At 42.0% G+C, this 72,089-nt stretch overlaps 3 protein-coding genes across 3 annotated transcripts; 2 read left to right on the plus strand and 1 right to left on the minus strand.

Annotated features, from left to right (window-relative positions):
* The first annotated feature begins 2,858 nt into the window (after positions 1-2,858).
* LOC120065582 (adenosine receptor A1-like) lies at positions 2,859-7,317 on the plus strand. Its single transcript, XM_039016645.1, has 2 exons — positions 2,859-3,214; positions 6,669-7,317. Exons 1-2 carry the CDS (start codon positions 2,859-2,861, stop codon positions 7,315-7,317), a joined length of 1,005 nt encoding a protein of 334 aa, XP_038872573.1.
* Positions 7,318-17,571: 10,254 nt separating this feature from the next.
* LOC120065025 (60S acidic ribosomal protein P2-like) lies at positions 17,572-31,679 on the plus strand. The gene is made up of 5 exons (XM_039015675.1): positions 17,572-17,703; positions 24,659-24,782; positions 24,920-24,968; positions 31,232-31,318; positions 31,546-31,679. The coding sequence occupies exons 2-5, from the start codon at positions 24,660-24,662 to the stop codon at positions 31,623-31,625; spliced, it is 339 nt and encodes a 112-aa protein (XP_038871603.1). The 5' UTR covers positions 17,572-17,703; position 24,659; the 3' UTR covers positions 31,626-31,679.
* Positions 31,680-36,489: 4,810 nt separating this feature from the next.
* LOC120065583 lies at positions 36,490-40,553 on the minus strand. The gene is made up of 6 exons (XM_039016646.1): positions 40,464-40,553; positions 39,348-39,999; positions 38,770-38,874; positions 37,184-37,245; positions 36,591-36,884; positions 36,490-36,534 (listed from the first exon to the last, which is right to left on the minus strand). The coding sequence occupies exons 2-6, from the start codon at positions 39,988-39,990 to the stop codon at positions 36,490-36,492; spliced, it is 1,149 nt and encodes a 382-aa protein (XP_038872574.1). The 5' UTR covers positions 39,991-39,999; positions 40,464-40,553.
* Positions 40,554-72,089: the final 31,536 nt, after the last annotated feature.

Here is a 72,089-nt window from a genome sequence, read left to right on the forward strand (position 1 = left end):
TTAATATGAACATAACAAGATTCAACAACTGCAACATAAACTGACCAAGTTCCACAGACATGTGACTAACAGAAATTGAACAATGTGTCCCTGAACAAAGCGGTGGGGTCAAAATCAAAAGTAACAGTCAGTATCTGGTGTGGCCACCAACTGCATTAAGTACTGCAGTGCATCTCCTCCTCATGGACTGCACCAGATTTGTCAGTTCTTGCTGTGAGATGTTACCCCACTCTTCCACCAAGGCACCTGCAAGTTCCCGGACATTTCTGGGGGGAATGGCCCTAGCCCTCACCCTCCGATCCAACAGGTCCCAGACGTGCTCAATGGGATTGTGATCCGGGCTCTTCGCTAGCCATGGCAGAACACTGACATTCCTGTCTTGCAGGAAATCACGCACAGAACGAGCAGTATGGCTGGTGGCATTGTCATGCTGGAGGGTCATGTTAGGATGAGCCTGCAGGAAGGGTACCACATGAGGGAGGAGGATGTCTTCCCTGTAACGCACAGTGTTGAGATTGCCTGCAATGACAACAAGCTCAGTCCGATGATGCTGTGACACACCGCCCCAGACGATGACGGACCCTCCACCTCCAAATCGATCCTGCTCCAGAGTACAGGCCTTGGTGTATCGCTCATTCCTTCGACGATAAACACGAATCCGACCATCACCCCTGGTGAGACAAAACCGCGACTCGTCAGAGGGGAGCACTTTTTGCCAGTCCTGTCTGGTCCAGTGACGGTGGGTTTGTGCCCATAGGCGACGTTGTTGCCAGTAATCTCTGGTGAGGACCTGCCTTACAACAGCCCTACAAGCCCTCAGTCCAGCCTCTCTCAGCCTAGTGCGGACAGTCTGAGCACTGATGGAGGGATTGTTCGTTCCTGCTGTAACTCGGCAGTTGTTGTTGCCATCCTGTACTTGTCCCGCAGATGTGATGTTCGGATATACAGATCCTGTGCAGGTGTTGTTACACGTGGTCTGCCACTGCGAGGACGATCAGCTGTCCTTCCTGTCTCCCTGTAGCGTTGTCTTAGGCGTCTCACAGTACGAACATTGCAATTTATTGCCCTGGCCACATCTGCCTCCTTGCAGCATGCCTAAGGCACGTTCACTCAGATGAGCAGGGACCCTGGGCATCTTTCTTTTGGTGTTTTTCAGAGTCAGTAGGAAGGCCTGTTCAGTGTCCTAAATTTTCATAACTGTGACCTTAATTGCCTACCGTCTGTAAGCTGTTAGTGTCTTAACGACCGTTCCACAGGTGCATGTTCATTAATTGTTTATGGTTCATTGAACAAGCACGGGGAAACAGTGTTTAAACCCTTTACAATGAAGAAGATTATTAGAATTTTTATGAATTATCTTTGAAACACAGGGTCCTGAAAAAGGGATGTTTCTTTTTTTTGCTGAGTTTATATTTCTCACAGTGAATTAGCTGGGGTATGAAATTAAACCATGGATTGCACCTGAATAACCACAAATCATAACTTGCACATGACATAATTCTAAATTCTCCCATGTAGCTTGTATACTGATGCTTTCTGATTAAGGAGAAATCGATATCAGCATTGTAGGTTCGCCTTAAGACTGGGAAGCACTCCAGCCACACTGAAGATGATTTATTTATTTATTAATTCACCTTTAAGGCTAAAGGCAAAGAGGCAGGGTATAACATTACTCTATAGGGGATTTAAGGTTATATTTCTATCTCTACAGATTCTCTTTGTGGATATTCAGGAAGTAAAAACGTCACATCACTTACAGAACATCTGGACACAGTGTAAGGTCCATTCATTTATGCAAAGCTATTTGAGAGGACGACAGCGGTCTTGGTTAGCACAAATGCGTGGGGGGAAGATTGTTAGTTTGGTTCTTCACAAATCTTCTTGGGTAAGTGGGCTCCGAGTGGCGCAGCAGTCTAAGGCACTGCATCTCAGTGATAGAGGTGTCTCTACAGACACGTGTTTGATTCCAGGCTGTATCACAACCGGCTGTGATTGGGAGTCCCATAGGGCGGCGCACAATTGGCCCAGAGTTATACGGGTTTGGCAGGGGTAGGCCGTCATTGTAAATAAGAATTTGTTCTTAACTGACTTTAAATAAATAAATAAAACATTAAATAAAGTGTCACAGTCATATTTGTAGTGCATCTCAGGTGACAGAGTACTAAAAACTTAAGATGGCACCTTGGCACTCCAACTTTATTTGATACCCTATTAGCTTGAGTGGCCCTGCCGAAAAGCATGCAATCTCCCAAATGCTTGTTTTATAAGACCCACCTGCCAGACCATAGTCACAGCTCCCCTCTATAACACACACACACACACACACACACACACACACACACACACACACACACACACACACACACACACACACACACACACACACACACACACACACACACACACACACACACACACACACACTTCTGACGGCATGTGGGGAGCTCGCTACTGTTCCAGAGGAGTGATGGGAGGTGGTGGTGCTGCAGACTGCTGCAAAGAGAACGAGGCCCCTCCCTTGTTTCAGAGAGAGCCTCTCTCCAAGAGTGAGAGCAAGTGAGGAGAAGGAGGAGAGGAGGACAGAAGCAGGGGATCAGCCTGTCAGCCAGTCAGTGTGGAGCTAGAAGAGGATGCTGGACATTCATCTCCCCAGATCCCCTCATTGACATAGGGCCCACTCAATCAATGCCAGATCAGCGACAACCCACGCTTCTCTCAACAGCAGCAACTCAGAGGGAACACGTAGAATGGAGGAGGACACAATGAAATTAGTTGAATCCATAGGACCAATTGAAGAAAAACCTCTTAAACCATTTCCATTCTGAGGCAAGGCAAGGGGAGATCTGAGGACTTTTAAAATGTTTTCCTCTCCCGGTATCCAGCCACGGGAGCATGTGGACATGATTTACATCTCCATGGAGACAGCCATCGCCCTGGCCTCTGTGCTGGGAAACGTGCTGGTGGTGCTGGTGGTTTGTGTAAACCGCGCCCTGAGGGACACCACGTTCTGTTTCATCGTGTCTCTAGCGGTGGCCGACATCGCTGTGGGAGCCCTGGTCATTCCCCTGGCTATAGTGATTAGTCTGGGGCTGAAGACTCAATTCTACACCTGCCTCTTCCTCACCTGTCTGCTCCTCATCATCACCCAGGGTTCCATCCTGTCTCTAATGGCCATCGCTATTGACCGCTACCTCCGGGTCAAGATTCCCATCAAGTGAGTCCACGGTATAGCCACCGGTTGCATGCTATTTATTGAAAAACAACTGCCAAATTCATGACAAAAAAACATACTGTAACTGCATCACATGAAATACATTTATCTGGTCTGCAGCACCACCTGTAATGAAATTACAGTATATTCGTGGTTTTAAACTTTTAATAGAGGATTGTCCATAATGAGATGGATTTTGCTTGAGGGCAACAAATTAATAATTTTACTGTATTCCTAGTGAGGACCATTTTCTGTTCATTCTAATTATAGAGTGCCTTCAGAAAGTATTCACACCCCTTGACTTCTTTTTCCACATTTTTAATTAAAATTGATAACATTTAAATTTTGTTTCACTGGCCTACACACAATACCCCATAATGTCAAAGTGGAATTATGTTTTTGTACATTTTTACAAATTAATTAAAAATGAAAAGCTGAAATGTCTTGGGTCAATAAGTATTCAACGCCTTTGTTATGGCACACGCCTAAATAAGTTCAGGAGTAAAAATGTGCTTAACAAGTCACATAATATGTTTGTGTGCAATAATAGTGTCCACTATGTGTGCAATAATAGTGTTTACATCATTTTCTATGACTACCTCATCTCTGTACCCCACACATACAATTATCTGTAAGGTCCCTCAGTCAAGCAGGGAATTTCAAACACAGATTAAACTACAAAGACCAGGGAGGTTTTCCAATGCCTCACAAAGAAGGGCACCAATTGGTCGATGGTTAAAAATAGAAGAAAAAAAAATGTAATATCACATTGAGCAAGTTATTAATAACACATTGGATGGTGTATCAATACGCCCAGTGACTACAAAGATACAGGCGTCTTTCCTAACTCAGTTGCTCAAGGGTTTCACCATGAGGCCAATTGGGACTTTAAAACAGCTACAGAGTTTAATGGCTGCGATAGGAGAAAACTGAGGATGGATCAACAACATTGTAGTTACCACACAATACTAATCTAAATGACAGAATGAAATGAAGGAAGCCTGTACAGATGACGGAAGCTTATACAGAATAAAACAAACACAAAACATGCATCCTGCTTGCAATAAGGCAGTAAAGTAAAACTGCAAAAAATGTGGCCAATTTTTTTTACTTTATGTCCTGAATACAAAGCATTATATTTGGGGCAAATCCAACACAACATCACTGAGTACCACTCTTCATATTTTCAAGCATGGTGGTGGCTGCATCATGTTATGGGTATGCTTGTCATCAACAAGGACTAGAAAGTTTTTGGGGGGATAAAAATAAACGGAACAGAGCTAAGCATAGGCAAAATCCTAGAGGAAAACCTGGTTCAGTGTGCTTTCCAACAGATGCTCGGAGACAAATTCACCTTTCAGCAGGACAATAACCTAAAACACAAGGCCAAATATACACTGGAGTTGCTTACCAAGATGACATTTAATGTTATTGAGTGGCCTTGCTACAGATTTGACTTAAATCGGCTTGAAAATCTATGGGAAGTTTTGAAAATGTGTGTCTAGCAATGATCAACAACCAACTTGACAGAGCTTGAAGAATTTGTTATAGAATAATGTGCAAATATTGTATAATCCAGGAGTGCAAAGCTCTTAGAGACTTAACCAGAAAGACTCACAGCTGTAATCACTGCCAAAGGGGATTCTGACATGTATTGATTCAGGGGTGTGATTACTTTTTGAGGGCGCTGTATAAGTGGACTTTTTCAAAGGCCTCTTTATATTGATGTGCGAGGGATACCAAGGGAGTATGCAGTAGCAATGTACACTATATATACAAAAGTTTGTGGACATCCCTTCAAATGAGTAGATTTGGCTATTTCAGCCACACACGTTGCTGACTTGTGTATACAATCAAGCACACAGCCATGCAATCTCCATAGACAAACATTGGCAGTAGAATGCCTTACTGAAGAGCTCACTGACTTTCAACGTGGCACCGTCATGGGATATCAACATTTCAACAAGTCAGTTCGTAAAATTTCTGCCCTGCTAGAGCTGTCCCGGTCAACTGTAGGTGCTGTTATTGTGAATCTGGGTTTGGCGGATGCTAGGAGAATGCTACCTGCACCAATGCATAGTGCCAATTGTTTCATTGTTCGGGCTAGGCCCCTTAGTTCCAGTGAAGGGAAATCTTAACTCTACAGCATATGATGACATTCTAGACGATTTTGTGCTTCAGTTTGGGGAAAGCCCTTTCCGGTTTCAGCATGACAATGCCCCGTGTACAAAGCAAGGTCCATACAGAAATGGTTTGTCGAGATCGGTGTGGAAGAACTTGACTGGCCTGCACAGAGCCCTGACCTCAAACCCATCGAACACCTTTGGGTTGAATTTGAACGCAGACTGCGAGCCAGGCTGCGTTCAAGTCCCCGCAGCAATGTTCCAACATCTAATGGAAAGCCTTCCCAGAAGAGTGGAGGCTATTATAGCAGCAAAGGGGGGGCCGACTCCATATTAATGCCCATGATTCTTGGAATGAGATGTTGGACGAGCAGGTATCCACATACTTTTGGTAATGTAGTGTATCTGAGGAGAATTTCTCTCAGACTGCTGGAAAGCCATATATCTACGCTTAGTTGAATAGAAATCAATGGGCCAGACATTGAAAGCTTTTAAGTATATTAAAATGTTCTTGTCCGTCCCAAGGAGTGATTTTTAAGGCTGGTTCGCATTTTTGGCAAAGTTCCTGGTGCGTCTTATTTATTTGTAATGTCATGTGGACAGGGGACCAATCCCACTGGGTACACACTAGTTGAATCAACGTTGTTTCCATGTCATTACAATGAAATGACATTGAACCAATGTGAAATAGATGTTGATTTGGCGTTTGTGGCCAGTGGGAACTTACTATTAAAGGGAACGGTTCCTTAATTTGGCTGTTTAATATTAAATTATCATACATTTGGTTTAAATTGTATTGGTTTCATAGTGCCACCTTTTATTTTCTCACATTAAAAAAATCGGGAAAGAAATGTTGATGTTTACATTTGCTTAGCTTTCAGTATTTTACATTCTAAAATCCATATCTTTGTCCTCAGGAAATTTGGTGACACTTTATAAATCACCTCCAATTCATATATGAATGCATTGTGCTTCTGTCACAGAATACGTTTGACACCCTGTTAGCTTGAGTGGCACTGAAGCAAATGGGTATAACAGCATGGCAGTCCATACATTAATTTAATTCATAATGCAATAAACCAAGATTGTGCATCATTGTTATTCATAAGAGCTCATGCTTTGCTACTTATAACAACATGTACTTTAAAAATGCATGCCTAATGCATCTATCAAGCATTTCACACAGATGGCTTATGAAAAGATATTTCTAGATATATTTGACTGGAGATTATCTGAAGTCTAAGCTAAACTTTATCTCCAACTGTTTTGCATGTTCAATGTTTGACTGTGTAGTTTTTCAAACCGACTTTGATCATTCCTCTGGTCCTCTTCAGGTACAGCACCATCGTGACCCAGAACAGGGCATGGGTGGCAGTGTTCCTGTGCTGGCTCCTCTCTGCCCTGACCGGGCTGGTGCCAATGTTGGGCTGGCACAACGAGCACACACACAGTAACCTCAGCACCCCCAGCGATGACATAATAGTTTGCACGTTTACCACGGTCATGCGCATGGACTACATGGTCTACTTCAACTTCTTTGGCTGGGTGGTGGTTCCTCTGACTATCATGATCGCACTGTACGCTGAGATCTTCAGGGTGATCCGGAAGCAGCTCAACATGCGTGCAGAGGCCACCTGCGACACCAGCAAGTACTTGCACAAGGAGCTAAAATTAGCCAAGTCCCTGGCGCTCGTCGTCTTGTTATTCGCTCTATGCTGGTTGCCCCTGCATGTCATGAACTGCATCCTCTTCTTCTGCCCGGAGTGTGGGATGCCCAAGAGTGCCATGTACGTGGGCATCTTTATGTCCCATGTCAACTCTGCCCTCAATCCGCTGGTCTATGCCTTCCGGATACAGCGGTTCCGCGCCACGCTAGTCCAGATCGCCCGCCGCTGCATGCTGTGTAAACACAAGGAGACCAGCCCCTGCCCCAACCAGCCTAGCCCGCCACCCCTGTCTAAGAAAGCTCCAGTCCACCCTTAGCCAGGACCTGCATTGTTTCTATGCTTTTCCTGCGGAATAGTTGTGTCAAAGAATTAGCCATAGTGCAATGATGAGGAAACTTGTGTTATGCAACCGTGTGAGAGACATCTGGGATGAAGGAAACAGTACGTGGACTGCAGCCTAATTTGTAATGGCCCCCAATTAGTGGAATGAACTCCAACAAAGAGCACTTCACTGAATTATGGAAACGAAATGAATTTACAATTGAAATAGACCCCACCTGGGAAAGACAATCCTGGAAAAGGGAAGACTTTAAATAAGAATTAGCCCAGCCCATATCTGTAATTTCACTCACTGATGCCAGCTGCAATGCATATTGAGTAATTTGCTGTATAACGAGATCCTTGTCAAATTGGCCTGTAACACACTCATCCTCTTTCAGCTTTAGTGCCAAGCTAGTGGCATGTATATGGGTGGGGTGCTGTTACCTTGCCAACTGTTTTGGTGAATGGCGTTGTAACAAAAATAACGATTTACAAGAGTTGGTTCAGTACCACTGTAAAATCCCATGCTTTCCCGGGAAGATCACTCAATATGCTTATATCCGTTTTACAGTCAAGCTATTGTCCATCAAGATCCACAAAGGAAATGTAAATCAAGACAATTCTCTGTAAACCAAGCTCCACAGATTATTCTAAAGAAGAACGCTGTTTTCAAGTGAACAGGTTCAACGATGCTTTGTTTGAGAAGAATGATCCGTAGTATTTTCTCCTGAGATTGGTTGTGCCATAATTTTCATAACACTGACAGGGGGTTTGAAAAGGCTCCAGGCATCTGAGTGAGCCCGATTTAAATCCAGAGTGAATTAATTACATGCAGTACATTATGGCTGTGTGATTTATACAACCCTGGAAAACCTTTATGCAAGCCTTTGTCAGTTCTGCTTCCTCATCAACTTGACCCTCACAAGGCACTTCTGTATAACTGATACACATGGGGGTAGGTGGTTGGAAAGAGAGTCTGGGGATATTGCATTTGCATTCAAAGTTAATAAATAATCATATCCTACTAATTACACACTAGCTAAATTGCTTGACAATCTGCATCATCAGCATTGTTTTATATGGCTATCAGAGTATGGGATTTTTTGAGATTCTGATATTACCTCCAAATGTTTCCTAAAAGTAGAGATACTGAAAGCATGCACTGTCCTTGTTTATGATGTACTTCAACATAATCTTTATTACAAAGTACAAATACATCTGTGACTGAGGAGCACGCCAAATGTGGGCAACCCACCACTTGGCAAAGCACGCCACAGAAACCAATCAATCCTGAGCCCAAATGGGGTTAACACCTGATACAGAGAGCGAAGTGGTGGACTCAAATAAAGAGATGGCTCAGATCCTGCATGGATCTGTTAGAAATAGCTGTTTGGAATGGACAGTCTACACAGACGAAATACTTCAGGCCGGGACATGGGAGAGGTGACACTGATGCAAGGGCTTGTGCAATTTGCTCCTGTCACTCATGTTGTCTGTGAAAGAGCAGACTGACCTGGTTGACAAAAGCCAATTTTCCATGTTAGTTCTCTCTCTCTACCTTTACCCATCTGTTACCTTGGGTCACAAGCACTCCCCCGAACAAAATACAAGTATTCAGAAGGGACACTCTAGTAGTATTGGTGCTGTAAAACTATAATCACCAGACACTTTGCATTTCTCTCTCATTATTCTTTAGTTTTATGAACGTTGAAATCTTGAAATCTTGAGAGGATTTAGGTTGATGTGATTCATAGAATCACCCAATGGAGGACGTCTTAAAGAAATGTCGCAGGAAGACCAACCAGGAGAAGAGTACCTACTACACGAACCACTGCTTTCTTGTCTTTGTCATCTTCTTCCTCTTTGTGCTGTTTGGGGAGGTTATCTACAAAACGTGGTGGGTGTCAAATGAGCATAAGCTTAAGGCGTTTTTGATCGACTTTGCCACATACCTGGTCGCCCAGGATGAAGGGGAGGAAATGATTGAACTGTATGCCTATTGGACAGTATAACATCCTCATGATTACCTGAGGATCACCACACCAGACATTGTGATTTGTCAGTAGGCCACTTTGCTTTGACAGAAATATTTGTTGTCTGTTTGGAAATCCTGTTTTTGTTTGTAACTGAACGTGTGCATGGAAATCCACTAGATGTACTCTGAATAATCATCTAAACTCCAAGATTGTCAATTACTCAATAAACTAAACTGTGTAATTAAAGTGTGCTTGCTGAAAGCCAAGCACAACTTTAGAAATAGTTCATAATTTTACTTCCTCTGCCACCTCTAGCGGCAAAACCATAAAAGCTACAAACACAACTGTAAAGGTTATTGCCACTTAGAACCAACTTCTCTGGTTTTAAACAGCTTATGTCGCATAGATATGAGTCAGACACATTAATTGTAGTGTCAAAATCGACTACCAAGTGTAAATTGGATAATTTTGGTCATAAAGTTAGGCTCGTCCAAAACATAGTTTTGTAAGTGAGTTCGTCACAATTTACTGGAGGGTTGTGTATGGATTACTTATGTGCTCTTTTGCCAATGATGCCCAATTGCCCAGAAACAACACGTTGTGGTCCGCCATATGGACATTTGTTGTCTGCATGTGGATGTAATTTCCCTCTATGATACTAGGTTATTATAATGTGATACAACAAGCTAAATACATAGCCTCTCCCTGGCATATAATGTGAGAGGAAGGTTTGATAGCTAACATTGCACATGAAGACAGATTTGATCCCTGCTAGCTAACGTTAACTTGTTGCCAGCTTGCTTTCAATAGTGTTTCAACTCAAACTGGCTAGCTACTGACAACAATACTTTTTTCACCTTTTCCACACTGACTTTACGGAATTCAAAAGTACAATTCTTGTCTTTCATAATTTGGTCCAATATACTTGGATGTGTAGTGTCAGCGTTTGTTGCTGGCATGTCATCCCTAAGTTTGCTTATCATGAAAATGAAAAAGTCATTAAAGTAGTTGGCAATATCAGTGGGCTTTGTGATGAATGAGCCATTTGATTCAATGAATGAAGGAGCCGAGTTGGCTTTTTTCCCCAAAATGTAATTTAAGGTATCCCAAAGCTTTTTACTATCATTCTTTATGTAATTTATCTTCGTTTCATAGTATCGTTTCTTTTTATTTAGTTTAGTCACATGATTTCTTAATTTGCAGTATGTTTGCCAATCAGTTGGTCTGCCAGACTTATTTGCCATACCTTTTGCCTCATCCCTCTCAACCATAACATTTTTCAATTCCTACCATCAAACCAAGGGGATTTAACCGTTTTTACAGTCAATTTCTTAATGGCTGCATGCTTATTAGTAACTGGAATAAGCAATTTCATAAAAGTGTCAAGTGCAACGTCTGGTTGCTCCTCATTACACACCACAGACCAGCGAATATTCTTTACATCATCAACATAGGAATCACTATAAAACTTCTCGTATGACCTCTCATACACCATATTAGGCCCAGCCTTTGGAACTTTGGTTTTCCTAGATATGGCTATTATTTTGTGATCACTACATCCTATGGATTTTGATACTGCTTTAAAGCACATTTCTGCAGCGTTAGTAAAGATGTGATCAATACATGTTGATGATTTAATTCCTGTGCAGTTTGAAACTACCCTGGTAGGTTGCAGGCACTGGTTACCGTTTGAAGTTTTTTCTTGAGTGGGCAGCTTGATGAGAGCCAGTCAATATTTAAATCACCCAGAAAATATACTTCTCTGTTGATATCACATACATTATCAAGCATTTCACACTTATTATCCAGATACTTACTGTTAGCACTTGGTGGTCTATAGCAGCTTCCCACAAGAATATGCTTTAGGTGAGGCAGATGAATCTGTAGCCATATTACTTAAACAGTATTTAACGTTAGATCGTCTCTAAGCTTTACAGGAATCTGGTTTTGAATATAGACCACAATACCGCCCCCGTTGGCATTTCTGTCTGTTCAGGAGATGTTATAACCATGTATTGCTACCACTGTATCATCAAAGGTATTATCTAAGTGAGTTTCAGAGATAGGCAGAATATTCATGTCATCTGTTACAAGCAACTTACTGAATTAATGGACCTTGTTTCTCCGGCTGCATATGTTAATGTGACCTATTTTTAGCAATTTTCTGGGTTGCTTGATTGATTTTAATGCTTTACTGGGAAGCTTATCAGAAGTAGACTTGCTCATGCTATTTATATTGGAGCTGATAGTGCAGGGTGAGCTACACAAAATGATCTTCCTACTAGAGCACATCGCCTCAGTGCAAACAGTGTAACTCTGGTTCATAGGCTCATGGTTACTGCATACAATAGCTGTAGGATAAACAGAGGTATTCGGTGCAATTAGGGGCACATAAATTAAGTTACTTATATTGTGTTTGCCAATCAAATCAAATCAAATTGTATTAGTCACATGCGCCGAATACAACAGGTGTAGGTAGACCTTACAGTGAAATGATTACTTACAAGCCCATAACCAACAATGCAGTTTAAAAAGTAAGAATAAAAAATATAAGGAACAAGTAATTATAGAGCAGCAGTAAAATAACAATAGCAAGACTATATACAGGGGTACCGGTACAGAGTCAATGTGCGGGGGCACCGGTTAGTCGAGGTAATTGAGGTAATATGTACATGTAGGTACATTTTTTAAAGTGACTATGCATAGATAATAACAGAGAGTAGCAGCAGCGTAAAAGAGGGGGTGGGGGTGAGTAATGCAAATAGTCTGGGTAGCCATTTGATTAGATGTTCAGGAGTCTTATGTCTTGGGGGTAGAAGCTGTTTAGAAGCCTCTTGGACCTAGACTGGGCTTGCCGTGCGGTAGCAGAGAGAACAGTCTATGACTAGGGTGGCTGGAGTCTTTGACAATTCTTTGGGCCTTCCTCTGACACCGCCTGGTATAGAGGTCCTGAATGGCAGGAAGCTTGGCCCCAGTGATGTACTGGGCCGTAAGCACTACTCTCTGTAGAGTCTTGCGGTCGGAGGCCGAGCAGTTGCCATACCAGGCAGTGTAGCAACCAGTCAGGATGCTCTCCATGGTGCAGCTGTAGAACCTTTTTGAGGACCCATGCCAAATCTTTTCAGTCTCCTGTAGGGAATAGGTTTTGTCGTGCCCTCTTCACGACTGTCTTGGTGTGCTTGGACCATGTTAGTTTGTTGGTGATGTGGACACCAAGGAACTTGAAGCTCTCAACCTGCTCCACTACAGCCCCGTCGATGAGAATGGGAGCATGCTCAGTCCTCCTTTTCCTGTAGCCCACAATCATCTTCTTTGTCTTGATCAAGTTGAGGGAGAGGTTGTTGTCCTGGCACCACACGGCCAGGTCTCTGACCTCCTCCCCATAGGCTGTCTCGTCGTGGTCGGTGATCAGGCCTACCACTTTTGTGTCATCTGCAAACTTAATGATGGTGTTGGAGTCGTGCCTGGCCATGCAGTCATGATTGAACAGGGAGTACAGGAGGGGACTGAGCACGCACCCATGAGGGGCCCCTGTGCTGAGGATCAGTGTGGCAGATGTGTTGTTACCTACCCTTTCCACCTGGGGGCAGCCCGTCAGGAAGTCCAGGATCCAGTTGCAGAGGGAGGTGTTTAGTCCCAGGGTCCTTAGCTTAGTGATGAGCTTTGAAGGCACTATGGTGTTGAACGCTGAGCTGTAGTCAATGAATAGCATTTTCACGTAGGTTTTCCTTTTGTCTAGGTGGGAAAGGGCCGTGTGGAGTGCAATAGAGATTGCATCATCTGTGGATCTGTTAGGGTGGTATGCAAATTGGAGTGGGTCTAGGGTTTCAGGGATAATGGTGTTGATGTGAGCCATGACCAGCCTTTCAAAGCATTTCTTGGCTACAAACGTGAGTACTACGGGTAGGTAAGTCATTTAGGCAGGTTACCTTACTGTTATTGGGCACAGGGACTATAGTGGTCTGCTTAAAACATGTTGGTATTACAGACTCGGACAGGGAGAGGTTGAAAATGTCAGTAAAGACACTTGCCAGTTGGTCAGCGCATGCTCGCAGTACACGTCCTGTTAATCTGTCTGGCCCTGTGGCCTTATGACTGCTGACCTGTTTAAAGGTCTTACTCACATTGGCTGCAGAGAGCGTGATCACACAGTCGCCTGGAACAGCTGGTGCTCTCATGCATGTTTCAGTGACATGTTTCAATGCCCCTAGGATCATGTACATTTGATACAGCATTATGACGACTCATTGTCAAAGATCGTACTTTTTTGGAGAAATGTTCTCTGGTCTGATGAAACAAAAATAGATCTGTTTGGCAATAATGACCTTCGTTATGTTTGGAGGATAAAGGGGGAAGCTTGTAAGCCAAAGAACACCATCCCAACCGTGAAGCACGGGGGTGGCAGCATCATGTTCTGGGGGTGCTTTGCTGCAGGAGGGACTGGTGCACTTCACATATAGATGGCATCATGAGGAGGAAAAGGATGTGGATATATTGAAGCAACTTCTCAAGACATCAGTCAGGAAGTTAAAGCTTTGTTGCAAATAGGTCTTCCAAATGGACAATGACCCCAAGCATACTTCCAAGTTGTGGCAAAATGGCTTAAGGACAACAAAGTCAAGGTATTGGAGTGGCCATCACAAAGCCCTGACCTCAATCCTATAGAAAATCTGTGGGCAGAACTGAAGGTGTGTGCGAGCAAGGAGGCCTACAAACCTGATTCAGTTACACCAGTTCTGTCAGGAGGAATGGGCCAAAATTCACCCAACTTATTGTGGGAAGCTTGTGGAAGGATACCTGAAACATTTGACCCAAATTAAACAATTTAAAGGCAATGCTACCAAATACTAATTGAGTGTATGTAAACTTCTGACCCACTGGGAATGTGATGAAAGAAATAAAAGCTGAAAGAAATAATTCTCTCTACTATAATTATGACATTTAACATTCTTAAAATAAAATTGGTGATCCTAACTGACCTAAGACAGGGAATTGTTACTTGGATTAAATGTCAGGATTTGTGAAAAATTTAGTTTAAATGTATTTGGCTAATTTGTATGTAAAATTCCAACTTCAACTGTATGTATATATGACTAGTGTGTAAAAGGTGTTTTTTGGTGTCTTTCCAATATACACTGAGTATACCAAACATTAAGAACACCTTCCTAATATTGAGTTGCACCCCCCTCAATTAGTTGGGGCATGGACTCTACAAGGTGTCGATGGCATTTCACAGGGATGCAGGCCCATGTTGACTCTAATGCTTCCCACAGTTGTGTCAATTTGGCTAGATGTCATTTGGGTGGTGGATCATTCCTGATACACACAGGAAACTGTTGAGCGTGAAAAACCCAGCAGCATTGCAGTTCTTGATGCAAACTCAGGTGCCTGGCACCTACTACCATACTCTGTTCGAAGGCACTTAAATATTTTGTCTTGCCTCTGAATGGCACACATACATACACAATCCATGTCTCAATTGTCTCAAGGCTTAAAAATACTTATTTAACCTGTTTCCTCCCCTTCATCTATACTGATTGAAGTGGATTTAACAGGTGACATCAATAAGGGTTCGTAGCTTTCACCGGGATTCACCTGGTCAGTCTATGTCATGGAAAGAGCTGGTGTTCTCAAAGTTTTGTATACTCAATGTATAACTCTTTTTTGAATTTAATGTAATATCTCATTTTGTTCTTGTCTATAACTGTTCTGTTCTTTGTCATGTATTTCTAAGTTTTATGTGGACCCCAGGAAGAGTAGCTGCTACATGTGCAGTAGTTAATGCGGATCATAATAAACTAAACTAAACTGGTTTAGGATCAGAAGAGGCTAGGGCCGGTCCTGGCCATTCTGCCACCCTAGGTGAGACAAAAATATTGCCGCTGCCCCCCACCCCACCGCATAACTAAAATATTCACAAGTAAGCAAAATTACGTTGAAAAGACGTCTAAAATACGTATTTTCCAGACATTGAAGTTCGGTTTAATTTAGGTTCTGAATGAAAGGTGGAAATATGTATTTTCCTGGATGTTGAAAATACATATTTTCCAGATGTAGCAATCAGGTTAATTTTTGTAATTTATAGACGTCTATGTTTGGACCAAAATAAGGCTGGTCCAGACCGGACCAAATCTGAATCAAACATAGAGACTTGGTACAGACCAAAGATCTTTGTCTGCAGACATTGAAATCAAGGCCTATGTTTGGGTCAAATCAAGACTGGTCCAGACCGGACAAAAAGCCAACGTCTGTGGACATGGAAATCAAGGCTGGTTTGGACTGCACCAATAAAAAGACGGCTGGTCTGGACAGGACCAAAAAAAGACATCCAAAAGATGTCGGCGTCGGTCCGTGCTTACTGGGGTGTAACCTACCATGCCGGCCTTGTAATGAAATTTTATGAATGCCCATCCATGTGGTAGGCCCACCGTTTGTAAAACAGGCTGTTGCATTGGCTTTATTAGTCCTGATTCCTGTGACTAATCAATTTGGTTATTTAAGCTCTGAATATCAGCTACCCAATTTCAGCTACCCATCATGAAAAATGTATGGATACAAACTTGAAATCACTGATCAAGACAATGTAGCACACGGGGTGAAACTCCTGTACAGCAGTTGTGAGTAGCCTGATTATCAATTCCATATTGTCCATTTTACTTCAACCTGTCCTGTTTTAAGGATATGTTGTTTGTTAATATGTCAGCAAATGTTTTATTTGATTGGGCACCATTTAGGTTAAGCTATTTGATCTGAGAAACCTGCATGATGTAAAAAGTGTTAGTCTCATTGTCATATATTTCATCTCCAGCCTGTAGGCTACAGAAAAGGCAACATACTCTTTCTACCATATACTATATCTGCTGCTACATGATTTATGTTAGTTGGATGGAACATTGGTGGAGCGTGGCAGCGATTTGTCTCTCCAATAGCACCCTGTAGAGACGTGCTGGCAATGGACATACAAAATATTTTGCACCCCTGCCTTTGACAAAGTGGGCACTGCTTATCTTATTTGACACATCCGGCTGTGTTTGGGAGTCCCATAGGGCGGCATACAATTGGCCCAGCGTCGTCCGGGTTTGGCCGGGGTAGGCTGTCATTGTAAATAAGAATTTGTTCTTAACTGACTTGCCTAGTTAAATTAAAAAATATTTTAAAAAATTATCACAAGGCGACATCAGCGCTCACCTAAAAAGCCCATATGCCACTGGTTGAGAGAAATTGTCATTGTTTTTGGGCAGAATTATATGAGGTTTTATGTGTTGTTGGAGCTGCGTCTTGGTCAGTTTAGCTCAGAAAATGCTGCACTCTTTAATCTGCCGCTATAGGCGGTTGCTTAATCCTGCCTAATGAGAGGGCCAGCCTTGGATAGGGCCAAAGTAGTGGAATAGTGGTGAGGTTTTACCTCCAACGTATGTTTGTGGACCGCCATAATACCATAGAAGAAGACCCTCACTCCTTGTTTATTCTCAAAACCCATTGGATAGAAAGCCAGAGGTCCCGCCCCTCTGACCTTCTCCTCCAATGGGTTTTGAGAATAAGGCAGGAGAGATGACGCGAGGGCTCTGATTCATGTGCAGTTTTGATGAGTCTCCAGATCCTTTAGCTCACGTAGCAGACAAGACCTGCTTTATGAGATGCTACAAACCCATGGGAGGATTAGACAGACGGGTATACAGATAAGATTTACTTGGGTCCCAGCCCATGTGGCGGTGGAGGGGAACGAGGCAGTTTATGTACTGGCTAAACAAGCACTTAGTAGTGGGGATGTTGATGTTGTAGTTTCAATGAGCAAGGCAGAGGCAAAAATCCTGATATATACAGTGATGATGAAGAGATGGCAGGCGCAGTGGAATAGAGATACTAAGGGCAGTCATTTATTTCAAGTACAGAGGAAAGTCGGGGAGGGGCGGCAGGAAGGGACAGAAGAGAAGAGGATATTTTTATACGATTAAATGTGAGACACAGCCGGTTGAACAAGACCTTAAATGTGATAGGAAAGCATCCAACAGGAAAGTGTGATTATTGACAGGAAACCGAGACCGTGGAGCATGTATTGCTACAGTGTGGGCAGTATCAGAGGGAAAGAGACGCTGAGATCTAGTATGAGGGAGAAGGGGATACAGGAAATTAGTTTAGAGTATATTGAGTTGAACGTCATTCGATATAGTCTCAAATATTTTGTTATCTTTTTTAAGAGCGACAGGGCTGGCAGGTAGGATTGAGTTTTTCACCTGTCTCTAACCCACACTCCAGTAAAGTAGGTGGCGGTAATGCACCATAACGTTGGATGCCAACTGCCGATAAATCCCACCGAAGAAGAAGAAGACGACGCGAGACTCTTCCCCTCTCTCCCTTCCAGAAAATTCAGCGTGACTGACGTTTCGTGTCTCTATAGACTTAAAGTAAGTTCATCTTTATAATACGTTTTAGACCATAAACAGTTGATTTAGTGTTTGCAGTATTATAGTTAAGTTGTACTAATGTTCAACCATATTGTCAGAAGTCATTCTGTACAACAAGAATGTACTACTTTAGCAAATAAAGAGCACGTGCTAGTGTTCAAAGCTAAGGCCGAGAGGCTAACGTAAGCGAGCTACACTAGCTGCTAACATGACACCATTGCATGAAATATCATTAGCACCACGAACACATGTTACAGTCTATCTGTGTGTGAAATCTTACTCCTTTCATAACATTTTTACAATTACCCTTTTGTTGCATCATTGACCTGAGTTTTCACGTGTCATGAGTCTAGTGAAATGCTAACTTAATAGCTAGTTAGTTATTAGCCGCGCATGCTCCGATACTATCCCTCTCTGGTGCTTGCACGGCATGCTAGCTATGCATTTATGACAGTAACCTGGTATTTATTAGTTACCACGGTCATAATTATGGCAAAACCCCAGCTATTTAAAACAATGTACCCTTAGCGTAACCCTAACTTTAACCACACTGCTAACCTTATGCCTAAATTTTAAATTAAGACTAAAAAACTATTGTTTAATAATATCGAGCCATTTGTGACTTTGTAGCTGTGGTAACTAGTGACAACCTTAGTTTGGTAAACGCTGAACTAGCCAACTAAGTTCCAAGGAGTGCACATTTATTTTGTTGCCCAAGCACTAGACAGCTGATTGAAATATTCAAAGCTTGGATGTTGATTATTTCTTTATATATATTTTTTATTAAAAAATAATAATAATCAACTGTTGTGCAATTGCAAAACCAAAATGTGCACCCCATGGGGTCCCCATGACTGAGTTTTGGAAACCCTGGGCTAGGTAACAGACATTCAAGAAATGACCAGTATTTTATTAATTAACTGATGCAAGCATGTAGATTATAGTCAGTGTTTTCCTCTAGTGCTGCTATACAGCTGATTATGGACACATTTTCAGCTGAGTACTTTTTCCACTTTGCTAGTCAGAAAAAAGTCTGCTGGGAACTCTCCTGCTAGAATGCACAAAATGCATCTTCTAGCAATCTGTTTATAGGACAGGTGCCTGTCAGTCACAAAGTGAGCGCTGACAGGGAAACGGCTGGTTTGACAATCTGTGTCCTGCCTCTCGGTACCTGGGTAAGTGTTGTGTGGGCTGTTGTTGCAGTCAAATTTCTTTACATAGGAGGAGAGAGCACACTAATGCCAACTGACACATTGGCCGTGAGACGCATCTGACCCTCTTCACACGCTCACATGGCGCTCCTTATTTCTCACGAGTTGAGGGATTTACTGCTTTTATTTTCTAATTAATCTGCTATATGCGGTGCATAAACTTCTCAATTGTGCCTCAATCATTTTTGAATTCGTAACATATGATATGCGCCTGCAATTCCACATAAGCATTGTAACTGCAGCAGCTTCACCAGGGAGAGCCATAATTTTCTTGCCACCGCACTAAACTGCGGCAGATTGAAGCTTGGTTTAGTGAGGGTTCTGGACCAAAGCAATTGGATGCACGTTGGTGAGGAAATTCCCCAAATTATTTGAGTGTAGCCACGGCAGACTGGACAGGAGCGTTTGTTCGCTGATCAAATTTTATGGCCTGAATGCATAGTGCCAACTGTAAAGTTTGGTGGAAGAGGAATGGTCTGGGGCTGTTTTTCCATGGTTCGGGCTTGGCCCCTTAGTTCCAGTGAAAGGAAATCTTAACGCTACAGCATACAATGACATTCTAGATGATTGTGTTTCCAACTTTGTGGCAACAATTTGGGGAAGGCCCTTTACTGTTTCAGCATGACAATGCCCCTGTGCACAAAGTGACGTCCGTACAGAAATGGTTTGTCGAGATTGATGTGGAAGAACTTGACTGGCCTGCACAGATCCCTTTTCAACCTCTCCCTGACTGAGTCTAATACCTATATGTTTCAAGCTGACCACTATAGTCCCCGTGCCCAAGAAAGTGAAAGTCATTTAGGCAGGTTACCATCGCCCCTTGGCACTCATGTCGGTAGCTGTTAAGTGCTTTGAAAGGCTGGTCACGGCTCACATCAATACCATCATCCTGGAAACCCTAGACCCACTCCAATTCGCATACCGCCCCAACAGATTCACAGATGACGCAATCGCACTCCACATTGCCCTTTCCCACCTGGACAAAAGGAACACCTATGTGAGAATGCTGTTCATTGACTACAGCTCAGCGTTCAACACCATAGTGCCCACATAGCTCATCAATAAGCTAAGGTCCCTGGGACTGAACACCTCCCTCTGCAACTGGATCCTGGACTTCCTGAATGGCCGCTCCCAGGTGGTAAGGGTAGGCAACAACACATCTGCTACGCTGATCCTCAGCACAGGTGCCCCTCGGGTGTGCATTCTTAGTCCCCTCCTGTACTCCGTTCACCCACTACTCCTTGGCCAAGCACGACTCAACACATTAACCTCTCTTGGGTACGTGAGGCGTTAGCGTCCCACCTCTTAAACAGCCAATGAAACTGCTGGGCGCCAAATTCAAAAAAAGAAATATTCATTATAAAAATTCAGAAAACAAAACATATTTTATATAGGTTTAAAGATGAACTTCTTGTGAATCCAACCACGGTGTCAGATTTAAAAAATGCTTTACGGCGAAAGCATACCAAACGATTATTTGAGAACATTGCCCACTAGACAAATCATTACAAACAGTAACCAGCCAAGTAGAAGAGTTACACAAGTCAGAAAGAGATAAAATTAATCCCTTACCTTTGATGATCTTCATATGGTTGCACTCAGCAGACATTCATTTACTCAATAAATGTTCCTTTTGTTCGATAAAGTCTCTTTATATCCAAAAACCTCCGTTTTGTCCACGCGTTTTCTTCAGTAATCCACAGGCTCAAACGCAGTCAAAACAGGCAGACCAAAAAATCCAAATTGTATCCGTAAAGTTCATAGAAACATGTCAAACGATGTTTATATTCAATCCTCAGGTTGTTTTTAGCCAAAATAATCGATAATATTTCAACCGGACAATAATGTCGTCAATTTAAAAGGTAAACAAGAAATGCTATCTCTCGGACGCGCGCATGAAAAAGCTCTGACACTTTAGGGTCCACTCATTGACTGCTCTTACTTCCTCATTTTTCAGAATACAAGCCTGAAGCCTGACTGACATCTAGTGGAAGGCATAGGAACTGCAATTTGAGTCCTAAGTCAATGGATACTGTAATGGCATTGAATAGAAAACTACAAAACCACAAAAAAAACTACTTCCCGAATGGATTTTTCTCAGGTTTTCGCCTGCCAAATCAGTTCTGTAATACTCACAGACACTATTTTAACAGTTTTGGAAACTTTAGAGTGTTTTCTATCAGTTATATACCAGTTATATGCACATCAGATCTTCTGGGCCTGAGAAGCGGGCAGTTTAATTTGGGCATGCTTTTCATCCAAAATTCTGAGTGCTGCCGCCTACCCTAGAGAGGTTAAGTTTGATGACGACACAACAGTGGTAGGCCCGATCACCGACAACGATGAGACAGCCTATAGGGAGGAGGTCAGAGACTGCCAGGACAACAACCTCTCCTTCAACATGAGCAAGAAAAAGGGCTGATCAAGGACTACAGGATATGGTGGGTCGTACATCGACTGGGCTAAAGTGGAGCGGGTCGAGAGTTTCCATCACCAATAAACTATCATGGTCCAAACACACCAAGACCCACAACGACAACACCTTTGCCCCCCAGTAGACTGAAAAGATTTGGCATGGGTCCCCAGATCCGCAGAGTTATACAGCTGCACCATCGAGAGCATCCTGGCCAGTTGCATCACCGCCTGGTATGGCAACTGCTTGGCAGCCGACCGTAAGGCGCTACAGAGGGTAGTGCGTACGGCCCAGTACATCACTGGGGCCAAGCTTCTGCCATCCAGGACCTATATACTAGGCATGTCAGAGGAAGCCCCAAAAAATTGTCAAAGCCTCCAGTCACCCAAGTCATACTGTTCTCTCTGCTACCACATGGCAATCAGTACCGGAGTGCCAAGTCTTGGTACAATTCATCAAATGGCCACCCGGAGCGTTTACATTGCCCCCCCCCCCCCTGTTTTTACACTGCTGCTACTCGCTGTTTATTATCTATGCATATTCACTTTACGCTTACCAACTTGTACAAATTACCTCGACAAACCTGTACCCCCAGACATTGACTCTGTACCGTTACCCCCTGTATATAGCCTCATTATTTTTAATTTAGTACATATTTTAACTATTTTTTTGACCTGCATTGTTTAAGGGCTTGTAAGTAAACATTTCACGGTAACGTCTACACCTGTTGTATTTGGCGCATGTGACAAATACAATTTCATTTGATTTAATTTATTTATTTATAATAAAAAAAATGTATAGAAGACTAAAAACACCCGGAAATCGTCTCCAAGATATTCCCACTCATAATAGAGACGTGATCGTATACAAATTTAAGCAAGATTTGAAAGTATTGGGTTATAGTCAAATAGTATATCTGTTTTCAGAATTATTTGTAATTAGCTTTAAAACATTTTTTTTTGCCATTGGGGTTTACCCAGACACACAACCCCACCAACTAGGTGTGAAGCCAAATCACTCCCAAGATACAATCTTCAAAAGTGCCCAGGGAGCATGAATTTGAACGTCCCATATAATGTGGTAACGATGAGTCGAAATCATTTAGCCTATTGTTTTCTGACACATTCATGTATTTTCTTTACTGGCCTATCGGGTAAAGGTCATGCTATTTGTATTTGAGCGAGTCCTAACTTCTCAAGCAGGCTGATGCCTTCACACAGCAAACGCAAGCTGTCCAAAGCAAAAAGAAAAGTGCCCATCAATCTACTTGCTGAGCTTATTTATTTTAGGGGAAGTGATTTACAAAAGTAAACCTTCAATATTGAACATAATAGCACATTGCTGGCTACTGTTGCAAAATGAAAGATAAAAAAGACACCTGGCATTCATTTGGCTAGCCTACTGTAGCCATGTCGATAACAGTGTTGACAATGGAGTAGTCAGTCAACTGTTGCTTTTGTGTAGCAAAGCCCATGTTTAACACCTGCTTCATTCTTCAATCATACCTGTATTGCAGATAGCTGACAAAATAACTCTTAAAGAACCAGTGCTGTCATAAATCGAATTGTCTTGTGTTATCTTATTGTACAACAGCTGATGAATAACACTGTAAAAGTGTGAAAACATTTGATCAGTGTTATTTCCTGATAGTTGCTGGTTGAAAATACATTATAGTATTAGAATGTACCAGAGGCGGCCACAAATAAAGCTTGTTCTGCAAACATTTCTTAACCTGTCTAGGACTGCGGAACCCCTTGCCAACAGCCAATGAAATTGCAGGGTGCCAAATTCAATCAACATAAATCTCATAATTAAATTCTCAAACATACAAGTATTAGGCACCATTTTAAAGATAAAATTCTCGTTAATCCAACACAGTGTCCGACTTCAAAAAACTCTTTTTGGCGAAAGCAGAACATAGCATTATGTTAGGTCAGCAACTAGTCACAGAAAGCATACAGCGATTTTCCAAGCAAAGAGAGGAGTCACAAAAAGCAGAAATATTGATAAAATGAATCACTAACCTTTGATATTCTTCATCAGATGACACTCCCGGGACAACATGTTACACAATACATGTATGTTTTGTTCGATCAAGTTCATATTTATATCCAAAAACCTCAGTTTACATTTGGCTTTGCCTCTAAAACATCCCGTGAATTTGCACAGAGCCACATCAAATCACAGAAATACTCATAATAAACATTAATAAAAGATACAAGTGTTATTCACAGATTTAAAGATATACTTCTCCTTAATGCAACCGCTATGTCAGATTTAAAAAAAAAAATACGGAAAAAGCAAACCATGCAATAATCTGAGTACAGCGCTCAGAGACATTCACAACCCAAGAATAGCATTATAAATATTCACTTACCTTTGATCTTTGTCAGAATGCACTCCCAGGAATCCCAGTTCCACAATTAATGTTTAATTTGTTCCATAAAGTCCATAATTTATGTCCAAATTCCTCCTTTTGTTAGGGCGTTTAGTAAACAAATCGAAACTCACAAGGCGTGGGCAAGTCCAGCGGAAATGTCGGACAAAAATTCCAAAAGGTTATATTACTGGTCGTAGAAACAAATCAAACGATGTATAGAATCAATCTTTAGGATGTTTTTATCATAAATGTTCAATAATGTCCCAACTGGAATTAATTTGTCTGTAGAAAAGCAATGGAACGAGAGGTAACTTTCTCATGACCGCGCATCACGAGCCCGTGGCTACTGGTAGACCTCTGACTCATTCCCCTCTCATTCAGCTTCACAGTAGAAGCCTGAAACAATGTTCTAAAGACTGTTGACATCTAGTGGAAGCCTTAGGAAGTGGAAGATGACCCATACCCCACTGTATATTTTAAATAGGGGCTGAGTTGGAAAACTACAAACCTCAGATTTCCCACTTCCTGGTTGGATTTTTTCTCGGGTTTTTGCCTGCCATACTCACAGACATCATTCAAACAGTTTTAGAAACTTCAGAGTGTTTTCTATCCAATACTACTAATAATATGCATATATTAGCATCTGGGACTGAGTAGGAGGCAGTTTACTCTGGGAACGCTTTTCATCCAAACGTGAAAATGCTGCCCCCTATCCATAAGAAGTTAACCCCCCACCTCCCAGTACTGGGGAGCCTGCCTTACTACTCTTTCTATTTGGCTGGGTACTCCATGTGCTTGTGGAAAACACTGTAGCCATTGCTAATTAGGCTACTCATAACGTCACATGGACTCTGGGTACTGCCAATTTGAATATCCACAGAATGCATGTCACGTAGACCAATATAGTTTATAATCCAACTAATAGTTTTTTCTTCTCCATATCTCTTGCAGAATGCGTTACGTGGCCGCTTACCTCCTGGCTGTGCTCGGTGGCAACACCAGCCCCTCCTCAAAGGACATCAAGACCATCCTGGGGAGTGTTGGAATCGAGGCCGAAGCTGAGCGCCTAGACAAGGTATGGCACCGTTTAGGGAGATGCTGTTTTGATAAGATAAACTGAGTTACTTTTGTTTCCTTGGACACTGTTGCATGATGGAGGCCTCGGTTTACACAGTAACTGGTGATGATTAGAACCTGAATTTGTTTTCACAGGTTGTCAATGAATTAAATGGAAAAGACATCAATGAAGTCATGAACTCTGGTGAGGCATTTTCCCTTATGTCTTTGATTTGACTCGTGAGTTCATGCATGGTCATAGCTACAGAATTGTTAATGTTACAGATTGGCTAATGGAAAGCATCGCAATGAATTTTTCAACTAACCTGTTCTTGGTGATACTTTCTTTGTTCTCGATTCGGTATATACCAGAGATTATTCAGAAAGATATTAAATCCACGTTTTATATCGAATGAGAAATGCCTCTTGCATTGGTGTAGATCTTAGTTTTTTGTCGCACTGTGTGATGCACTGTCATCTACTTCTACACGTGTCCGCATCGTGTAGAAACGACTTGTTCCTGCAAAGATGTTGGGAAATGCAAGATGTCTAGTAGCTAAAATGGCAAGGGAACGGCTCACTTTGTGCAAAACGTGGATTTAATATCTTTCTTTATATTCTTTGATTTTTGGAGAACCACCTGCAACTGTGCATGGACATTTATAAGATACTCTTTTTACCGAATCAAAAACGAAGAACGTATTGCCAAGAACGGGTTATGTTTCCATTAGCCAATCTGTAACGGGTTCGGAGCAATACATACCGTACATCCTGTTAACAATTCTGTAGCTCATTATGCCTGATTTACACTATAGGGTCAACCCAAACTGTACTGTTGGCTGAGCTATTTTCTCAGTACTTCTTGCTTCGGCACTATAGTGTGATTGGCTTTGGTCTAGAGCTGACCCCATTTAGTCGACTGGTCGATTGTTTGGTCGATACGCTGTTGGTCAACCAAGATTTCTTTAGTCGAACAGTAGCAATTTATAAAAAATAAATACACCTGTCGGATTTCCCCTGAGTGGACTGATCCATTGTGGGGGACGTGGGGATGGCACAGTCCATCAGTCTAAGACGTGCTACTGAAATTGTATATGGTTATATTACATAAGAACAATTATATTAGGTCTATAATCAATAGCCTTACTGTTAAATGTGCCTGGCTTCACAAATCATCAATATATATATACAGAAATAAGACAGATCCTGCTTCTGTTGCCTGTTTGAGTATTTGGTTAATAGCCTACTGATTCCATGAGCACCAAATCTCACACAACGACATAGCAAGTAAACCATTTGGCAAATTCGGCTGTTTTTACATTTTTTTGCTTTGGGTAAAATAAAGGCTTTACCAAACAACTTCTGGTATGATTTATTTCCTGTTTACCATGTTCAAAATTGTCGTAAAAATTATATTTATAATAATAACTATTTTTGCTATTATGGTACGCTTATACTTAGTGTTTACATTGTTCCAAGCGGCCAGAAATGATATTAATCCATACAGCATCAGTTTGGAACACACAATATGCAGGCAGTGCTTGCTCCTTACCTTTTTCTTGATCGCCAGTATTTTCCACAACTATTCACATTTATTCCCCACATCTGACTTTTCCCTCTGCCTGCTGAGCAACCCTTAAATATTCCCCCGTTTCGAGGTAATTTGTCATGTCCTCTGCATCCATTTTGCTGTCACATTGAGTTATTTATAACCAATTTATTGATGTGATATGCTATAGGTTAGGCCCTATTGTTTCCTATTCGGATGGGATTAGTTTTACTGGGGGAGGTCGGATAAATGTAATTATGTGCACTAGCACAAAACACCACATCTCTAATTTTTGTCCCGTCCGACTCTGTCAATACATGGCAGGAAAGTAACAATTCCAGACAGAATAACCTACAGTTTTTTTGCAAACTCCAAGGTCCTCTGATGGTACTAGCCCCGTGTGAATCGACATCCCTGTGTTTTGAGGAATGTCTGAGTTTGACAGGTGTTGCTCGTGGTTTGCGTAAGAAAACGAATCGATAAATTTAACTAAATGCTGCGCATAAGCTATATTTGAATGGCCTACATGTAGCCTATCAACTTTCAGTGAATGTGTTTGTTTGTTTTGTGTGTATTAATTGAATATTGCCATATGCATCAGTAAAAAATATTGAGCCTATTTAATGCAACCCTTGCTGTTTAGTAGATTGCAAAGCAGCATGCAACCGAGCTAAACGTTTGGAAATGATAAGTTAACTTTCTCATCCATTGCCTTAATGCATCAAGTGCAATTGCACTGTTTAGTTCACATCTAAAGGCTGGAGGGCATTTAGGGCATACTGAGGATCGCTAAAATATCCTAATGATTATGATCACACTTCCTCAATTCAAATATGATGGCGACACTATAGGAAAGATGGTTCGGTATGGTTTAGAAACTCGGGAACCAAGCTAGAGTTATCCATGTGGCCTGATCACCTAGACATGTTGAAATACTGTATCTTCGCGCCCAGAATAAAAACTTCCAGGCTTCCGTCATAACTGTCAATTTATTTGAAAAAAAGAAAGAATTACAGGGGGCAGTTTGGGGGGAAAACAAATCCTGTCCAAATCATCATCATCATCATCATCATCAATAACAGACATTCTGAAGTAATAATTTCATAACCAACGTTCTCTAGTAGTACTAGTCCTGTGCGAATAGGTTTTTGGTCACGTGCATGCAATGCATACATGCAGTAGCGTGCCGTGGGCCTGGGGCCTGGGCCTTCAGTGAGGTCCTACACAGTCCCACCCGAATTAATCCACCTCTTATTACAGAAACGCAGTATAACCAGGCGTTGCGTCACCTTGAAATTTACATTTTTATTCAGAGAATTGCAGGGGAAGAGTACAATACAGTACAGTTCAACTAATAGGCAAGAACATAGTCGAGTGCAACAGAGTTATATTAATATTCTTCTTCTATCCATTTCTGGTCCACAAACTTTGAGCTTTAAGTCCCCAAAAAAATAAATACAGTGTGTTCACTAAACAGCGCATTGTCGCACCCAAAGCAGTTTCACCGTGATGATAAAGACACATAACTATTCACTGAAAATAAAAGAAAGAAAACAAATAATTTGCAACATAGGCTATTTGCCATTTTATTTTGTTAGGGTATTTAATATTAACGAAATAAAATGCGAAACATACATACACATTTAATAAAAAATAACATGCATTGTATGCCTACTCACCAAAGACTGATTATTTGAACACAAAATCCTTCCTCCTTTCTTTCCTCAAGAAGACTTCAATGACTCTGTTGTACAGTCTATCTGTGCATTTTAGTTCCACCAATAAGTCCTTTTCTATCGACATGGAGGCTAATGCTGAAAGCCGAGTCTGTCCAGTAGCATTTCTGGAATACGTTTTGATTCGCTTTAAGGCCGAGAATGACCGCTCGACAGAAGCCGTGGACACAAGGATAGTCACTGTCACACATGCCAATGTGTAAAGTTGCCCCATGTCCTCATTCAGATTTTTCTGCTTAAGGAAATCAAGGAGATCAGAGGGACTTTTCCCTTCAAAATCAGTTATAGCATACATTACAGTCAGTTCTGTTTTTAGCTTGGATAGGTCGAACAGTGTTCCGTGACTCTCTGTTAAGCTGGAGAAGGCTGTTTGCGGGAATTTTTTCCGGTAGGTCTGAAAGTGCCGGGGGTCCAGGAGGGAGAGAAACATTAATTTTTCGTGGTCTTGAAACCTGTTTCGTATCTGGCAAAGAATGTTGTCCAGAATATTGCTGTGGAGTTGTTGATAGTATGTGCGAGGGTCTCCTTGTGCTGGGCCTCTGCGTGCGTTGGGTAAACTTGAGATGCGCGCTGTGTCATCGTAGATTTGACTGAACCTGCACCTCTCTCGCTCAATTGTGTCACAAAACTCGTTCACCCTTGTCAGGCAGAATTGTACATCCAAAGTTTGTTTCTGTAGAATTCCAAAAAGCACATCCGAATAATTAAAAATCCCATTGAATGTTTCAAGCAAAAAACAAAACTCAAAATCATCCAAACGTGCATTAAATCCATCAGCCATAAGCACAGTATCCCCGTCATGGTCATCATGATGTTCCAGTAAGTGGTTAAACAGCTCCTTTAGGGCAACTCTCTTTTCAAAGACTGCATTGACCAATCTAGATGTATATTGCCACCTCGTTGGTGCAACCTTAGGAAGACGACGCTTGCAGATGTCATCCAGCAGTTGCGTGCGCTTAGGGGATCGTGAGAAAAATGCTGCAAGGCCATTGAGGTTGGCAAAGAAGACCTTGCATTCTTTAAGCTTTGAGGCTCCTTGAGTCAGTACTAAATTTAGTCGATGTGCATAGCAGTGAATGAATAAGGCCATCGGTGCCCTCTCCTTAACTTTAGCCTGCACCCCATTGAGTCCAGATGCCATGACTGCTGCGCCATCAAAACACTGTGCCACAACTTTATCCAGACTACATTCATTTTCCTCCAAGAAACGGAAAATAAGAGCGGCAATGTCATCAGCTCGCTTGCCGCTTGTCACATCTTCAAATCGGATAAATCGCTCCTTGACTCCTGTGTCCGCCACATAACGCAGGACGAGTGAGAGCTGTGCTGCATTTCCCACATCTGTTGTCTCGTCCACCATAACAGCAACAAAGGGAGCTTTTTTAATCTCCATTTTGATCTCTTCTCCCATCACTTCAGCAATAGCATAAATTAGGTCATTTTGTATTTTGCCGGACGTCCCAATGAACACTTTGTTAGTGGACAGGTGGTATTGTAAATCTGTGTTGCTTTCAGAAAGAAAAGAAAGAAGCTCCACGTAGTTCCCTTTGTTTGTGGAGTCAGCACTTTCATCGTGTCCCCTAAAAGAAAGTTCCTGTTTACCCAAAAACATGACACAATCAATGAGTCTTTTCAATATTTCCCTATTTTTCTTCACCTTTTCATTGTGCAGCTCCGTTGCCCTGCGCGATTGTTCATTGAGCTGTAGATCCACTCGGGTGTCCCCAAAAGTTTTCAAAAGCACCATTGCTTGTAAGTGCCCAGCCGTACTTTGGTGTCTCGTTGCTGCCTTGGTTAGACAACTCAAGTTTGCAAAGCCAGTGTGGCTCCAAACACCAAATTGATCACTTGCAAATAATAGGCATTCCCAGGAGCCTGTGAGCCATTGATAGCGCTCGTAGTTGGAACTTTGAAAGTGGCGAACGAACCCGTTTCCCGCCTGTGACAGGCTTTGTAGCATCGGCGTCGGGCGACCTCTCCTTACAATGTCTAACTTTTCTTGAAAAGTTCGTCTTGAGAATGGCGTTATAATTATATCCTCGACCAAATCGATATCTTCTCCTCCTTCCGCCATTGTGGGTTGAAAAAACAGCTTAGTCGTACGCAAATTAATTCGTTTATCAAATTCAGTTTCCTAGTTCTGAGGATCTGCATAGACCTGCCCATAGGACCTGCTTCTCAATATTGGTAATCCAATCAAAAGACGTGCACGCACTACGCCTGCTAGCTGGCTCCTGTGTAACACTGGAGCCAGCCAGCAGGCGTACAATAGCCAACTCTAAAGCTGATTGGTTGACACTAAATTTTCATTTCCATTCACTTTAAGCTACAAGCGCCCGCACTGTTGATTCTGAAGGCCTGAGGGCAGATTTTAGACCCCTGGCAACACATGATGGCTGAATATGATTGGATAAAAGATCTAACATAAAGGCCAGCCCTCCAAATCTCAACCTGGGGCTGGAAGCAGTGCAACCAAGAGGAAAGCTATGAAATGAAGAGTATAATTCTTACTCTGGGGAATAATTTAATACATATTTGTGGGAAAATATATTTAAAAAAATATATATATTCTGATGATGTTTAGGCCAGCAGAGAAGGCCTTGCAGGCCCTGACGGCCCACCACTGCATACATGTCACGTAAAGAGAGCAAGGCTTGAGGGAATGTTTTTCCAAAACAAATTGGGGATTTCGCTAACAGAACTTCTCAGTCAGAAATGGGTGTAATTATTTTGCAGTTGTCCCAACACGGACAGCGCGATAAACACTTTGATGTTTTGTGGTGGTCGCTGCAGCAGGGAGGAGAGAGGCAGCGGGTGCTAGTCAGTCACTCACTGTCTTTCTTGCACAGCAAGTCTGAGCCCAGCACTATCAAATCAATTGGTGGTCAAACTCCCTCTAGTCATTTGTGTGTCTTAATTATTTCATCAGACAAGTTCAGTGAATATAGTTGATTTAATTAAAACACATAGGATGTGTCAATATATGGAAAAATACACGTAAAAAAATGTAGACCAATCGATTGGTCAAAAGAACAGACGACTCTTGATCAAACATTTTTTTTTGCCAGGGACAGCCCTACTTTGGTCGATAGATTGCATATAGGCGCAAATGTCGTCGGTCATTCATTCACTGTTCACGTTAATTTGTTACCTGTCAATGAATTGGTCCTTTACGCTTTGCAGGCCTCTCTAAGTTGGCCTCCGTGCCAGCAGGTGGTGCTGTGGCAGCTCCTGCAGCTGGCGCTGCAGCTGGCACTGCTCCTGTTGCTGGTAAGATCAATCTCTCATGTCTCTCCTTTTCTCACATCACATTCCACAATAGGGTGCCAAACATTTCAATGGACTGAAACACATTTCTTTGAAAATAATTGCATTAAAAAACATAGTTAGAGGAAAACGCTTGTGCTTGATATTAGACACTGTGATTCCATTTCTGGAAATGAACTATGCGGATAGACTCCCAAACATGAAGCTAACCTATGTTTGTGTGTCTGCAGCGGAAGAGAAAAAGGAGGAGAAGAAAGAGGAATCTGAAGAGGGATCTGATGACGACATGGGATTCGGCCTCTTTGATTAATTTTTCTTCCGTGAGAAGTGAAAAAACAATAAAATTTGAAATTGTTACCAGAAAGCCATCGCTTCTTTTTTTATATATATGTTCATCACTTTGTCATTATTATAACTGTTCAGTATTGTAGGAATGTTACAACGACACAAACACTGTAGCCAGCAGCCTACTAAAATATTGACCTTTGCCTGAGACAAACTTAGTCTGGCAGAACAATGGTGTTTATTTTGAGTACCAAACTGCATATTTTTTTGTGGCAGTTAGAATTTGCCGGTGCTGCAAGAAAAGGGGAAACCTTGTTGGATTATAAGATATGAAGAACTGTAAACACCTGGGAGACCTGCAGCTGGTATGGGTTTTGTCTTTGTTTTTCAACCTTGATTCATTGAATAGCATGAGTTTTACTGTTGACACAGTATTGTTTAGAATCAGCAAGTCTAATTTGATTTTTTTAAACTGGTAGAATATATTTTGTTTACTCGGTGTCTTAACTACTGCAAATATTTAGACTGAAATTACACCAATATGTTCTTTAAAATCTACATATGAGCAATAAGCGATCTGTCGAACTATATCCCTAGTTCTAAGAATAACGAATTGGTTGGTGTGCTGCACACTTTTACCAATATCCAAGGGGTGAAGAGAAATTGGTTACTGCCATTCATGACACGATGATGACATCTTGTGGATAAATGTAATATGATTTGATGTAATCAATGTTCTCTGTTTCTAAAATGTTATCTTCACAGACAATGCAACATACTGTACAAATAAACTTTTCCTGAATATCTACTCTAGCTGCACCTTGCAACATTGGGTGGTCGGTCTGGCAGTCCAAACAGTGCCTGGTCAGTCTACTCCTAACCTGGCCAAATTTTTTAACATTTTGAATGGTTAGCAGGACAGGAAAATGGTCTAATTCACACACTTATCAAGAGAACATCCCTGGTTATCCCTAATGCCTCTAATTTGGCGGACTCACTAAACACTTGCTTCATTTGTAAATAATGTCAGTGTTGAAGCTGGCCCCTGGCTATCTGTAAATAATAAATAAAAAAAACAAGAAAATGGTGCTGTATGGTTTGATTAATATAAGGAATTTGAAATTATGTATATTTTGGTAATTACATTGACTTTCGATACTTAAGTAGGTTTAAAACCAAATACTTTTACTTGAGTAGGATTGTACTGGGCGACTTTTGCTTCAGAAACCATTCTTGTCCTATCACTAGGCAAAACTTATTAGATGTTCTGTACAGTCTACCCCTTAGTTACATAACTACCGGTAAGTCTCTGTCATGCTTGTGTTTATACCATATTACCATTGGTACACATGTCTGTTTAAACTTTTGATCACATGTACATCCCCCAGGTTGCTGTGTTGAGTACACCAGGTCCCGGAGAAGGCTCTGTGGCAGGATGTCAAACTGGTTGTGCCTTTCTTTGTAAAGTTCTCCTGCCCCAGGAGGAACCTTGTGCACAGGTAAGACGCATCAGCTCATCCTTCACTCATAGACGTGGCTGACTGTAAAATCATATTACCTCCAAATCAGCAATCCCAGTTACTGGTAATCATGTGCCACACAAAAAATCATGTGCCACCATGCTATTATTGCTATTGGCAAGAGCATCCCTACTGGGCAAGAATTGATTGAGTCACCATTGATTATTTCAACATACTGGTTATCACACAATATCAATAAAGCTGATTGAAGTTAGATTAATCGTTTTTTTTTTTTTGTCGGGTTAACCCTGAGGTCAACTAACTATTGACTACAGGGTTTCTAGGTGTGGTTAATTTTAAACTGTGGGCAATTATGAAGTATCGATCAAAATGTAATGTTGATCGGTCTTTGCCAGGTGGGTAACTTCTGTCTATGTCAAGGCATGTTCCTTTTAATCTCTCTTCTACTTTTCCATAACACACTCTGTCAGGCTAGTGTAGTCAGTGCTCTCTCTTACACTGTTTTTTGATACTATTAGGTTGTGACCCTGTGGCCCTGTCAGAGTATGGCCCTCTGGTTTTGTCATATTATGGCCCCTACCAAAGAAACACAGTCTGAGTCCAGAGAAGCCTCCTCCACAGCCGCGCCATCGCTCTGTACTGCGGTACCAGCTCTCTAGCATCAACACACCTTACACAACCGAGAGCCACCCTTACCCCCCCGTCTTATCTGGTGTCCTGTGTAAATTTAAGTATGCTCCCTCTAATTCTCCCATCTCTCTCTCCCCTCCCAGAGGACCTGAGCCTTAGGGCAATGCCTCAAGACTACCTGGCCTGGTGACTCCTGGCTGTCCCCCATTCCCAGTCTACCTGGTCGTGCTGCTGATCCAGTCTCTGCTATTTTGCCTGTGGCTATGGAACCCTGACCTGTTCACCGGACCTGCTGTTTTTGACCCTCTCTCTCTCTACCGCACCTGCTGTCTTGACCTCTGAATGCTCGGCTATGAAAAGCCAACTGACATTTACTCCTGAGGTGCTGATCTGTTACACCCTCTACAACCACTGTGATCATTATTTGACCCTGCTGGTCATCTATGAACATTTTAACATCTTGAAGAACGATCTGGCCTTAATGGCCATGTACTCTTATAATCTCCACCCGGCACAGCCAGAAGAGGACTGGCCACCCCTCAGAGCCTGGTTTCTTTCTAGCCACCATGCTTCCACATCTGCATTGCTTGCTGTTTGGGGTTTTAGGCTGGGTTTCTGTATAAGCACTTTGTGACATCTGCTGATGTAAACATGGCTTAATAAATACATTTGATTGATTGATTGTTTGAGGTCTATACCACTGCCAGAGGCTGCTGCCACGAGTTTTGCCACAGCATTGAGGAGACCCTGGCTTCCCCACACATCTCTCACATGGAGAGGATGTCCCTGGAAGGAGGGGATACTCCTGGCCCGAGCTATGTTGTCCTTGGCAGATGAATAGCAGACCTAAACCTCACCTACATACATTCTAGGTTATATTTATTTATTCACATTATTTAAGAGCAAGTTGTGTTTTGTGTGTGTTTAGTCAATAATTCACTTAACCGTCAAGTTCTAAAGTTAAATTATCCCCCATCTCAACCTCTATAAGAAATTGTGTTCATGTTTCTATTGGTCCAGCTAATGGATGTGGTTAATTTGACACAGCTGATTTTAACCATGTGTGCCCAAATCAAAGACAGTACAGTATGAAGATAGGCTAAAACTGCTTCTCCAATAGAAATCGCTGATCCCACTTGTTGGCTGGCTAAGCTCATGCGTAGAAACACGTCATCGGCTATCTCACACCGAGCTACGCAAGTGCAGGCCATCAAATCAAAGGCACTCCTTCGATATGTTGTTTTTGACATAAATGAAAACGTGTCAGTTTGTCACTTTCATGAGGTTGGAGTAATAGCATGTTCAACTACTTAAGGCATTGACTCAAATGTAGGTTGCGCCTTAAGATTTTTGACTTCTCAAACCCCAGCCTGGTCTGTATCGCAAGCATTCCCAGAAGTGTCACGATGTTGCGCCTCTGGGTTTAGAGACTGTGCCCAAATGTTTGTCAGGGAATGTCTGTTAAAGAGCAACTGACCCTAAAAAACAACTAATCCCTTTGAAAACGGCCTATGTGGCAACAATATGAGTCAAACATTTATTCTAGTGTCAAAATTGACTACAAAGTGTAAATAGGATAATTTTGGTCATAAAATCAGTCTCGTCTAAAATGGAGTTTGTGACCTCGGTGCATCACAATGACCACGTTTAAATGCACACCAATAAACCATTATTCGGGATACTCAAGTATTCTTTTTTAGTTGACACACAGTATAAAATTGCACATTTTTTATTAGTAGTTCATCCTTTGACTGAAAAAAACAACAGAAAAACAATGAAACTAAAGATATGAACTAAGTAAAACTGTTGAAATTGTTGCATTTATATTTTTGTTTAGTATAATTTGTTTAGTATTATACTTCCTAGAAATATTGCTACATAAATACATAAAGTTCTGTTCAATAGCTTGATTTTCTTATTCTTTCAGGTGAAAGGTACAGGGGTCATAAGTATAATTTCCAGAAACAGGGCATTACCCTACAGGGGTGGGCAATTCTAGTCCTCGAGGGCCTGATTGATGTCACAGTTTTGTCCCAGCCCCAGCTAACACACCTAGATTACTCATCATGAAACCTTTGATTAGTGGAATCAGGTGTGTAGAGCTAGGGCAAAAACTAAAATATGCACACCTTTGTGTCCCCAGAACCAGGATTAAGAATGAGGAATAACCTATGTACCTGTACCTTGTAGCAGGGTAGTTAGTGAATGCAGTTACAGTACATAGTACTTACTATCACTAGTGGTCCTCTGTGGCGTAGGTTGGTAGAACATGGCGTCTGCAATGCCAGCATAGTGGGTTCAATTCCCGTAAAATGTATGCACACATGATTAGTTGCTCTGGATAAAAGTGCCTGCTAAATGGCATATTACATTTTATAATTTAGGTAAATAAATACAGAGTGTACCAAAAGTGGTAAGAACTCCATATTGCATTTCCATTACTTACTAACCTGTAAACATAGTAATTACACAGATTGCCCTAGTGTAGATTTACAGGTACAAGGCCTACTATAAGTGTTGTGTGTGATGTTCCCTTCGTGACTTGCCTCTGGGTTGCATTTTCAGTCATCTTTAAGTAATCTATTCCATTTGTGTCACAAGGAATCGAGGAGCACTCCATGTGCTTTTACACCACGAAGAATGTTCGGTTTCCCCTGCAGTCTTTTTTTGCATGTGACGTATCAATGATTATGATCATCATAGTTATGCAACGTCTGATCTGGATTAACCTGAAAAGCAACATAAATGTCATTAGAAACATATTTGGTATTTCTTGATTCACTTGGTGACAGCACTGTGGTTACAGGTCATGTAAAGCAGAGTCTAGTTGGGTGGAAAACATGTTATAGCTTTTAAGAAAACAGAAGGCTGCCTCTCACCTCTGGTGTTGTTACCTGTGTCTGAGTGAAGCGGTCTTCTAAGTAGCGGTGGCCCAGGCCCATGATGTGGCCTTTGGAATGCCTGGAGAGACAGGCTACCCTGGCTGTGAAGTCCAGAGTGAAGGCAAGCTTGACCAGCTCCGGGGCGTTGTCGGGCCCAGATCCAGCAGTGTGTGGTGCATGGCGGCTCTGGCTTGTAGGTGTCTCTGTCTCCACGTACGTATCAGCTAACTGCTGGAAGGTGCTATAGGACAGCTTCTGGAAGAATGAGCTCAAGCTGGGGTTCTCCTTCAGCTATGGAGAAAGGACATACTTTCACGACCATAGAATATAATACGTTATTATCTATTAGGAAATAGCAAGTTTAGACTAAAGTCCAGACCTGTTTTGTGCTAACATTCCACTTCTTGTAGTCTGTGTAATTTACCAAACATGTTTGGCAAATGACAGATTACAAGAAGTGGAATGTTAGCGCAATCAGACTGGTACCCAGCCTATAGCAAGCTGTGCTAAATGTGAAAGATGCATTGAGTGTCAAAGAAAGACTTAAGTTTCTCAAATGCAATCTTTTTTTATAGGTTATAAACAGAAACCTTGCTATCAATGAGGTCTCCTTGCTGCTTCATGAGAACAATGATCCTTTTGATGACGTCCTCTGGAAGAAATGGATAGAAAACATACAGTAGGTAAACATACAGGTAACTGCCAAAGATATACAATACTATATTTAAAACCTCCATGAGATCGGTGTCCCCCCCGCGGGATGGTTGAGCTACCGTGCGCTAATGTGATTAGCATGACGTTGTAAGTAACAGGAACATTTCCCAAGACATAGACATATCTGATATGGGCAGAATGCTTAAATTCTTGTTAATCGAACTGCACTGTCCAATTTACAGTAGCTATTACAGTGAAATAATACCATTCTATTGTTTGAGGAGAGTGTACGGTTATGAACTTGAAAATGTATTAATAAACCAATTAGGCACATTTGGGCAGACTTGATACCCCATTTTGAACAGAAATGCAATGGTTCATTGGATCAGTCTAACACGTCGCACATACACTGCTGCCATCTAGTGGCAAAATGTAAATTGTGCCTAAACTGGAATAATACATTGTGGCCTTTCTCTTGCATTTCAAAGATGATGGAACAAAAAACAACAAAAAAGCATGTTTTTTCTTTGTATTATCGTTTACCAGATCTAATGTGTTATATTCTCCTACAATAATTTCACATTTCCACAATCTCAAAGTGTTTCCTTTCAAATGGTATCAAGAATATGCATATCCTTGCTTCAGGTCCTGAGCTACAGGCAGTTAGATTTGGGTATGTCATTTTAGGCGAAAATTGAAAAAAAGAATCCAATCCTTTAACCTTTATTTAACTAGGCAAGTCAGTTAAGAACAAATTCTTATTTACAATGACGGCCTACACCAGCCAAACCTGGACGACGCTGGGCCAATTGTGCGCAGCCCTATGGGATTCCCAATCACGGCCGGTTGCGATACAGCCTGGATCACAACACCAACAAAAAAAATCTTAATAGGGTGTTGGGCCACCACGAGCCAGAACAGCTTCAATGCACCTTGGCATAGATTCTACAAGTCTAGGACTCTATTGAAGGGATACGACAACATTATTCCATGAGAAATTCCATAATTTGGTGTTTTGTTGATGGTGGTGGAAAACGCTGTCTCAGGCCCCGCTCCAGAATCTCCCGTAAGTGTTCAATTGGGTTGAGATCTGGTGACCGAGACGGCCATGCATATGGTTTACATTGTTTTCATGCTCATCAAACCAGTCAGTGACCACTCGTGCACTGTGGATGGGAACATTGTCATCCTAGCCATGATAGCCAAAATAATGGCCTGCCCAGCATTTTCATACATGACCCTAAGCATGATGTGATATTAATTGCTTAATTAACTCAGCAACCACACCTGCGTGGAAGCACCTGCTTTCAAAATACTTTGTATCCCTCATTTACTCAAGTGTTTCCATTATTTTGGCAGTTACCTGTAGTAACTCTACATTAGACAGTAACATACTTGTGTGATGTGCTGTATTATATGACCTTTACAGCTTTAAACATAAAATGTGTATGTTGCTATAGAATGTGTAAATTTTAGTATGAATATATAAGACATCAATACACATAAGAACATTGATACTTACCATCTGTAAGAGCCGTCTCTGTCTCTTTCACCTCATGCACAATCTTCTCCAGCTCTTCTGAAACTTTCTCATAGTACGAGTCAGTAGGCCCCACACTCAAAACCGCTGTAAAAAGTAACAAGAACGATCATTGCCTTTTGCAGTCTTTTTTTCATGCAATAACTGTATAATAACTGGACTACCAACTAGGGCCCGAGTCAACTAGGGTCCAATTTCCCAAAACATTATTAAATCGAGTCCAAGTCCGCATTGAAATCTATTTAGCGTAATAAAAAAAATCCTATTGAATAGCTACTAAAAAGTAAAGTTAACATTCATCATAAATATAAATAGTTGATTCCTCCGTCTACTGTATCTGTGTTTACAGGTCTATATTTCCAAAATGCTTTAAGATAGGCATTATCCTGCATTGTTTGAGTTAAGGGCGTGTGTCACAATATCTACCCCCCCCTTAATGGTTTTAAGCTAAACTGATTGCAAATTCCACAAAATCCTGTTTGAACAAAAGGACAATAATAAGAAAACACACAGTACAGTGTGTGATAAATGATTTGGGTGCCATGTCCTCACAAACCTACATTCTACTCCAGTTATGTCAGTGGTCTTGGCCCTGTCCAAAGCCAATGGTCTCTTCACAGACCCTCTGTGGCTGTCAATCTTGATTTTTCTCAGAGATAGTCTCCTCGTGGAGTTACTTTGCCTTATGGATTTCTTTTTCTGCAAGGTTCCTTGTGACTGTCCATCTTTCTCTGTGCCAGACTCCTGCTCGTCTTTCTTGTCACTCCCCTTCGTCGAGAAAAAACCCAGAAAACCTTTCCAGAAAGAGGTATTTTTGCTCTTCTTCTTGCCCTTTTTAGACTTGTTCTCCAGTTCAGTAGATGTCTCAATGTCAGGAATGTCAGCAGGCTCAGGGATTTCTACTAGAGACACATTTGGTATAACAACTTCCTCATTAGGTGGTGTGCTACTGGCAATGCCCTCGTCAGGTGTGCTGGGCTCCAAGGTGATCAAGGCGTCACTAGAATGCCGACGGACTCTTATGCATTTCTCTGGCAGTGTCACCCACTTCTGAGGCGTTGTTGGTGACCTCTGGTCCTCACATGTCCCATCATTTAAACTGATGCTGCGCTTCACATACACCTCCAAGAGGCGACAAGTGTCATTGTGGCCAAGAGATAGCAGCTGGGCGTTTTTGGGCATCACCTTTTCTGTAACCTCCATGACTGATACCTACAATAGATAGATAATGCTAATTATTTGTTTTCTTCACTACTGTAAAAATGTCTAGATTTATAAATGTTCTTCATTCAACATTATGAGATGTCACATTCGCAGAATTGTCTTGTATGTTGTTCTGGTTGGTGTGGTTTCACTTTTAATGCTCAGCCTAAAGTAAAGTCTGCATGATTTAAATTGTTCATTTAAAGTTTCATGAATTGATTAACTTTGTAGCCAACAGAAATCCGGCTACAGGCACGATTAGCACAACATTGGGTCCGAATACAGTAAATTCCATAACATTCAGAACAGTTCTTTGGTCATAGTATATTACGCATTACTGATTTCACTTCTTCCTGAACAGTTGGCTATTTACCAGTGCCATTACCCCTTTCAATTAGCCATTTCCTATGTTAATATGTCAGTCGACAACATTAAATAATAGAATATCGTAGGTAGGCTAGTAGGCTACTCACCTTTTTACAGTCTGTCTAGCGTTTCCTTCCCTATAAATGTGTTGATTCCGACGTGTTGTCTTGGTGAGATATAGGTCCTTGCAATACGGCATCCTTAGGGACGTCAAACTCTGACGTCACCCCAATGAAGTTTACATTTAAATTGGTTAAATTAAGTGGTTAAGGTTAGGGCAGCGTCTACCAAACTCGGGACTCCAAGGGGTGCACGTTTTGTTTTTTGCCCTAACTCTACACAGCTGATTCAAATTATCAAAGCTTGACGATTAGTTGATTATTTGACTCATCTGTGTCGTGCTAGGACAAAAAAACAAAACGTGCTGCCCTTGGGGGACCGAGTTTGGGGAAACCCTGGTTTAGGTTTAAGTAAGGGTTATGGTTAGCGTAAGGGTGAGGTAGGGGTTAAGGTTGGGATTAGGGTTTCGGGTAGTGACGTCTCAGGGATCCCAGATAGCACTAATCGTGAGATATATCTACACCTAAAAAAATATATATATACACTAGATAACAAATTGGGAGAGATGTGTTCAAGCTACAGTGCCTCCATCTTGGCACTCCCCCACCGTTGTAAAAAACATTTTGGAAGCTATAGAAATGCATTTATTAATGCCTACATTTGTTTTTGCCTCCTTAATGCATACTTTAAAATTATATTACGTGAGCTAAAAATAAAAATGTCGAAAATATATACAGTACCCGTCAAAAGTTTTAGAACACCTACTCATTCCAGAGTTTCTTTATTTTTTACTATTTTCTACATTGTATAATAATAGTGAAGACATCAAAACTATGAAATAACACATATGGAATCATGCAGTAACCAAAAAAGTGTTAATCAAAATATATTTTAGATTTTAGATTCTTCAAAGTAGAATCTTTGCCTTGATGACAGCTTTGCACACTCTTGGCAATCTCTCAATGTTTGGTACTGATATTGTTGGCTGAAGAAAGGTACATTTTTAGGGGGAATTATGGTCACACAAGGGCCTTGTGGCCGTGGCTGTCGATGCTGCCGGGAAATTTGAGGCCAGCCCTGAATCCAACATGACATCGGTTCTCTCTGTTGGATCTAAAGACTGGCCCACCTCCCTCCCCATCTAGGGGCCCAACCACCTCACCTCTAGCATCCTGAACCATTGGGGGAGAAGAGAGCGTTTCTCTGGCCAGAGGAACGGCAGGAAGTCTGACTGGGTACCATGTGTAGTTGTGCCGGGCCGGCCTAGGGGCCTGGTTCAGCTGAACATTGTCTGGTTGGCGCGGGGTTGGTGGAGTTGCATCTGGGCACAGTCTAAAGGTTGGGTAGGGGCAAGGCTGCACATGATTCCGATGAATTGTCTGTATTGGTCCCCCTCCCTCCGGTCGGATATGAAGGACTGGCAGTCCAGTGTCCTAGAATGACAAAAGGCTGCGGTTACCATCGGGGTGCTAGTTTACCCTGATCACGTAGTCGGAAGTTCCGCAGGAGCACCCTTTCACCAGCCATTAATTGAACGTCCGCTTGTTGTACCGCTGTTTGTCTCATTCCTGTTGATTTCAGATCCTTGCCTCGATCTGACAGTGGGCCCATCGTAGCTGGTCATGATGGTGCCTCACTCATGATGGTGCCTCACCCATCCATCTAGGTCCATCCACAGAGTCGGGCATGCCTGCTACACATTACAAGGAATGGGCATAACAACCACAGTGTTGCACTGCAGCTGACTAGCAGGTAATTACCTGCTAGTCAGCTGCAGTGCAACACTGGGGTTGTTACCTGCTAGTCAGCTGCAGTGCAACACTGGGGTTGTTACCTGCTAGTCAGCTGCAGTGCAACACTGGGGTTGTTACCTGCTAGTCAGCTGCAGTGCAACACTGGGGTTGTTACCTGCTAGTCAGCTGCAGTGCAACACTGGGGTTGTTACCTGCTAGTCAGCTGCAGTGCAACACTGGGGTTGTTACCTGCTAGTCAGCTGCAGTGCAACACTGGGGTTGTTACCTGCTAGTCAGCTGCAGTGCAACACTGGGGTTGTCCTGAGCTGATTTTGTCCGATTTTGTCAACTTCCTCTGCTTACTTAACCTGGTGCCAGACAGGCAGACTTTGCAGTGCCTCCGTGTGCGACTACCTTGAGGAGCAGTTTGAGGGACTTTGCAGGGTAATGTCATGCAGTGAGGCGTAGGGGATTGTCCGCATCAGGGCGACCCCCAGTGGATGGGTGCCGAGGGGTGTGGTGCTCCTCCAACAGCTCTCTCTTGAGGTTCTCTCTGTACTTTTGGTAGGTAAATACTTTACCTATGATGGAGTGGGGAGGATGAGGGAAGGGAGAGGATGATGAGGCAGTGGGTAGGTGGGTGAGATATTGTCACTATAATTGCATAATGGAACTGTGTGATCTGTACATCCAATTACAAAAATACCTTGTACAGTAATCCTCTCACCTGTTAGTTGCCGGTGAACTATGTGGCCGATGAGGGCAGAAGTGTCGATCAGATGGAAAAATATCTTCTTATACCACTTGGTCGTTTTCCGAGTGCATTCCACAAAGCTGTTTATCATGTCCGCCTTATCCACTGCCCCCATTTTGAGATTATAGTCAAGCACACAGTCTGGTTTGATCTTCCTCTCTCCCGTCAGGTGGTCCTTCCCCCTGTGGCCGACATGGTTGCTGTATGGACAGTGGAGAGGACATGGACGTCTCGTTTGTCATGCCACTTTACTGCCAGCTGTTGACCATTCTCCTTGAACTCCACCTCCCCTCTCTGCATCTTCCTGTATCTGAATGCCGGTATCCCCTTCCTGTTCGAGCTGACTGTGCCACAGCCCCTGTGCTGTTGCAGATGCTGTAAGATTGTGGGACTACTGTACCAATTGTCCACATAAAAAGTGTGTCCCTTGCTAAGATGAGGAGCCAGCATGGTCATCACCATTGACCCGGACACCCCAAGCCCCTCATAATGTTGGATGTCAGTGGTGGACCCTGTGTAAACTATAAGGGTGGCAAAGGAGGGAGTTGCATACATAGGATCTGTGCTCCAGTATTCTCTTAGGGAGTTCTTCTTTACTATCCCCATGAGAAGGACTGTCACCAGGAAGGTATACATTTCACTAATTGTGGTTGTCACCCATTTAGCGAGTTTCCCCCCAACTCCTTGCTTACTCTTCTCCTGTAGCTCCAAGGCATAGCGATTGGTCTCCTCTACTGTGTCTCCCAACAGCTCCTCTGTCAGAAACAACTTGAAACACTCTGCCTCAGTTGGAAATGGCAATGGGCGTTGCACTCCAGACTGGGACTCATCAAAGTAAACAGCAGGGCCAGGAGGGGTGAAATGGTTGGCGGCCTTCCAGCTACCACAGAACTCCTATACTTCATCCACTGTCTGTCTGCCTCCATCACCCCCAGCATCTTCAAAGGGACCAGAATTTTGCTAATGCTACAGTTTAGCTCACTAGCTACATACAAAAACAACAACACTGAATGGCTCAGAGTGGGAGTGAGAGGTTACGTGATTGACTGCCGGCACATGCCACTTAAATCAATAAATCACTATCAGAAAATGTTTTGTTTGGTAATTATTTATATATTTACTGTTTTATTCACATTTTCAATTACCAGTTACAAATCATGCATTCTGATTCTTGCATAGATTGTAATGGGCACATATTATGTGTGTAAAATACTTTTTTTTCAAGGTTGTACTGTTTATGATGAGCTAAGCTAATTCCAGCTGTATGTGGAGCCATGTTAGTTGACATACAAAGCATTCTGGGTTTCATGTAATTGTCTGTTGGACCAAAGATGTTATAACAAAATGAGGTGAGCAAGGGTTCACTCATTTTTTGAGGACTTTCGGAAATGAATGGCAGGATGTCAACGATGGTAGACGACACCCCCCCTTGAACATGCATACTATAAACAGACCAAACTCATCTTGTCTTCTTATCTTTGGTTTCTGTGAGGTAAAAAAAACATGGCAGCGTGCAGAAACTACCCATCGTCGGATTACTTTTGACTTCTAGAGAGTGTTTTACTCAATTATTTCGATCAATGGTGAGCTCACCCGTGATGTGATTAATTATAGATAGTAATTACTACTAGCTAATTGATATTGTAGTTTGTCAGCGAGAGTTATACAAATATGACCCCTTGTGTTACTTCAATCTTTCCTCAGTTAGCGCTAGGACAAATGTAGCCTACATTTTTCCAGTTTGGATGATTGTGTTATGCTGTAGATAGTTCTGTGAACATTGCATCCAAAAACAAACAGCTAATATTCTGGACATAACTTTGTAAGAACTGTGTTTGTTAAAAAGTAGCCAGCTCAAATGCTGATTGTTGCGTCATTCGAAACTGGCCGTTCTAAATAAGCATTCTAAATAAGCATTCTAATCACACCGGTGTGATCATATGCTATAGGGACCACTGTAGAATGATCACACCAGTGTGATGGTATGTGTGAAAGGGTTAAAATGTCACTGAAGATACTTGCCAGATGGTCCGCGCATGCTTTGAGTACACGTCCTGGTAATCAAACTGGCCCTGCGGCTTTGTGAATGTTGACCTGTTTAAAGGTCTTGCTCACATCGGCTACGGAGAGCGTGATCACACAGTCGTCTGGAACAGCTGGTGCTCTCATGCATGCTTCAGTGTTGCTTGCCTCGAAGCGAGCATGAAAGGCATTTAGCTCATCTGGTAGGCTCGCATCGCTGGGCAGCTCACAGCTCGGTTTCCCTTTGTAGTCTGTAATATTTGTCAAGCCCTGCCAAATCCGACGAGCATCAGAGCCAGTGTAGTAGGATTCAATCTTAGTCCTGTATTGACGCCTGTTTAATGGTTCGTCTGAGGGCATAGCAGGATTTCTTCTAAGCATCCGGATTAGTGTCCCGCTCCTTGAAAGCGGCAGCTCTAGCCTTTAGCTCGGTGCGGAGGTTGCCTGTAATCCATCGTTTCTGGTTGGGAAATGTACGTACGGTCACTGTGGGGATGACGTCATCGATACACTTATTGATGAAGCCGGTGACTAAGGTGGTATACTCCTCAATGCCATTGGATGAATCCCAGAACATATTCCAGTGTGCTAGCAAAACAGTCCTGTAGTGTGGCATCTACGCTATTTGACCACTTTCGTATTGAGCTAGTCACTGGTACTTCCTGCTTTAGTTTTTGCTTGTAAGCAGGAATCTGGAGGATAGAATTATGGTCAGATTTGCCAACTGGAGGGTGAGGGAGGGCTTTGTATGTGTCTCTGTGTGTGGGGTAAAGGTGGTTTAGATTGTTTACCCCTCTGGTTGCACATACTGGCAGAAATTAGGTACAATGGATTTAAGTTTGCCTGAATTAAAATCCCTGGACACTAGGAGCGCCGCTTCTGGATAACTATTTTCTTGTTTGCATATAGCCTTATACAACTTATTGAGTGCCGTCTTAGGGCCAGCATCAGTTTGTGGTGGTAAATAGATGGCTACGAAAAATATAGATGAGAACTCTCTTGGTAGATTGTGTGGTCTATAGATTATAACGAGGTATTCTACCTCAGGCAAGCAATACCTCAAGACTTCTTTAATGTGTATATATGAGTGAGAAAACAAATGTTTTATTCATTTTGAATTCAGGCTGTAACACAACAAAATGTGGAGTAATTCAAGGGTCATCATTACTTTGTTAAACTTCTTGTCAATATGGGGGCGCTGTTTCCACTTTGGAAACAATCGTGCCCAAATTAAACTGCCTCATACTCTATTCTAGATCGTACAATATGCATATTATTATTACTATTGGATAGAAAACACTCTCAAGTTTCTAAAACCATTTGAATTATATCTGTGAGTAAAACAGAACTCATTTTGCAGCAAACCTCCTGACAGGAAGTGAAAAATCTGAAATCGAGGCTCTGTTCCAGGGCCTGCCTATTCAATTGCCTAATTCCTATGGATTTGCATGCACTGCATACGCCTTCCACTAGATGTCAACAGGCAGTGGAAGGTGGAATGGGGTGTCTAGCTTGATCTGAGGTCGAACAAGAGCTCTTGGAATGACGTGACCACAATTTCCTTTCTCTACCTAGGCGCGGGAAGGACATCGACATTGGCTTCTGAAAAGCTTTCGGTATACATGGTAGATATCTCCGGCTCTGATTTTATTTGATAGATGTGATAAAAACATCATAAAGTAGTTTTTTTCAACCGAGTTGTATCTGTTTATTCAACGTTTATTGCGAGTTCTGGAATTTTCCTTTCTTTGCGTCAGGAGAATTTGGACATGTTCGCGCCACATGGCTAGCTAAGGTTGCTAATTCGACAGGAGAAGAGGACATTCTAAAACCAAACAACGATTTATTCTGGACAAAGGACTCCTTGTACAAGATTCTGATGGAAGCTCAGCAAAAGTAGGAACCATATATGATGTTATTTCGTATTTCTGTGGAAAATGTTTAGTCCTATTTTCTGCCCATTTTGCGGGCGCTGTCTCGCTATAACGTAAGCTGTTTGTTATGGTAAAGTTATTTTTAAAAATCTAACACGGCGGTTGCATTAAGAACCAGTGTATCTTTCATTTGCTGTACAACATGTATTTTTTAGTAAAGTTTATGATGAGTTCTTTGATTAGATTAGGTGACTGTCCAAAATATCTCCGGAGAATTTTGTGCATTTTGGCTACGTATTCACAATGTAAAACCAAGATTTGTACCTCTAAATATGCACATTTTCGAACAAAACATATATGTATTGTGTAACATGATGTTATAAGACTGTCATCTGATGAAGTTGGTCAAGGTTAGTGATTAATTTTATATCTTTTGCTGGTTTTTGCGAATGCTATCTTTGCGGTGAATGAATGCGGTTGTGTGTTTGGCTATTGTGGTAAGCTAATATAATGCTATATTGTGTTTTCGCTGTAAAACACTTAAAAAATCGGAAATATTGGCTGGATTCACAAGATGTTTATCTTTCATTTGCTGTACACCATGTATTTTTCATAAATGTTTTATGATGAGTATTTAGGTATTTCACGTTGTTCTCTGTAATTATTCTGGCTGCTTTGGTGATATTTTTGATGGTAGCTGCAATGTAAAACTATGATTTATACCTCAAATATGCACATTTTCGAACAAAACATAGATTTATTGTATAACATGTTATAAGACTGTCATCTGATGAAGTTGTTTCTTGGTTAGTGACTAATTATACCTCTATTTGGTCGGTTTTGTGATAGCTACCTATGCGGTAGAAAAATTGTGAAAATATGCGGTTGAGTCTTTTGCTATTGTGGTTAGCTAATAGAAATACATATTGTGTTTTCGCTGTAAAACTTTTTAAGAATCGGAAATGATGGCTGGATTCACAAGATGTTTATCTTTCATTTGCTGTATTGGACTTGTGATTTCATGAAAATTATGTTATATGATATCCCTGTGGCGTTAGGCTAGGCTATGCTAGTCAGCTCTTTTGATGGGGGGGATCCCGGATCCGGGTTTGTGACTCGTTAGAGGTTTTAAGGCACTGTAGGTGTTGGAAAGATCTAAAGGTCTGTTTTTGACAGCCCTTTCACAGACTTTCCTTCACAACCAGACAACCATTCCACTACTGGAGTATCCCCAGCATCATTCAGGCTGGGATAACATTCCAGTTAGTCAATAGGTCTCTTTGGTGTGCAAGCTGTATCTGCTGACTGCTTATAGAGAGCTGTAAAAATGGAAACTGATCACCCCAGAGCCCCAGTCATACAGGATGGACACCACGCTTGTCACTGCAGCTTGCCCAGAATGACCAATAAGTAGTGCAAGCTGGTCAGGCCCCAGAACTACAACCCCTACTGGCTCATAATAATGGCCAGAATGGAGCTAATCGAGTGGCATCAAACACATGGAGACCATGTGTTTGATGTATTTGATACCATTCCACCTATTCTACTACAGCTATTACCACAAACCCATCCGCCCCAATTAAGATGCCACCAACCTCCTGTGCTCTGCGTCCTTTAACACACTCATGTCTTTGTCACCCCAAAGACTTTGAATCAACCTTGCACACTTAGTTTTAGTGGGGTAAAGAGGGCTGTACATATACACTACTAGAGTAGCTGACTGTTGTATTACAGTTGCTTTCCTGTCACTTGGTTACACAACCATGTGGTTGTGTCGTGAAAGGCTCATAATAATATTTTGTGCAATTTCTCATTGTTGATATTGTCATGACGTGGCCCTTTCTGGGTGTAGATCGTGGCTTCCCCCTCTCTCTCACTCTCTCCTACACCCAGGTTCTGTTATCTCAGGCCATAAATTCCTGGCGGAGACACTCTCCTCCTGGTCATGCAGAGAGAAAGAGACCACAGAGAGAACAATATATTTCACTGGGCCAAACTCCTAAATCCCCAAAATGGGAGAATTAAACAATATGTCCACCTTTGAGAGTGTGGGAATGGTCCGTGGACACTTAAGGGATGGGATGTTGAGTGTGTTTCATTTGGTGACCTCATGAAGGACAGGAAACACACATAACTATATCTCTGAATGTGTACATTTCTCAATTATGGGGTTTGCATTTAATTCAGGTAATAAAATGAATGAGTAAAGATGAAACTATTTGTGAAATTATGTAATGTGATGTTAACCAATTACTTTGAGAGAGTTGAATTCCCTGTAAAGTTTCACTAGTCAGCGGCCAAGCCCCCTTGAGCACAGACATGATCAGGCGTCATGGAATCGCCCTTTTCTACTGTTACAAATAAAACCTACTCCTGAGGATATCCTCTTTAGACCACGAAAACCCCAGTGTCCGCTAAGCTTGCAATGGTTGTTGAATTCCTAACTATACCACGTGGAGTATTGGCTACACGTCTGGAAATGCTTCAACTCTGAGACTATCGATCCCTACAGAATAAGAGCAAATCTTAGATGCAAAGTACTAGTCTGCAGCTATAAATGACTTAAACCGAGGACGATAATACATACAACCGCCAAAACATCTATACTAGGAGAACATTTCTGAATGGTACTCAAGTATCAATTCTAACCACGAAATACTTTGATCTTCAGGGAAACAGAAAGCGAGAGAGATACTCGGATGAACTCTCTAGCAGACGGACCGGATTCCAACAGAGAAGACAACAATGACATACGGGCGTAAATATGTACTTGCAATTATTTATTTCCCTCTCTTTCTCAGTACACACCCCCTTCCCTTTGTCCACCAAGCTGTCATATCAATATCTACTGTTTGTTTGTTTATGCATTTCTGTGATTATTTCGTTAGTTTGTAAATAAATGATTAAGCCAATTGGTGTATGGATGATTTATAGTAAAGGCTGGGTTCGTGCAGATAAGCAACAATTTACGACATTCAGATGAGACTGACGTGAGGTAAAGAATAATTAATTAATAGAAGACTAATTGACCAGTTATTAAAATATCTGAAGAATTATAATCAGAAAATTATAACTTTGTAATCTGAAGATTTTCCATGGTGCCCCGACTTCCTAGTTAATTAAATTTACATGAATAGTTTAATCCCGTAATAATATCTACAGAGAAATGATTTGATAAAATAAAAGTCTTCCCCTTTAAATGATGCCAAAGACACGACAATATGCTGTAAGTGTGTGAATGTAATTAAAACATGAACACACATTGAAAAACTAGACATGTCAGTGCCTCTGATAATCCTAGGTATACCAAGAGCCTTATGAAACCATTTTAAAGACATACCACAATACAAATGAACAAGGGCTACTTATATGCAGGCTGTTTGAGTGTAATCATGTTGGCCCTATTGGATTCAGAATAAAATGTATTCACACCAACAGTGTTTAAAGGCTAGTGTGTTGAACACAATTCTGAAAAAATGCCTCATTTACAAAATGTATATTTACAGGTGATTTAACCTCCATTAAATGTTGTTATGGCACCCATAGTTGATTGGATGCCATATTGGATTTGAGCCAAAATATAAAGATAAACTGTGATGGCCCATTTGACTTAATTGCAAGACTAGGGGCTAAAGATAAAATCCTTTAAGGAACCTTGGACCCCCAAAAATGTAATTTAGACGTCTGAGCCCACTGGTTTTCCTTAGAGCCAATAACAATAGCCATAACATAAAAAATTACATAAAAATGATGTATGCATTTTTGTCAGGCAGGACCATACAGCACTGAATGAGAGCAAATTCGACTTTTGTCTATTGTTGTCTATCGACTTTTGTCTAAAGTTGTCTATTTGAACAGCTACCAAAAAGTACATTTTACATTTATCTTACATATTCATAGTTGATATTTCCGCATATTGTATCTGTATGTTTAAAGTCTACATTTCCAAGATGCAAGATATCCTAATGCTGTTTGTTTGTGTGTGCAGGGCAGACAACTGACTACTTGTATTCCAAATGTCAGCAATATCAGAACTTGCAATTTTGGGTTACATGAGTTACTTAAGTCGCCCACCCCCCATCCAGCCAAGCATTATTCTGCACTTTTTGAGTTTAGGTGGTGTTTTCCTTAGAACGGATTACAATAGCCACAGTATCCAAAAATATCTGTTACTGTATGTATTTTTGTCAGGCCCTGAATGAGAGCAAATTTGAATTGGGAAGTTGTTTATTGAAAAGCTACCAAATAGTTCCATTTTTAATAGTTGATTCTTCTGTCTATTGTATCTGTGCGTTTACAGGTCTATATTTCCCAACTGATTTAAGATAAACAGCATTAGGATGTTTCAGTATGTAGGGCAGACAATTGACTACTTGTATTCCACATTTTAGCAATAACAGAGTTTGCCATATTGGGTATCATGAGCTTATGTGCCCCCTAGGCAGGCATTCATTATTCTGCACTCTTTGAGTTAAGTGGGTGTCACCATATCTATCAATTTAACCACTTTGCAGTGAACTATTTTTACACAATCATCCATTTCATATATGGGAGACATTAAGGATATGGAAAAACACGCTGATGCACGCCTTTGGAATATCTACATTAAAACAAAAAAGTAGAATAAATCACCATCACAATAACACCATTATTTATTTTAGGCAGGTCTAAAGAAACATTATGATATGAATTAAATGTATTTCAGAAGAACAGAATATGGGTTGGCCTATGATAAGTTATCTGAATATGCACCATGCTATAGGCTGTAGGATTGTTTGTTTAGCAGACAAGATATGCTTACAAGTCCCATGCCATTATATTATATGATTTTATAGTAAGAAGAATATAATTGAACTTAGCTGAATAAAATATATATTTGTTCCTCTTGCAGAGCAAGAGCGTGCATATGAAGTGGCTATGTTGAACGTAAAAGGGATCATTTGAAACAACTGAATCTATTTGACAACTTTAGTTGTGATTGATTTAAACCGTAGAATGCCTTAGAAATAAAAATACATATGGGCTGCCAGATGTGACTAGAGGCTACTGATGATTTGAGAAAGTTGCAAAAAAAGTTTGCGCTCTGTTCTTTGCCTCAGGCTGCACATGCTGTTCTTTCATCAAGTGATCATATTTTCACCCATCAGACTATTCTCAATTGAATCTTGTCTTTACCAATATGTAACATTTGTTTAGATTTAGAATGGCCCATTATGAAATGGGCAGGAACGGGGGCAGGAGAAAAAAGACATCATCCATATGTACTCGAATAGTGAATGGAGGCCACTGTAAGGGGTGCGTACTGGCGGCAGAGAAGTCAGACACAGGAGAGCAAAAACTGTGTTTCCAACAGCGCAGTTTAATAATAAAAACCACCGGAAAACAGAACAATCAATGAATGGGTACAAAACCCGACGCACACCAGACATAACGTGCACAAGCACTTACAATAAACAATACCGGACAAGGACATAGGGGGAACAGAGGGTTAAATACACAACATGTAATTGATGGGATTGAAACCAGGTGTGTGGGAAGACAAGACAAAACAAATGGAAAATGAAAGGTGGATCGGTGATGGCTAGAAGACCGGTGACGTCGACCGCCGAACGTCGCCCGAACAAGGAGAGGGACCGACTTCGGAGGAAGTCGTGACAGCCACTTTCCTGCCTGTTCGTTTTTTCACTCATGTTGGGTAGGTTACTCCTTTATTTCGCAGCGTGACAAGTGATTTTTCGGCCCAAACTCTGTATGCCATGGGCTCTCCAACCCTGTCCCTGCAGCTACCCAGTGCTTAATTTGGGAAACCAAGTGAAGTCTGTTCGAGGACATTGATAGTAACATGTTTCCACAACAAAACATATTTCATTAAACTGTTGACAGCCCCTCTCTCTGCATGCTGGAAAAAGGAATGAAGGAGAGAGGGGAGGAGATATTCTGTATCTAAAAGGTAGGCTAATGTCAACCTACTAATTATAAAAAATGCCCTATAACTAGGCTATTCAAAATCAAATACACTGTACTTGTAGACTAACTCTGAATTTGTTTAATTTAGGCAAAACCAATTATGTACCAAGATATCTAAAATCAGTATTTTTAAAATGTTTTTCTGCCATGTGTAATATGTGGGAGGCTATGCATTGTATGACGGCACAATCATTATTTTAATTCAGTTTTTTTTTCAGGCTTGGTCTCAAACACAGTATATGCCTATGCAGAAGCTCTAATATGCATGTGGGTGTCTTGAATTAATCATCACCTTAGAATGAGCTGTCCATTTTGTTGTGAGGCTTTGACACTACATCCACAATGACCATGTTTACCGCTCAACCTGTTCTTGAACCTCTTTGTTCAAGTACAATTTTACTGTGGTCACGACCGCCGGTGTGGTGGTAATATGGTCACCACAACAGCCCACTAGTTTACATGTTAATCCATTTTCTTTAGTAGGCCCATCCTAGGGCTTGTTTACGGTTTTGATGTTGTCCTGCTGGTCTAAGAGGGGAAATTACGGAGTTGGGTTTTAGTTAACCTGAATGAAAATAAGGCTATAAATAGGCTACTCCATGAAGAAAATAACATTGATAAGGCCTGTATCATAATGATGGTTTAGTGGCATATGCAACCAGAAACAAAAGCAGAAGCCTCACCCTAAGGGTATTTTCTGTTGTTTTTTGATTGGCCATACTTTTTACTGCAATTGCAATATGGGGAAATACAGGTAAACCCTGATTAGAGTTGCATTGCTGTCAAAGCAATAAAGGATTCCATCTGAATCTTTGGACCTAAAGTGGTTACACTTTAGCCTACTGATAAGAGTTGAATGACTGCAGGGAAACTGAGTGACTACTTTCGTGTGGCATTTGGACTTTCACTTCAGTACATAATGAATTAGGCCTTCCATATAGGCTAAGCCTAAACCGTTAGGGCTGAAGAAACAAAAAACAGGTATTTTTCATTGAATATGCTCATTTTGGGTACGGTCTTTATGATGAGATGATGCAACATGTCCCAACCTGTCCTCAGGGCAATTTTGCATGTTCCCACGCAATGCTGTGCAACCAGGTCTGAGTGCAACTGAGGAAATGCCACACCAAGAGGAAGAGAGACTTCCAGGCAGAAATGTCTGACAATGGCCTCAACCGTGACCTGTGACCTGGAAAAACTTGCCCCTAACTGAGAGAGATGGAGAACATTTGTCAACGGCCAATGCTTCTTATAGGCGCCAAGGTTAAGTCAAGTAAGTCTTTACACCATCCTAAAGTGACCTATATTCTTTGAAAGCCAAGAGCTATTCAATGATAATTATTGTGACTACTATATATTTCCAAAGAAAGTATTGGATGGCAATACAGTGCATTCAGAAAGTATTCAGACCCCTTGACTTTTTCCACATTTTGTTTCTTTACAGCCTTATTTTAAAAATGATAAAATAATTTTTTTCTCCTCAAATCTACACACAATACCCCATAAAGACAAAGCAAAACAGTTTTTTTTTAAAACATTTTTGCAAATGTATTAACTGAAATATCACATTTACACAAGTATTCAGACCCTTTACTCAGTACTTTGTTGAAGCACCTTTGGCAGCGATTACAGCCTCGAGTCTTCTGATGTAAGTTGCTACGAGCTTGGCACACCTGTATTTAGGGAACTTCTCCCATTCAATCAAGTTTATTTTATATAGCCCTTCGTACATCAGCTAATATCTCGAAGTGCTGTACAGAAACCCAGCCTAAAACCCCAAACAGCAAGCAATGCAGGTGTAGAAGCACGGTGGCTAGGAAAAACTCCCTAGAAAGGCCAAAACCTAGGAAGAAACCTAGAGAGGAACCAGGCTATGAGGGGTGGCCAGTCCTCTTCTGGCTGTGCCGGGTGGAGATTATAACAGAACTATGCCAAGATGTTCATAAGTGACAAGCATGGTCAAATAATAATCATGAATAATTTTCAGTTGGCTTTTCATAGCCGATCATTAAGAGTTGAAAACAGCAGGTCTGGGACAGGTGGCGGTTCCATAACCGCAGGCAGAACAGTTGAAACTGGAATAGCAGCAAGGCCAGGCGGACTGGGGACAGCAAGGAGTCATCATGCCCGGTAGTCCTGACGTATGGTCCTAGGGCTCAGGTCCTCCGAGAGAGAGAAAGAAAGAGAGAAGGAGAAAATTAGAGAGAGCCAAGATTTTCAAAATGTTCATAAATGACAAGCATGCTCAAATAATAATCAGGAATAAATGTCAGTTGGCTTTTCATAGCCGATCATTAAGAGTTGAAAACAGCAGGTCTGGGACAGGTAGGGGTTCCGTAACCGCAGGCAGAACAGTTGAAACTGGAATAGCAGCAAGGCCAGGTGGACTGGGGACAGCAAGGAGTCATCATGCCCGGTTTGCCGTGACGTATGGTCCTAGGGCTCAGGTTCTCAGAGAGAGAGAAAGAAAGAGAGAACGAGAGAATTAGAGAGAGCATACTTAAATTCACACAGGACACTGGATAAGACAGGAGAAGTACTCCAGGTATAACCAACTGACCCTAGCCCCCCGGCACATAAACTACTGCAGCATAAATACTGGAGGCTGAGACAGGAGCGGTCAGGAGACACTGTGGCCCCATCCGAAGATACCCCCGGACAGGGCCAAACAGGAAGGATATAACCCCACCCACTTTGCCAAAGCACAGCCCCCGCACCACTAGAGGGATATCTTCAACCACCAACTTACAATCCTGAGACAAGGCCGAGTATAGCCCACAAAGATCTCCACCACAGCACAAACCAAGGGGGGGTGCCAACCCAGACAGGAAGATCACGTCAGTAACTCAACCCACTCAAGTGACGCACCCCACCTAGGGACGGCATGAAAGAGCACCAGTAAGCCAGTGACTCAGCCCCTGTAATAGGGTTAGAGGCAGAGAATCCCAGTGGAGAGAGGGGAACCGGCCAGGCAGAGACAGCAAGGGCGGTTCGTTGCTCCAGAGCCTTTCCGTTCACCTTCACACTCCTGGGCCAGACTACACTCAATCATATGACCTACTGAAGAGATAAGTCTTCAGTAAAGACTTAAAGGTTGAGACCGAGTCTGCGTCTCTCACATGGGTAGGCAGACCGTTCCATAAAGATGGAGATCTATAGGAGAAAGCCCTGCCACTCCCACTGTTTGCTTAGAAATTCTAGGGACAATTAGGAGGCCTGCGTCTTGTGACCATAGCGTACGTATAGGTATGTACGGCAGGACCAACTCGGAAAGATAGGTAGGAGCAAGCCCATGTAACACTTTATAGGTTAACAGTAAAACCTTGAAATCAGCCCTTGCCTTAACAGGAAGCCAGTGTAGGGAAGCTAGCACTGGAGTAATATGATCAAATTTCTTGGTTCTAGTCAGGATTCTAGCAGCCGTATTTAGCACTAACTGAAGTTTATTTAGTGCTTTATCCGGGTAGCCGGAAAGTAGAGCATTGCAGTAGTCTAACCTAGAAGTAACAAATGCATGGATTAATTTTTCTGCATCATTTTTGGACAGAAAATTTCTGATTTTTGCAATGTTACGTAGATGGAAAAAAGCTGTCCTTGAAACAGTCTTGATATGTTCGTCAAAAGAGAGATCAGGGTCAAGAGTAACGCCGAGGTCCTTCACAGTTTTATTTGAGACGACTTTACAACCATCAAGATTAATTGTCAGATTTAACAGAAGATCTCTTTGTTTCTTGGGACCTAGAACAAGCATCTCTGTTTTGTCCGAGTTTAAAAGTAGAAAGTTTTCAGCCATCCACTTCCTTATGTCTGAAACACAGGCTTCTAGCGAAGGCAATTTTGGGGCTTCACCATGTTTCATTGAAATGTACAGCTGTGTGTCATCCGCATAGCAGTGAAAGTTAACATTATGTTTTCGAATAACATCCCCAAGAGGTAAAATATATAGTGAAAACAATAGTGGTCCTAAAACGGAACCTTGAGGAACACCAAAATGTACAGTTGATTTGTCAGAGGACAAACCATTCACAGAGACAAACTGATATCTTTCCGACAGGTAAGATCTAAACCAGGCCAGAACTTGTCCGTGTAGACCAATTTGGGTTTCCAGTCTCTCCAAAAGAATGTGGTGATCGATGGTGTCAAAGGCAGCACTAAGGTCTAGTAGCACGAGGACAGATGCAGAGCCTCGGTCTGACGCCATTAAAAGGTCATTTACCACCTTCACAAGTGCAGTCTCAGTGCTATGATGGGGTCTAAAACCAGACTGAAGCATTTCGTATACATTGTTTGTCTTCAGGAAGGCAGTGAGTTGCTGCGCAACAGCTTTTTCTAACATTTTTGAGAGGAATGGAAGATTCGATATAGGCCGATAGTTTTTTATATTTTCCGGGTCAAGGTTTGGCTTTTTCAAGAGAGGCTTTATTACTGCCACTTTTAGTGAGTTTGGTACACATCCGGTGGATAGAGAGCTGTTTATTATGTTCAACATAGGAGGGCCAAGCACAGGAAGCAGCTCTTTCAGTAGTTTAGTAGGAATAGGATCCAGTATGCAGCTTGAAGGTTTAGAGGCCATGATTATTTTCATCATTGTGTCAAGAGATATAGTACTAAAACACTTAACCTCTAATTCCTCCCAAACCCGGATCCGGGAGCACCCCCATCTGTAAAAAAGCTGACTAGCATAGCCTAGCATAGCGTCACAAGTAAATACTAGCATCTAAATATCATTAAATCACAAGTCCAAGACACCAGATGAAAGATACACATCTTGTGAATCCAGCCATCATTTCTGATTTTTAAAATGTTTTACAGGGAAGACACAATATGTAAATCTATTAGCTAACCACGTTAGCAAAAGACACCACTTTTTTTACTCCACCAGTTTTTTACTCCATCAGTAGCTATCACAAATTCGACCAAATAAAGATATAAATAGCCACTAACCAAGAAACAACTTCATCAGATGACAGTCTGATAACATATTTATTGTATAGCATATGTTTTGTTAGAAAAATGTGCATATTTCAGGTATAAATCATAGTTTACCATTGCAGCCACCATCACAACTCTCACCAAAGCGACTAGAATAACTACAGAGAGCAACGTGTATTACCTAATTACTCATCATAAAACATTTCTTAAAAATACACAGCGTACAGCAATTGAAAGACACAGATCTTGTGAATCCAGACAATATTTCAGATTTTCTAAGTGTTTTACAGCGAAAACACAATATAGCGTTATATTAGCTTACCACAATAGCAAACATCACAACAGCATTGATTCAAGCCAAACATAGCAATAACGTATAAACCACCAAAAGATATAAATTTTTTCACTAACCTTCTCAGAATTCTTCAGATGACAGTCCTATAACATCATATTACACAATGCATATAGAGTTTGTTCGAAAATGTGCATATTTAGCGGCACAAATCGTGGTTATACAATGAGAAAAGTAGCCAAGCTGCAAAGAAAATGTCAGGAGAAATCTTGGGAAAGGCACCTATTCTAATCGAAAACTATTCATAAACTTGACTAAAAAATACAAGTTGGACAGCAAATGAAAGATAAATTAGTTCTTAATGCAATCGCTGTGTTAGATTTTTAAAATTAACGTTACTGCGCAATACAGCGTGCGCTAAAGCGAGACCGCCCCATAATTCATGGCGGAATTATTATTTGACATTTGTCAACATAAGTACGAATTAACAGCATAAAGACTGCTTACTATTAGCTGAGCTTCCATCAGAATCTTGGGCAAGGTGTCCTTTCTCCAGAACAATCGTCTTTGGGTTGAAAGATGTCCTCTTCTCCTGTCGAAATAGCAGCTAACGATAGCCACCCACTGGAGAGGTGTCCAACTCGTGAAAGCGCATGACAAAGAAATCCCAGAAAATCGCAATAAACTGCTATAAACTGCTATAAGTCGGTTTAAATTAACTACCTTATGATGTCTTTAACACCTATAACGAATAAAAACATGACCTGAGATATAGAACTACTAAAACGAAAGCGTTTGCAGGACGCCATTGTGATGTCTTCTTGCGCCAGGCGCACCGTTGAAAAGGACGGTACTTCCGTTCCACGGTCTATATATAGGGTCCCAGATTGCGCAATCCACTCCATTCAAATTCTCCCCGCTTACTGACATCTAGAGGAAGACGTATGCAGTGCATGTAGCCCGATGGCTTACATGGGGACTTATAAACTGACCTCAGAACAGGGACCTCGATTTCTGAAATCTCACTCCCTGACAGGAAATGTGCTGCAGAATGAGTTCTGTTTCACTCAGAGAAATAATTCAAACGGTTTTAGAAACTAGAGAGTGTTTTCTATCCAATAGTAATAATAATATGCATATTGTACGAGCAAGAATTGAGTACGAGGCAGTTTAATTTGGGAACTCATTTTTACAAAGTCGAAATGGCGCCCCCATAGGCTCAAGAGGTTAAGTGTCTCTCCCGATCCCAGGCCCTGGCAGAGCTGTGCAGATCCAGGACAGCTAAGCCCTGGAGGAATACGCAGATTCAAAGAGGAGTCCGTAATTTGCTTTCTAATGGTCATGATCTTTTCCTCAAAGAAGTTCATGAATTTATTACTGCTGAAGTGAAAGCCATCCTCTCTTGGGGAATGCTGCTTTTTAGTTAGCTTTGCAACAGTATCAAAAAGAAATTTTGGATTGTTCTTATTTTCCTCGATTAAGTTGGAAAAGTAGGATGATCGAGCAGCAGTGAGGGCTCTTCGGTACTGCACGGTACTGTCTTTCCAAGCTAGTCGGAAGACTTCCAGTTTGGTGTGGCGCCATTTCCGTTCCAATTTTCTGGAAGCTTGCTTCAAAGCTCGGGTATTTTCTGTATACCAGGGAGCTAGTTTCTTATGACAAATGTTTTTCGTTTTTAGGGGTGCAACTGCATCTAGGGTATTGCGCAAGGTTAAATTGAGTTCCTCAGTTAAGTGGTTAACTGATTTTTGTCCTCTGACGTCCTTGGGTAGGCAGAAGGAGTCTGGAAGGGCATCAAGGAATTTTTGTGTTGTCTGAGAATTTATAGCACGACTTTTGATGCTCCTTGGTTGGGGTCTGAGCAGATTATTTGTTGCGATTGCAAACGTAATAAAATGGTGGTCCGATAGTCCAGGATTATGTGGAAAAACATTAAGATCTACAACATTTATTCCATGGGACAAAACTAGGTCCAGAGTATGACTGTGGCAGTGAGTAGGTCCAGAGACATGTTGGACAAAACCCACTGAGTCGATGATGGCTCCGAAATACTTTTGGAGTGGGTCTGTGGACTTCTCCATATGAATATTAAAATCACCAAAAATTAGAATATGATCTGCTATGACTACAAGGTCTGATAGGAATTCAGGGAACTCAGAGAGGAATGCTGTATATGGCCCAGGAGGCCTGTAAACAGTAGCTATAAAAAGTGATTGAGTAGGCTGCATAGATTTCATGACTAGAAGCTCAAAAGACGAAAACGTCATTTTTTTTTTGTAAATTGAAATTTGCTATCGTAAATGTTAGCAACACCTCCGCCTTTGCGGGATGCACGGGGGATATGGTCACTAGTGTAACCAGGAGGTGAGGCCTCATTTAACACAGTAAATTCATCAGGCTTAAGCCATGTTTCAGTCAGGCCAATCACATCAAGATTATGATCAGTGATTAGTTCATTGACTATGACTGCCTTTGAAGTGAGGGATCTAACATTAAGTAACCCTATTTTGAGATGTGAGGTATCACGATCTCTTTCAATAATGGCAGGAATGGAGGAGGTCTTTATCCTAATGAGATTGCTAAGGCGAACACCGCCATGTTTAGTTTTGCCCAACCTAGGTCGAGGCACAGACACAGTCTCAATGGGGATGGCTGAGCTGACTACACTGACTGTGCTATTGGCAGACTCCACTAAGCTGGCAGGTTGGCTAACAGCCTGCTGCCTGGCCTGCACCCTATTTCATTGTGGAGCTAGAGGAGTTAGAGCCCTATCTATGTTAGTAGATAAGATGAGAGCACCCCTCCAGCTAGGATGGAGTCCGTCACTCCTCAGCAGGTCAGGCTTGGTCGTGTTTGTGGTTGAAGTCCCAGAAAGAGGGCCAATTATCTACAAATTCTATCTTTTGGGAGGGGCAGAAAACAGTTTTCAACCAGCGATTGAGTTGTGAGACTCTGCTGTAGAGCTCGTCACTCCCCCTAACTGGGAGGGGGCCAGAGACAATTACTCGATGCCGACACATCTTTCTAGCTGATTTACACGCTGAAGCTATGTTGCACTTGGTGACCTCTGACCTTTCATCCTAACATCGTTGGTGCCGACGTGGATAACAATATCTCTATACTCTCTACACTCGCCAGATTTAGCTTTAGCCAGCACCATCTTTAGATTAGCCTTAACGTCGGTAGCCCTGCCCCCTGGTAAACAGTGTATGATCGCTGGGTGATTCGTTTTAAGTCTAATACTGCGGGTAATGGAGTCGCCAATGACTAGGGTTTTCAATTTGTCAGAGCTAATGGTTGGAGCCTTCGGCGTCTCAGACCCCGTAGCGGGAGGAGTAGAGACAAGAGAAGACTCAACCTCAGACTCCGACTCGCTACATAATGGGGAAAACCGGTTGAAAGTTTCTGTCGGCTGAATGAGCGACACCAGTTGAGCATTCCAACAGCATTTCCCTCCAGAAGCCATGAGAAAGTTGTCCGGCTGCGGGGACTGTGCGGGGGGGTTTATACTAACGTTAGTATCTGTACTTACTGGTGGCACAGACGCTGTTTCTTCCTTTCCTACACTGAAATTACCCTTGCCTAACGATTGCGTCTGAAGCTGGGCTTGCAGCACAGCTATCCTCGCCGTAAGGCGATCGTTCTCCTGTATATTATGAGTACAGCGACTGCAATTAGAAGACATCATGTTAATGTTACTACTTAGCTTCGGCTGTTGAAGGTGCTGACGAACCATGTCCAGATAAAGCGTCCGGAGTGAAAAAGTTGAATGAGGAAAAAAGTTGCGATGGAAAAACTAAAAATATAAACGGTAATTAAAAAGAAAAAAAAACGTAAAGTTGTCAGCTAGCAAAGTAAAGTTGGCAACAAAACGCACAGCAACAAAACGCACAGCAACACGTCTGCCCATTCTTCTCTGCAGATCCTCTCAAGCTCTGTCAGGTTGGATGGGGAGCATCGCTGCACAGCTATTTTAAGGTCTCTCCAGAGATGATCGATTGGGTTCAAATCCGGGCTCTGGCTGGGCCACTCAAGGACATTCAGAGACTTGTCCTGAAGGCACTCCTGTGTTGTCTTGGCTGTGTGCTTAGGGTCTTTGTCCTGTTGGAAGGTGAACCTTTTCCCAAGTCTGAAGTCCTGAGCGCTCTGGAGCAGGTTTTCATCAAGTGATCGGTCTGTACTTCGCTCAGTTCATCTTGCCCTCAATCCTGACTAGTCTCCCAGTCCCTGCCGCTGAACATCATCCCCACAGCATGAGGCTGCCACCACCATGCTTCACCGTAGGAATGGTGTCAGGTTTCCTCCAGATGTGACGCTTGGCATGCAGGCCAAAGAGTTCAATCTTGGTTTCATCAGACCAGAGAATATTGTTTCTCATGGTCTGAGAGTCCTTCAGTTGCCTTTTGGCAAACTCCAAGCGGGCTGTCATGTGCCTTTTAATGAAGAGTGGCTTCCATCTGGCCACTCTACCATAAAGCCCTGATTGGTGGAGTGCTGCAGAGATGGTTGTCCTTCTGGAAGGTTCTCTCTTCTCCACAGAGGAGCTCTGGAGCTCTGTCAGAGTGACCATCAGGTTCTTGGTCACCTCCCTGACCAAGGCCCTTCTCCCCCGATTGCTCAATTTGGCAGAGCGGCCAACTCTAGGAAGAGTCTTGGTGGTTACAAACTTCTTCTACTTAAGAATGATGGAGGCCACTGTGTTCTTGGGGACCTTCAATGCTGCAGAAATGTTTAGTACCCTTCCCCAGATCTGTGCCTCGACACAATTCTGTCTCGGAGTTCTACGGACAATTCCTTCGACCTCATGGCTTGGTTTTTGCTCTGACATGCACTGTCAGCTGTGGGACCTTATATAGACAGGTGTGTGCCTTTCCAAATCATGTCTAATCAATTGAATTTACCACAAGTGGACTCCAATCAAGTTGTAGAAACATCTCAAGGATGATCAATGGAAACAGGATGCACCTGAGCTCAATTTTGAGTCTCTTAGCAAAGGGTCTGAAAACTTGTGTAAATAAGGTATTTCTGTTTTCTCCAGAACAATCGTCTTTGGGTTGAAAGATGTCCTCTTCTCCTGTCGAAATAGCAGCTAACGATAGCCACCCACTGGAGAGGTGTCCAACTCGTGAAAGCGCATGACAAAGAAATCCCAGAAAATCGCAATAAACTGCTATAAACTGCTATAAGTCGGTTTAAATTAACTACCTTATGATGTCTTTAACACCTATAACGAATAAAAACATGACCGGAGATATAGAACTACTAAAACGAAAGCGTTTGCAGGACGCCATTGTGATGTCTTCTTGCGCCAGGCGCACCGTTGAAAAGGACGGTACTTCCGTTCCACGGTCTATATATAGGGTCCCAGATTGCGCAATCCACTCCATTCAAATTCTCCCCGCTTACTGACATCTAGAGGAAGACGTATGCAGTGCATGTAGCCCGATGGCTTACATGGGGACTTATAAACTGACCTCAGAACAGGGACCTCGATTTCTGAAATCTCACTCCCTGACAGGAAATGTGCTGCAGAATGAGTTCTGTTTCACTCAGAGAAATAATTCAAACGGTTTTAGAAACTAGAGAGTGTTTTCTATCCAATAGTAATAATAATATGCATATTGTACGAGCAAGAATTGAGTACGAGGCAGTTTAATTTGGGAACTCATTTTTACAAAGTCGAAATGGCGCCCCCATAGGCTCAAGAGGTTAAGTGTCTCTCCCGATCCCAGGCCCTGGCAGAGCTGTGCAGATCCAGGACAGCTAAGCCCTGGAGGAATACGCAGATTCAAAGAGGAGTCCGTAATTTGCTTTCTAATGGTCATGATCTTTTCCTCAAAGAAGTTCATGAATTTATTACTGCTGAAGTGAAAGCCATCCTCTCTTGGGGAATGCTGCTTTTTAGTTAGCTTTGCAACAGTATCAAAAAGAAATTTTGGATTGTTCTTATTTTCCTCGATTAAGTTGGAAAAGTAGGATGATCGAGCAGCAGTGAGGGCTCTTCGGTACTGCACGGTACTGTCTTTCCAAGCTAGTCGGAAGACTTCCAGTTTGGTGTGGCGCCATTTCCGTTCCAATTTTCTGGAAGCTTGCTTCAAAGCTCGGGTATTTTCTGTATACCAGGGAGCTAGTTTCTTATGACAAATGTTTTTCGTTTTTAGGGGTGCAACTGCATCTAGGGTATTGCGCAAGGTTAAATTGAGTTCCTCAGTTAAGTGGTTAACTGATTTTTGTCCTCTGACGTCCTTGGGTAGGCAGAAGGAGTCTGGAAGGGCATCAAGGAATTTTTGTGTTGTCTGAGAATTTATAGCACGACTTTTGATGCTCCTTGGTTGGGGTCTGAGCAGATTATTTGTTGCGATTGCAAACGTAATAAAATGGTGGTCCGATAGTCCAGGATTATGTGGAAAAACATTAAGATCTACAACATTTATTCCATGGGACAAAACTAGGTCCAGAGTATGACTGTGGCAGTGAGTAGGTCCAGAGACATGTTGGACAAAACCCACTGAGTCGATGATGGCTCCGAAATACTTTTGGAGTGGGTCTGTGGACTTCTCCATATGAATATTAAAATCACCAAAAATTAGAATATGATCTGCTATGACTACAAGGTCTGATAGGAATTCAGGGAACTCAGAGAGGAACGCTGTATATGGCCCAGGAGGCCTGTAAACAGTAGCTATAAAAAGTGATTGAGTAGGCTGCATAGATTTCATGACTAGAAGCTCAAAAGACGAAAACGTCATTTTTTTTTTGTAAATTGAAATTTGCTATCGTAAATGTTAGCAACACCTCCGCCTTTGCGGGATGCACGGGGGATATGGTCACTAGTGTAACCAGGAGGTGAGGCCTCATTTAACACAGTAAATTCATCAGGCTTAAGCCATGTTTCAGTCAGGCCAATCACATCAAGATTATGATCAGTGATTAGTTCATTGACTATGACTGCCTTTGAAGTGAGGGATCTAACATTAAGTAACCCTATTTTGAGATGTGAGGTATCACGATCTCTTTCAATAATGGCAGGAATGGAGGAGGTCTTTATCCTAATGAGATTGCTAAGGCGAACACCGCCATGTTTAGTTTTGCCCAACCTAGGTCGAGGCACAGACACAGTCTCAATGGGGATGGCTGAGCTGACTACACTGACTGTGCTATTGGCAGACTCCACTAAGCTGGCAGGTTGGCTAACAGCCTGCTGCCTGGCCTGCACCCTATTTCATTGTGGAGCTAGAGGAGTTAGAGCCCTATCTATGTTAGTAGATAAGATGAGAGCACCCCTCCAGCTAGGATGGAGTCCGTCACTCCTCAGCAGGTCAGGCTTGGTCGTGTTTGTGGTTGAAGTCCCAGAAAGAGGGCCAATTATCTACAAATTCTATCTTTTGGGAGGGGCAGAAAACAGTTTTCAACCAGCGATTGAGTTGTGAGACTCTGCTGTAGAGCTCGTCACTCCCCCTAACTGGGAGGGGGCCAGAGACAATTACTCGATGCCGACACATCTTTCTAGCTGATTTACACGCTGAAGCTATGTTGCACTTGGTGACCTCTGACCTTTCATCCTAACATCGTTGGTGCCGACGTGGATAACAATATCTCTATACTCTCTACACTCGCCAGATTTAGCTTTAGCCAGCACCATCTTTAGATTAGCCTTAACGTCGGTAGCCCTGCCCCCTGGTAAACAGTGTATGATCGCTGGGTGATTCGTTTTAAGTCTAATACTGCGGGTAATGGAGTCGCCAATGACTAGGGTTTTCAATTTGTCAGAGCTAATGGTTGGAGCCTTCGGCGTCTCAGACCCCATAGCGGGAGGAGTAGAGTCAAGAGAAGACTCAACCTCAGACTCCGACTCGCTACATAATGGGGAAAACCGGTTGAAAGTTTCTGTCGGCTGAATGAGCGACACCAGTTGAGCATTCCAACAGCATTTCCCTCCAGAAGCCATGAGAAAGTTGTCCGGCTGCGGGGACTGTGCGGGGGGGTTTATACTAACGTTAGTATCTGTACTTACTGGTGGCACAGACGCTGTTTCTTCCTTTCCTACACTGAAATTACCCTTGCCTAACGATTGCGTCTGAAGCTGGGCTTGCAGCACAGCTATCCTCGCCGTAAGGCGATCGTTCTCCTGTATATTATGAGTACAGTGACTGCAATTAGAAGACATCATGTTAATGTTACTACTTAGCTTCGGCTGTTGAAGGTGCTGACGAACCATGTCCAGATAAAGCGTCCGGAGTGAAAAAGTTGAATGAGGAAAAAAGTTGCGATGGAAAAACTAAAAATATAAACGGTAATTAAAAAGAAAAAAAAAACGTAAAGTTGTCAGCTAGCAAAGTAAAGTTGGCAACAAAACGCACAGCAACAAAACGCACAGCAACACGTCTGCCCATTCTTCTCTGCAGATCCTCTCAAGCTCTGTCAGGTTGGATGGGGAGCATCGCTGCACAGCTATTTTAAGGTCTCTCCAGAGATGATCGATTGGGTTCAAATCCGGGCTCTGGCTGGGCCACTCAAGGACATTCAGAGACTTGTCCTGAAGGCACTCCTGTGTTGTCTTGGCTGTGTGCTTAGGGTCTTTGTCCTGTTGGAAGGTGAACCTTTTCCCAAGTCTGAAGTCCTGAGCGCTCTGGAGCAGGTTTTCATCAAGTGATCGGTCTGTACTTCGCTCAGTTCATCTTGCCCTCAATCCTGACTAGTCTCCCAGTCCCTGCCGCTGAACATCATCCCCACAGCATGAGGCTGCCACCACCATGCTTCACCGTAGGAATGGTGTCAGGTTTCCTCCAGATGTGACGCTTGGCATGCAGGCCAAAGAGTTCAATCTTGGTTTCATCAGACCAGAGAATATTGTTTCTCATGGTCTGAGAGTCCTTCAGTTGCCTTTTGGCAAACTCCAAGCGGGCTGTCATGTGCCTTTTAATGAAGAGTGGCTTCCATCTGGCCACTCTACCATAAAGCCCTGATTGCTGGAGTGCTGCAGAGATGGTTGTCCTTCTGGAAGGTTCTCCCTTCTCCACAAAGGAGCTCTGGAGCTCTGTCAGAGTGACCATCAGGTTCTTGGTCACCTCCCTGACCAAGGCCCTTCTCCCCCGATTGCTCAATTTGGCAGAGCGGCCAACTCTAGGAAGAGTCTTGGTGGTTACAAACTTCTTCTACTTAAGAATGATGGAGGCCACTGTGTTCTTGGGGACCTTCAATGCTGCAGAAATGTTTAGTACCCTTCCCCAGATCTGTGCCTCGACACAATTCTGTCTCGGAGTTCTACGGACAATTCCTTCGACCTCATGGCTTGGTTTTTGCTCTGACATGCACTGTCAGCTGTGGGACCTTATATAGACAGGTGTGTGCCTTTCCAAATCATGTCTAATCAATTGAATTTACCACAAGTGGACTCCAATCAAGTTGTAGAAACATCTCAAGGATGATCAATGGAAACAGGATGCACCTGAGCTCAATTTTGAGTCTCTTAGCAAAGGGTCTGAAAACTTGTGTAAATAAGGTATTTCTGTTTTTTATTTGTAATAAATTAGCAAAAAAAATCTAAACTGTTTTCGCTTTGCCATTATGGGGTATTGTGTATAAATTGATGAGGAATGTTTTTTATTTAATCCATTTTAGAATAAGGCTGTAAAAAGTCAAGGGGTCTTAATACTTTCCGAATGCACTGTATCGATAAACTTGTCTGTAGTGGCATACACTGCTAGAGTCCATTGAAAAGATATGCTGCACTCCTCATTGAAAGCTGCATGATTTGAAATGTAATCCTTTTCCATTACAAAGGTATCACATGAATCATGAAACTGACTACAGTTTATAATTGAGACCTGAGATGAATGTGAGATGTGGAGATGATTACTTCATACTTAATTTGATCTGAAATGAATTTGTGACTGTTAATATTGTGGCTGTGATTTTCATTTTCAATTACCAGCCTGGTAATCCATTTGCTCCAGTCAAGGTTAGCAAGCCATACTGTAGTTATATGGCCAGAATTTAGATTAAGCTGGCAGAACACTAACTAATACAAAAAGGGGTTCTGTTGAATTCTCAGTGCACCATGTAATGCAATGCAGTCTAATCAGTATAGTCAAAAACCAGCTACAATGTTGATTTACAGTACAGGCTTGCCCACATTTTGTAGCTTACTGTATATTGCACACATACCAGTCATCTTTTAATTTCTTACACACCATAGCACTTAGCACACTATCATTGTAGTCAAAAAATCAGCAGGCTACACATACAAGCAAAAAATACAGGCCTCAATCAATCCAATCAATCAATCAATCAATCAATCAAATGTGTTCAGAACCCCTTTTTAGCTTCACAACTGCAGTATCATCATCAGTTTTCACAAAGCGCTTGCACACAGACTGAACAATGTGCACATACTATTATGTTGTTTCTCTTATCACTGGGGATTTAAATGGCATGGTCTTGACCTGCATATTGAGTGTGGCTGCTGACTCACTGTGTCGTATCCACATTCTCTGTGAACACTGGGGATGGTGTGTAAAGCCTCTCAATAGCTTCCTCTGAGTGAGTACGTGCTGCACCATTCACCCTGTGTGCCCCGGATACACCCACTCTTCTGCTTTTCAATGCATATACGGTAACTGGAAAAAAGAGAAGTGAATCAAACCTTTGTTGCCTCTCGAAATCCTTGAATTATGCATGGCTGAAGTTTCATTTTCGCTGGTCTCATTTTATGCAAAGCACTAAAACCAATAGGTTAAGTTTTATAGACACCTTCATGTTTGTGGAAGGCACTTTCACACATCTTTGTGAATTTCCATCTCTGTGGACATGGACTAATAAAGTAATATTACGGTATATTTTATTATATTCTGTACCCAGGCTCAGTAAATTCTGTACACGGGCTGACCTTATAGAAAGGTTACAGAGCTAGTAAACAGCTGGCTGTCTCATGTAAGGGATGTTCAGTTATTTATCTCCTGAAATACCAACCCGGAAACTCATACAGCGGCAGATAGAGTGGCGTGGACCTTAGCCAGCCTCTAAATCTGGCCGTTGTAGGGCTGATCCCTGATGTTTGACCATCAGTCAGATCATGAAATTATGAAAGGATTATGAAGGGCTCTCGTAACTGGATTATGTTTAGGGAATATTTCATTTATTGTACCTTTCAACAACAAAAAAATGGACATCCTCAGTGTCAAATCAATTTGACATTTATATTCCACAGTATTATGTACTATTTATTGAAACTGAAATGAACCAGTCATGCAGTAATGCTTCAATGCCTCAGGATGTCACTCCAAACACTGTGAAACACAATAAGAGAGTTGTGTGATCACATAGATTGATCGTCAACCCAGCATTTATGCAAAACACACCAACTCATAGAGCTGACAAAGTCATTTAGAAAAGGGAATGTCAGCTCTATGAGTTGGTGTGTTTTGCATAAATGCTGGGTTGACGATCAATCTATGTGATCACACAACTCTCTTATTGTGTTTCACAGTGTTTGGAGTGACATCCTGAGGCATTGAAGCATTACTGCATGACTGGTTCATGACTGGTTGACTGGTTCATGTCGTTTCTACACAGTATATTTCTATCTTACGTTATCCAGGTCACCTTGCCAGGAAGTGGCTCAAGCTTCCTTGTCACAGGCTCCATAAGCCCTTGTTTGCTAACTTCCTCATGCAACCACCCTACGTACTACGTTCCACTGAAGACAGAAGCCGCAAGCTCATATCTTTATACAAACCTTTAGCTGTGACATACATAAATTGAGCCTTTAGGGTAAACATTAAATTCCACCGGATGTCACCTCAAAACACTGAGCACACTAATAGAGATTCTCATCGTGATGGCTAAGTGATCACATAGATTGATAGTGAATGCAACATTTGTGCAAAACACACCAACTGTCCAATGGAGCAATGCCTTTACGTTGGTCTACGTTAAGATCAATAGTCAGTTCAGAAAGGACCTTGAACATGATCTCTTATTGTATGGTCTTAGAAGTGACAGATTGGCCTTCATATGATGCACACCAGAATTAAAGTAAATAAGGTGTGAACGAAAAACCTGGAGATAATTATGTTCCCAATGAAAAGGTGTGACAGAGTAATGATTCACAAACACTATTTGTGCTGGGATACGCAGTTGAAAGGGTATTTGTTTAATCAGTTATCTTTCAAATACTCGTTTCAATATCTCACTATGGGGATTAGTTTCAGGCGGATCAGTGCACGAAGAACCAATCACACAATGCCTGTCGGTGACAAACGGGTCGAGTGGTGAATGATGTGAGCCCCTCCCTCCTTATAAGGAGCCACCTGCCCGTACTCTGGTAATTCTCTCCTCTCTTCCTTGTGGAGGAAAAGGTACAGAGTGGCAGACAGGCTCGAGGTCAAGGCAGGCAGAATGGTCAGACAGGCGGGTACAGAGTCCAGAACAGACAAGGGTCAAAACCGAGAGGACTAGAAAAAGGAGAATAGCAAAGGCAGGCGTACGGGAAAACCGCTGGTTGACTTGGAACATACAAGACGAACTGGCACAGAGAGACAGGAAACACAGGGATAAATACACTGGGGAAAACAAGCGACACCTGGAGGGGGTGGAGACAATAATGAGGAAAGGTGAAACAGATCAGGGTGTGACAAAAGGTATCCCAAATTAACCGGGGTCAGCTTTTCTCTGTCCTCTGTCTACATTTTTAATGGTAAAGATTACAACAATTTGGTATATATATTTAATAAAATTTGGCTCCAAAAAATGTGGTCTGTTCATTCCCCAAATTCTGTCTCTAAACATATTTTCTATTGGTGTAATTAAGCATGATACCAGAGAATGATCTGATATCACTATTTCATAAAATGTTGAATCCAGTAAATTATTGAGTGCACTTTTGGAAATAAAAATGTAATCAATTCTTGAATAACTTTTCTTACCTTGTGGAGGCCAGGTCATCTGATGCAGCACTCCATTCTACTTCTTGGTCAAATAGCCCTTACACAGCCTGGTGGTGTGTTTTGGGTCATTGTCCTGTTGAAAAACTAATTATAGTCCCACTAAGCTCAAACCAGATGGGATTGTGTATTGCTGCAGAATGCTGTGGTAGCCATGCTGGTTAAGTGTGCCTTGAATTCTAAATAAATCACTGACTGTCATCAGCAAAGCACCCCCACACCATCACACCTCCTCCTCCATGCTTCACGGTGGGAACCAAACATGCGGAGATCATCCGTTCCCCTACTCTGCATTTCACAAAGACATGGCGATTGGAACCAAAAATCTCAAATTTGGACTAATCAGACCAAAGGATAGATTTCCACCGGTCTAATGCCCATTGTTTGTGTTTCTTGGCCCAAGCAATTCTCTTCTTCTTATTGGTGTCCTTTTAGTAGTGGTTTCTTTGCAGCAAATCGACCACGAAGGCCTGATTCATGCAGTCTCCTCTGAGCAGTTGATGTTGAGATGTGTCTGTTAGTTGAACTCTGTGAAGCATTTATTTTGGCTGCAATTTCTGAGGCTGGTAAATATAATGAACTTATCCTCTGCTGCAGAGGTAACTCTGGGTCTTTCCTGTGGCGGTCCTCATGAGAGACAGTTATCATAGTGCTTAATGTTTTTTTGCGACTGCACTTGAAGAACACAAGTGATTGGCTCAAATGCATTAAGAAGGAAAGAAATTCCACAAATTAACAAGGCACACCTACTAATTTAAATGCATTCCAGGGGACATCTTGATGTAATGTATCACTAGCCACTTTAAACAATGCCACTTTATATGTTTACATACCCTACATTACTCATCTCATATGTATATACTGTACTCTATACCATCCACTGCATCTTGCCTATGCCGTTCTATACCATCACTCATTCATATATTTTTATGTACATATTCTTATTCATTCCTTTACACTTGTGTGTATAAGGTAATTGTTGTGAAATTGTTAGGTTAAATTACTCGTTGGATATTACTGCATTGTCGGAACTAGAAGAACAAGCATTTCGCTACACTCGCATTAACATCTGCTAACCATGTGTATGTGACAAATAAAATTGGATTTGATTTGATACCTCATGAAGCTGGTTGAGAGAATGCCACACACGTCGTC

This window comes from Salvelinus namaycush, chromosome 20 (assembly GCF_016432855.1).
Source record: "Salvelinus namaycush isolate Seneca chromosome 20, SaNama_1.0, whole genome shotgun sequence".
Classification (NCBI taxonomy): domain Eukaryota; kingdom Metazoa; phylum Chordata; class Actinopteri; order Salmoniformes; family Salmonidae; genus Salvelinus; species Salvelinus namaycush.

Coding starts and splice junctions, on each gene's coding strand:
- LOC120065582 (XM_039016645.1), top strand. CDS start 2,859: ATGTTTTCCTCTCCCGGTATCCAGCCACGGGAGCATGTGGACATGATT. Junction 3,215..6,668: donor CGGGTCAAGATTCCCATCAA/GTGAGTCCACGG, acceptor GGTCCTCTTCAG/GTACAGCACCATCGTGACCC.
- LOC120065025 (XM_039015675.1), top strand. CDS start 24,660: ATGCGTTACGTGGCCGCTTACCTCCTGGCTGTGCTCGGTGGCAACACC. Junction 24,783..24,919: donor AAGCTGAGCGCCTAGACAAG/GTATGGCACCGT, acceptor TTGTTTTCACAG/GTTGTCAATGAATTAAATGG. Junction 31,319..31,545: donor TGGCACTGCTCCTGTTGCTG/GTAAGATCAATC, acceptor GTGTGTCTGCAG/CGGAAGAGAAAAAGGAGGAG.
- LOC120065583 (XM_039016646.1), bottom strand. CDS start 39,990: ATGGAGGTTACAGAAAAGGTGATGCCCAAAAACGCCCAGCTGCTATCT. Junction 36,885..37,183: donor GAGACCTCATTGATAGCAAG/GTTTCTGTTTAT, acceptor CTTTCTCCATAG/CTGAAGGAGAACCCCAGCTT. Junction 36,535..36,590: donor CACAGGTAACAACACCAGAG/GTGAGAGGCAGC, acceptor CCACCCAACTAG/ACTCTGCTTTACATGACCTG.